This window comes from Myripristis murdjan, chromosome 12 (genome assembly GCF_902150065.1).
Source record: "Myripristis murdjan chromosome 12, fMyrMur1.1, whole genome shotgun sequence".
Lineage (NCBI taxonomy): Eukaryota > Metazoa > Chordata > Actinopteri > Holocentriformes > Holocentridae > Myripristis > Myripristis murdjan.
In genome coordinates this window covers 26,047,217-26,119,305 of record NC_043991.1, presented here as the reverse complement: position 1 = coordinate 26,119,305, position 72,089 = coordinate 26,047,217, and the positions used below count along the sequence as shown (strand labels likewise).

Here is a 72,089-nt window from a genome sequence, read left to right as displayed (position 1 = left end):
AACACTGGTTATGAAAACTTTGGTAGAATCAGTTATACCTAAATGCTTACCCTGAAAGCGAACTAGTTCTGTATTTGTATCTACATTTGTAGGAGACGCTAAATTGGTATTGCCTCTAGATGCTTTTGCTTAACTTTTGTGACTGAGTGCTGCAATTAGAAGCATGTTGATGGCTTGATAGATCTCATGCCAAAGCCTCATGGAAATCACCACAGATAGCTTGAAACATTTCTGCCATATTTTGTCTGTCACTTGACACTGTCGCATTGGTGCTGAAACTGTCATATCGCTTTACGGTACCCAGAAGCAACTCTATCTCAGCTCGTCCTGTGTCATTCATAGGGCACCTATGGACAGAGTAAATAAACACAAGTCTTTGGATCACTCTGAGAGGTCTTGTAGTTGGAGGAAATATCATGTAGCTATTGGAGAAAAACAAAGCAATGTCAAGTAATTTGACTTTTGAGCCTGTATATTCTATGCTGTCAAGTATACCGGTCTTTTGTGCAACTACTTGCTAAGTGTCCATAAAATGCTACTTTGTCTTTACATATCATTACCAGAAATAGGCCTCATCAGTGAAAAGCAATGGTGCCTATGGGACAATGCTACTACAGAGGGAGTGCTCTGTTATCTTTGTCTTAAATGCAGCCAGCGTATTTGGAAAGATTGTAATTGGTTACTTCTGTGAGCAGTGGGCGGAGGGTATAGGGTATAAATTTAACTTAAGGTTGTGAATTGAGTTTCTCAGAATCAGGTTGGCTACAGAAGAGCAGCCGTGTTAGATATCTGTCTGGGAGAAAGGTTACATTTCCAAGGTGTGCAAGGGCAGCACTGCGTGTCTAGATATCTATTTAGGGAAACTTTGGTGTTCCATCTCAGAGTTCACTGCTTCTAAGAAAACCCCCTCTCTCTTTGCGGATCCAATAATGTCTTCCAGATGACTAGTTGTCCTACATTGAGTTTTGCGTGTTCCGTGGTCAGAAGGACTTTAGTAATCCAGTTGCTTCTCACGCAACATGCCAGCCTGTGTGCTGCACAGGCCAAAGAGGATGTGGAGTTGGATAAAGCAGTTCATTATTTACCTGATTATGCTCTCTTTGCCGGAAGCGGGTATTTCCATGCTAATGACAAGCAGATATGCATGGATGGGTTCATGAGATGCCAGTTTAATGCCTGATTAAAGGTGTAATCATTTTTAGGGGAGAGAAAAAGGAAAATAACAGAACCAGAAAAGGGCCTCATTCATGGTCCTCAGCATTTTGAAACTGCAGACTCAGTCTTGAACAGTTAGGCCATTCAGAAAAGTGCTTTTTCAAAATACTCTTTTGCAAATCCAAATAAAATCCTTGCCAACCCCTTCATCCTTTCATGTCTACACCTGGACGCAAAGTTCTAAAGAAAAAAGAGGAAAAAAGCTCAGACCTGGCTTACCTCATATCACAGGGTATTTGCTTAGTTGCTTGGTCCACCAAATGCTAACCTAATGCATGCCAGTGCTCAGCACCCTCTGATCCTGAATCAGACTGTTGTACTTTTGGGTCTTTTAGGCGCTCCTTTCGTCTTGAACCCACTTCCTTTGAAGCTTTGAGTAAATCAACTCTTGCTTTAGATGAATCGCAGCCCCCTGGCAGCTTAATCACAGATGTACACTCATCACAACTATGCTGATTTGAGATGGAAAATATTTAAATTGTGTACACATATAAAGCCACCTGTTACTATCCAATGTGAAGCCATATATTGAGACAGAATTGCTATATACAAGATTTCAGGAAATATGTGCCCAGTGCCCCGCATGCATTAAATTAATTCTAAAAATGGGTTATTCGTGTTCATATAAACTAAAACTTTTTTTTCTTTTGGATGAAAATATTTTGTCCTTGAAATTTCCAAATCCAATATGAATCTTAATAAGCACATGTGATCAGTTTCATCTCAATAGGTTTGGTAGATCATTTGCAGCCATACAAATGCATTACAGGTTAGGTGTAAACGTAGCATGTGTCTGATTTCAGGATATGCCTTCAGATAATAAAAAAGCTCAGTTGCAAACAGTCTCTCAAGGATCAGTGTTTTCTATTAGACTAAGAAGCTATCTCATAGAAAACAGGAGGGAGGCAGTTTGACCCTTTCCAAAAATCGCCCTGGCTGAAACGCTGTTGTGTCTTTCTCCCAGGTTTCTGTCTGCTGGACCTGACCGAGCAGTTTTCCCTTCCAGAGACTGCTCCACCCATGTTGGCTAAACTGCTGGAAGCTATTGAGAGGAAAGGTGAGCTTGACAGAACGAACCTCATCAATCACTTGGAATTTATAAGATGCTGATTGTATGGCATTGTGTTGTTTTCATTCTGCCTATGTCTTTTTTTAACTTGTGTGCCTGTACTAATATGACCTATTACCCAGAACCAAATGAACTGACTTGGCCTTAGTCTTCAGCGAATTTAATGTCCCTCTTTTTGTTATTTGATCATGTTTAGGTCTAGATAACCCTACATTATATCGGACATTCACTGCCGGTGGCGGGCTCGAGGTCAGGCAGTTCTTTGAATGTGGTAAGTAGCCTTTTATACAATAATGTGGGCAGACTGAGGCCTCTGCGTCTTGACATGCCCATTATAAAGTGCTGTTTATGAAAGTGAATATTTCCAGAGGGTGCGCTCTTTCATTTTTATACTAATGATTTTAGTGTAGTAATATGTCTGACCTATTTCCAGGGCAAGTTCCTCATTCATTATACGTTCCACTGGATGATGAGCCACCCTGTAAAAAATTTGCACGCTGACAGAAAATTGAGGAATCAAGTTTTGACCTGTAATTCTAAAGCAAGCGGTACTGAACATGCTATAGCCCAAGACTTTTAGGTCTTGGGCTGTTAATAAGGGTAGGATTAGACTTCAGGACTCAACATTGGTGCTAATTACACCATGTAAGGGCTTATATTCTTGAACAAAGCCATATATCAGTGGACATAATATATTGGTTTGGGGTGTTTTTTTTGTTTTGTTTTGTTTTGTTTTGTTTTTACACCTGCAAGCGGAAAATGTGCCGCAGACTTTTTATTTGCTTCACCCATGAAGAGAAATAGAACAGTGGAAGATAAATATAGAGTTTGAGACATTTAAAACAAGTTGCGTGGAGGTGCACAGATATACATACATGTATGCGTCATGAGAGTGTATGTAAATATGTTTTTATATGCATACATGCACATATAAAAAAAAGCTGTGTGGACCACGTAGTTTGCATGGTGTGACCTTTGTGCTAAAATGTTTGTCCATCCATGTTTCTGGACTTGTAGCTGACATTAAATATATGGCCATTCAGACATGGGTTGTGGTGTTTTTTAAGTGTTTCTGTGTGTTTTTTGCCCTTCAGATACCCCCTCAGCAGACCTGGATCAAATGGACCTTCCCGTCCTGTGCGATGGTCTGCGCAGATACTTGCAAGACCTCCCCCAGCCTATTATCCCCACTGCCATTTATGCTCAGATGGTCCACACCGCCCAAGGTGAGGGCGAGCTTCTGCAGCACTGATTTACAATTCAGCTGTTTATTGCCATATCAACGAGGCTGTTAGGAATTTGTCTCACAAGACAGGACGTCAGACACTTACATACCTGTAGAATACAAAATCAATCTATAAGCCTTTAAAAGTTTCACAATCAACATATTGATATATTAGCAAAATCGATGAAAAAAAAAAATCATGTTGTTTGTAGAATGCAGAGCAACTGAGTTAAACACACACTCGCCGTAATGAAATCATCCACATTAGTTTCCCCAAAATTGAAAATCAAGGGATTTTGATTCTCTGTTGTGAAATCTTTAGTACCACCGCATGTTTTGGAAGATGGTTTATTGCAATATAAAATGTGGGTAAATTGTAATAAATTGGCAAACTCACTGGACCTTGACCTTGATGAAAGCATTGAATATTTTATGCTCCTACATTTATATTCTACACAGCAACCTCAGTTACTTCCTCTTTTTCGGGGTATGTTGAGACGTTGCCTATAGCAATGACATCCTGTCTTCGAAATCCTGTTGTTAATGACTGTGCTCTAAATGCTCCAGAACTGTGCTAGATCTTTGAATACTGCTGCACGTAGAGCTGTAACTCAGACCAAAGGTACACTGTGTCTGGTTAATAATTGGCCCATAACAGAAGTGTGAACCTAATCTACCTCTGGCCTGCTATTGAACACCCAGTACCTTTGAACACAAACCCCCGAGTCCTAGTGCTAGTGTCAATATCCACCCTATGGCCTTCAGAGAGGACACACTCCCTTTTTCCTTTTTTGTAATTTCTTATATGTCCTCCATTTCTTTCACTGTAGGCATATATCATCTGTATAATTTAGTTTCTCTTCTTTGCTAATTTTGTCCGTGTCTCTATCTTGCTTTCGCTCTCCTGCACACACAGATAAATTCACACACCACAGGCTGCTCTGCAGCGTTGAATTGTCTTGTTGTCACATGGCCAGAAACAGGATATCTGTGGTTAATAGGAACTAAAACAAGCCTGAAAGTTTATCTCTAGCATCTCTAAGCCAGCCAATCACCTGCCAGTGTACCTTACACTCATTGTCAACCACACAGTCTCACTGTGGTTTCAAAACCAACTGCACATGAAATATTTTTTCCATTTCTTCATTGTTTAAAGAAGCATCTCTTCAATTCACACACTTCTCTTTGATGCCTCTCATAATTTGTTTCAAGTGAGGAGGAAAAATGTAGGGTTTCGCACCTTTTCTGGACAAAATCTATCAGCATTTTTTGTGTTTTTTTTTTTTTTTCTGACCTTTCTACTGTTGCGATCTATCTCAACAGAGGTGGTGAATCCTGAGGAGTGTGCTCAGCTGCTGCGTCGCATTGCCAGCTCACCCAGCCTGCCTCCTCAATATTGGCTTACTCTCCACTGTCTGCTAAGGCATTTCGCTAGAGTGTGCCACAGCGGCCCCAAGAACCTGCTCACTGCCAGAGCCCTGGGCGAGATCTTCAGCCCCGTGTTTTTCAGACACCAGGCCGCCAGGTGGGTGTCACAGCAGCCTAGTCTGTCTAGGAACCATGCCTCGCTGAGACGTGGCCCGGCTTTTCACAGACACGCAGACAGAAGGCAGACTCAAGCCTACACGCTCAATCACACACAGCTGAGACACACAGCCTCTCACACACATTTTAGCTGGATTTAGGCTGGAACTGTTCCACTTAACCAGCTGTACCATGCTTTTAAAGCAGTTGAGCCTGAATTCCCACCAGTTTGAAACTGGCAAAGAATTTCCAGCGTAGCACGGACTGTCACCAGGGCTTGAAAATACAGACTATATTTGACTTTTTTTTCCCCTCTACAGTTGTGAACCCAGCCTGGATGCTCACGTCAAGGTCATCGAGATTCTGGTGACCAGTGAATGGAGTGAGAGTCAGGCAGCTCCAGGTAATGAACAGTTTCATTTTTTACTCGTCTTTGCTTTCAGTACCCAAGAACCTTATTGCTTCTGGTATATGTTCACTCATCAGCGCATTACGGTATCTGAGACTGCATCATTACTGAGCAGTTTGACTGATTTGCTGCATGAGGTAAATTGAACAGCAAGAGCTATTAATCTGAAGAACGGTGTTGAGACTTACTACTGTTGCAGCTGTGGGACAATAGAGGCTCTGGAGGTAAAGTGCTATCACTGGTGGGCTAAAGCTGGCCCTGCAGCATGCCTCATCGGCTTGATTTATTACAGCAGTGGGGTTTGCAAGTTAGGACCACTTTATCATTGACCAGTCAGCGGTAGCAATTGGTAGTCATTTTTACCTATGGTACATTTGTTATTGTCGTTTGTTAAAACAGTGAAACAGCTGCTGTTTGAACTCATAGGTGGTATGGTGGATAGTGTGCTGCAGCAGTTCAGTTAGTAAGTCAAGTTAGTAAGATGTAAGCTTCTGTTTTTATAGTAATGAAAATAGATTCAAACAAATGCTTTAAGGGCATTTCATATAAAATTATGGGTTATGTCTAATAGAAATGTTTGAAATAGTGATGTTTCTTTGTGTCTGCATCCTGTTTGAGTCATCTTAAAACACTGATGTTAATACAGAAAATCATGCATGGGATTACAGGTGAATTCCGTTTCAGATGTGTGTTTGCACCCAGACAGAATGTTGCTGCATGTTGAAATCTTGTTTTAAATATTGGTTTTCCTGTCAGGTTAGGTTCTTTCACAGGGTCTCAAACACATACATGCACACAGAGCCTATTTTCATGACTGGTGGAGTGGTAGTCTCCATAGATGTTGCTAGCCTGGCGGTGTGTGAGTGCAGAGCATTGCGTGGCACCGTTGTGTTTTTACAGTGCTAGTTAAAAGCGCTGTCTTTGGCTGGTCCAGAGGCCCGGGTTTGGCTGTGACTGTTTAAACATTTTATTACCTGTTAGGGCTATTTATAATGTTCCCATGCATGGGCCATTCTCAGCTGTCAGTAATTTGCACCTGCAGGAGCACTTGAGCAAAGGGTCCTGCTGGCTGGCTAGACGGTCACATGAATGGATAAATGGATGAATGGCAGGCAGGCAGGCCAGACCCAAATCCTAAATCTGTTTATTTTTTCCCTCTCTCTTCCTTCATACACACTTGAACACACTACCGTAACATATGACACAGATAAGATGTGCCAAAATTAAGTAATTCATTATTCTCATCTGTGTAATGACGGAGACACAGAAAGAAGGGCATAGACAGGGAGAGAGCAAAAGGTTTTATATAGAAAGTTTTTTTTATGTATATGGTATGTCCATGTGTTGAATGAGAACGAGATAGAGTGTGTGTGTCTGTGACTAAGTGCCTCCTCCCAGTTACTGGGTGCCTATTTTAAGTAAGCGACAAAAGGCCCACTTAGATTTGGTTGGCTGGAAAGTCGGCCTGCTCCACAGAGCACTTCTTGTTAACTGACTGCTGCTTCTAGTTTCTAGGGCTGCTCTCCTCCCCCCTCAGTCCTCCCTCCCCCCGGTTCTCTACATGTCCTCCCTGCCTCAAAGTGCCCAGCTCAGCAAATATTTGAAACTTTGCAAGTTAATCATAAGACTGAACACCCCCTATCTCCTCCATTACAAACAGAGAGAGAGAGAGAGAGTGAGAGAGAGAGCAAAGAGACGAAGAGAGACATGCACACACACATTTGGCACGAGTGGCAGCTTTCAGAACAGGCAGGACTCACACCGGGGCAACTACAGCTATTCATTAACTAGCTACCTCCATGCAAGCAGGCCTCAGCCTACCAGAGCTCAGAGATAGAGAGTGAGCGAGGGAGAGAGAGAGAGAGAGAGAGAGAGTGAGAGGCCCAGCCTTCTGTCACACTCACACCACTCTCTTCAGATCAGGAGCTGACCGGGCAGGCAGCGAGGCAGTCGCATGTTGCACCTGCCTCACAGCAAGCGGATTACCTGGATTTCATTAAGAACCACATAAAGCTGTCACCCTTGGGCACTTAGTAAAAAAAGAAAGAAAGAAAAAAAATCCTGCTTCTCAGTGGCTTAAGCTACAAAATGGAGCTTTATTGGAGGACTTGAAAGCAACTCTGCTGGATTTAATACATTTTTTGGAAATGAAAGACAAACTTCATGGTAGAGATCGGCGATTCACCAAAATATGCACAATTGGCAGCGTAAGTAGAATAACCTGCAACTTCCTTCATAAACAAAATTACGAAATCCTAAAATAGTGATATGAACTGTTTCCATTGCTTCTTGCGTCAGATTAAGACGAACGGAGGTGCATATGTAGAATTAAAGATTGCCATATCAAATACCAGGGTCTTATAAAAGACAAAAACATGACTTTCTGGTTTTTAGTTTTTAAGGCCTCTTAGCATCGCGGTCAGGAAACAGTTTCCTTAGGGCTGCTGCTTTTGCTGTGTAAGAGTTTTTCTTATAGCGTACATACAGTGTTCCACTATGCATTGCTGCGTGGTCAGAGGCGCATGCTCATTAATGTTAAGAGTAGAGTGCACATTTTCCATTTATACATTACTACTCAAAGTGTACTCAAACATTAACATTTAATTCATGGTTACTGTAGAAAAGGCAGACTAAAAATTGCATCAAATGAGTATTTTGTTCCGTGACAGTGATATGTACCGATGAATGTCCCTTAAAAAGTGTGAAGTGTGTTGACTCATTTAATCTTTGCATGTCTGTTTTACTAAGTAGCTGGCCTATTATCTTAAGTTGCAGGCTCAGTTATCTTTCCCCCTTCTTACACATTGTAATTTATGGGGTATATTTCATCACCTTGAAACTGGGTATGGAGAGAACTGAATTCCAGTAACTCTTCCACAGTCAAACCTTGGATGCTCCACTTGACTCATTTAAACCCTACCAAGAACTAGGTCTATTTTTGTGTCACTCGGCGTGGCAGAGATGGCTCCCTGGATTTCCTGAGTGTCACACTCTGGGATTACAGGAATATTTTGGTGCTCTAGGTGCCATTGACCAGGCCAAGCATTATAATGTAGCTGCCTACGTGCTGCTGCAGCAGAGCTGGCTTTGTCTGAGTGCCAACAGTGGGATGGACTAAACCTTTGCACGACACATGCAGGGAGGAGGGGCTGAGCAACCTGCAAGAGAGAGTGAGCAGTCAAGCTAGGGAGAGAGAGGATGACAGAGGAAGAGAATGGAGCAGGCTGCAGGTTCTTTTTTTCCCTCGGTACTCATGAGAAGATACTGCGCATTTGCTTTTAAGATGGATGCATTCTAGGACAAAATGCTGGATTCTAAAGAGAGAATATTCAGTTATTTTAGCTTTTCTGGTCTTTTGCCCATTGCCTAGCTGCAGTTTTGTAACGCATTGAAGCAGGGAGGTAAAAGGTAATGGGCTTTGAAAATGACCTCATCACTCTCAGGAAATGAAAAATCCGGGAGTGGTTGGTGACAGACCCCTCCATCCGATTGGCTGTGGTAAGTGATGTAATACGTTACTGAGCAGGCTGCCCTTAATGGCTTTGCAAATGGATTTTTAGGTAGTTACATTTTTACAGTCAGTCAAATGGACAGTTTGGTTCTTGGGAGAAATATGAGATTTGGAATGTAGTGCTTGGGCCAAGCTACTGTTTTATGAAAATATGGATGCTCCAGGTGACTGAACATCTCGTATGACTAGTCTTTTTTTAGGAATAGAGGATTTCAGGTCGTTTGAAGCCAGTTTATGCAGATGAGATGCCTTTGGGTTGATAGGCAAACCAGCTGCAAAGCACAGCAAAAAATGTGTCCTGTTGTTTGAATGCACATGTCATAGGTCTTTGCATGTTATATGGAAAATCACAGCTGTGGTTGTCCAGTGGATGGATAGCTTGCTGTCTCCATGTGCTAAATCCTGCAAGGTCCATTGCAGCAGAAAGGGTGCTAATGCAGAGGGGGTGAACAAAGGCAGTGCAGATTTGTGGGTTAAAAATAGCCTGCCATTTTAGCTTTGCTACTGCTGGTTGTGCTATGAAATCATCAACTTGTGGGCCAGCCACTGTGGATTTAAGACACTTTTGAGCATAAATCAGCAATTAGTGCTTTTTGATGTGTGGATACATATCTGCCATGTAAGTGACCACGAAGATGGTTAGTGTTTGATGATCTGTGATGATGGAATATGTGAAGAGTTGCTTCATAACTATAAGGGCAAAATCAGGTTTAATTAGTTATGTTTGCTAGTTGCAATAATATTTTTTTTTTCCCCAGGGCGGTGCTTGTATTAATATTTGATTTAAATGTAAAATGTGCTGCATATGCTATTGCTGTAGAAAGTCATAGATAATCCCTTAGTGTAACAGTGTCAATAGATTCTTCTTTTTTTTATTTTTTTGCATGATTTATAGAAATATTGCATCTCTGTCCAAGCAGCTGTAAATATTAATTGTTTGGGTTTTAAATTAAATTCTTGATGACTCACAGTTCACTTATCTTCCCACCACCTCACCTTTTCAGCCTCACTGCTCAGTTTTTAAATCATTAAGTTTAATCAAGAGTAAAACAATGAGAGTGATACTAGCATCTTTGAATAAAATGACATGTTATACATCCAGTGTAATTAAGATTTGATTTTTAATTTTCAACATAGTAAATTAAATGATAATGCAAATTGCAATATACCAGGTAATAATTGTGGTGGGTTAAAGTATGCCTAGGGGTGCTTCTCTCCCCATGCAAGTGTCACATTAAATGTGTTTTTACTAACCAGACAATATTTTTCTCACCTTTGGGTCAGTTACATGTGAAGGCTCAAATCAAATTTCATGATGACATTTTTTTTAAAATGACTCTGTTAACCACATCCTATGTGCTGTTGTCTTAGCGAAGCTCTTCCTCCTCACGAAAGAGGATCTGAATCTCAAGTGGGCTTTGTGGTTGACAGTTAAACAATAAAAAAAAAAAATAAATGTATAGATAATATTCTCCCCCCTTGTCCTTGCAGCCCTACCTCCAAAACCACCCAAGCCCACATCTGTGACTAACAACGGTATGAACAATAACATGGCTCTACAAGACGCTGAATGGTACTGGGGAGACATCTCAAGGGAGGAGGTCAACGAAAAGTTAAGAGACACTGCAGACGGTACATTTTTGGTCCGGGATGCTTCAACAAAAATGCACGGAGACTACACTCTCACCCTGAGGTAACTTATATCTTCCTTGAATCTGAAAGCATTTCCTTGTATTCATATCTGCAGTTACAGTCACACAGATGAAAATGAGCTTAACAGTCTGTCACTTTGTTTACAGGAAAGGAGGCAACAACAAGCTCATCAAGATATTCCACAGGGATGGAAAGTATGGCTTCTCAGACCCACTGACGTTCAACTCTGTTGTTGAGCTCATCAACCACTATCGCAATGAGTCACTGGCTCAGTACAACCCCAAGCTGGACGTCAAGCTGCAGTATCCGGTCTCCAAACACCAGCAGGTAAGCTGTCAGCATATCTGAAACTCACACTTTAGAAATGCTTATATAGAAGGACATCATCTGCAAATTTTGGATTGTTTTGAATGAATGAATGTGTCCCCAGGATCAGGTGGTTAAGGAGGACAGCATTGAAGCCGTGGGGAAGAAGCTGTGTGAATACCACCAGCAGTTCCAGGAGAAAAACAAGGAGTATGACCGTTTGTATGAGGAGTACACCAGAACGTCACAAGTAAGTGCCATCAATGGCAGTGCCACGGATCTTGACCTTATCATTCAGTTCATAATTAATAATTGTTGCTGATACAGTAACAATTTGGATGGTATACACTAATAGCATGTTTCTGCTTTCAGGAAATCCAAATGAAAAGGACAGCTATTGAGGCTTTCAATGAAACTATAAAGATATTTGAGGAGCAATGCCAAACTCAAGAGCGGTACAGCAAGGAGTACATTGAGAAATTCAGGAGAGAGGGCAATGACAAGGAGATCCAGAGGTGAGCATACACGTATTTAACCGCATCTCTTGAAAGGAAGAAATATTCAGAGACAATTAAAATATCTTATTATACACAAAACTCAGATATCCGTCATTGTCTTCTTCAGGATCATGGGCAACTATGAGAAGTTGAAGTCCCGGATCAGTGAGATTGTAGACAGCAAGCGTCGCCTGGAGGAAGATCTGAAGAAACAGGCTGCAGACTACAGAGAGATTGACAAGAGGATGAACAGCATCAAGCCTGACCTCATCCAGCTTCGGAAGACCAGAGACCAGTATCTCATGTAAGTACAATTCTTAAACAACGTCTCAACTGCTGTCACCACTAAAAAGTTTACTTAACTGTGGAGATAATCTAAGTGGGTCAGCTCGGGTTTCTAATGGACTGTCTTTGGTGTTTCCCCTGTAGGTGGTTGACCCAGAAGGGAGTCAGACAGAAGAAACTCAACGAGTGGCTGGGAATCAAGAATGAAACCACAGAGGAGTACGTATTCTTGGAACTTTTGAATTTCAACATTTTGACTGATGTGTCCAACACAACATGCAAATGCCTCGTAAAGTGGTCCTTCCACCCAACTTATATTTCATGTCTGGCACTTTACTTTTTCTAGTCAATATTCTATGGTGGAGGATGATGAGGACCTTCCTCATCATGATGAACGGTCCTGGAAGCTGGGAAATATCAATCGACTACAGGCCGAGGCTCTGCTCCAGGGCAAGAGAGACGGAACATTCCTGGTTCGGGACAGCAGCAAAGCGGGATGCTACGCCTGCAGCGTTGTGTACGCATCTGTCTATATACTTGTCTGATCAATTCTCTGGTTGTGTTTAACATACTGTATCACCTGCTGACTTGAAACCCAGCATAACTGTTGTCCTTTCTGTCTTTTTGCAGTGTGGACGGTGAGGTGAAGCACTGTGTCATCAACAAGACACCCTCAGGTTATGGCTTTGCCGAGCCTTACAACCTGTACAGCTCATTAAAAGAACTAGTACTTCACTACCAGCACACGTCTTTGGTCCAGCACAATGACTCTCTGAATGTGACGCTAGCATACCCTGTCTATGCCCAGCAGAGACGATGAGGGCTTGGATGTATCCAAATGGACATGAGAAAGGGCCTCCTTCTTTAGAGTGGAGATGTGCTTCGACTCGAGGATTAAAACAAGGCTGTCTCACCCAATGTAGACTTTGAAACACGAGAGGAAAGGATGCAACAAAACCTGAAACATTTCAGTGAAAGCCTGACCATGAGCAGTGACGAGTCTGAATGTAGATTTGTTTCTCTTTTTGTGGGAGCACAGAATCAAGCAGAACCTGCTGAACTCTCCCCCAGTGGAGGACATGGAGGCCTTTTCCTAATGGTGCTTGTTATTTTCAAAGCTTTACCAGCTGGAATGTCTAAACGCAGCAGATAATTCTCGATGGATCCGTACCCACTGGCCACAACTGTCTTGTTGCCCTCCGTTTTGTTTTTCCCCTCATGCCCCCCCTTTTTGTGTGTGTGTGTGTGTGTGTGTGTGTGTGTGTGTGTGTGGCTGTGAGTGAGTGTTTGATTGTCCATGTGACCAAAACCCATGGATTCAGGAAACTGTGCTGTGTTGGGGGTGTCAAACACATGCTTGTGCTGACTGTTCAGTAGCAGACCATGGATCAGCTGATAAATGTAGCAAAATGGCACTTTTTGACAAATTATTTTTTGAAAAGACTCATATGGACTTAAATCAGAGGAGCAGAGAGGACAAGATGGCAAGACCCATGCTTTCCCAACGTTGAGCATTATAGTGCAGGAATGAACTTGACATTTACTGTGGGCAGATAAAACTATGAATGGACTTGTATTGAAATGTTTCATTATGTACATAGAGGAAAATGTGCAAAGTAATGAATCTAAGTGCACCATACCAAAAAAAGTTCAGTTCCTGTTTGGTTATATTCTGATCTGCTATGCAATTCTATATCTCTTTTATTTCTTCAGATTTGTGTTGTATCCTGTTGCGACCCATGATATAAGCTTGTTTTATTGCTTGAAAAGTATCTTTTCCTGTGTAAATATCCAAGAGGATATTTTGTGTCAAAATGCCAAGATAAAAACTGCGTTTGATTTTTAAAGAAAATAATAGTAACATATACTTTATTACAAATTACTTTATCAACTGGTATACAAATGGAAAAGATGAGTATTTTATTAGTATTTTTTGCTTCAAACTAATGTTCTCAGGCAGAGCCTTTTGAGTATTTGAGCTGCTTCATTCACAGAAACTTTCTTACAGAGCTAGGTCTACATGTAGTTCTTTGTTGAGATGTGCAAAGAATCCAAGTGTGAGCACTCTGAGCATGGATTGATGGGAGCAGGTTCTGCTGCCTGCAGCAACCTGAACGATGCATGTTGTACACACCTTTTCAGCCATCTCCATGAAAACAACAGCATAGATTTATTTTGTTATAAAACATGTTCCCACACAAGGATATCAAAGCAAACTGGTGTTTGGAATTGATGGATATTGTTATTAAAGATCAATTGGGAGACATTTTATCTTCCCATATACATTGTCCACATAGTATTTTTTCTGTATCAGAAAATCAGTGTTTACATGGGTGTATCAGCTCATTTCAGATAGTCTGTAATTTCTTATTTCCAGAGGACGTTATATGCCAATGAATGGTGGTGCTGTTTGACGAGTACCAAAATTTAGCAGCCAACGCTGTAGAAGTTATCGTTGCCACCTATATTTTCTTACCCATCTTCAGAATGATGCAGGTCCATGGCTCAAGTGATTTAGTGGATGTGTAAGGCCAGTGGATTGTGGAAACATTTGCAGAACGTGGTTTAGATTACGTCCTTAGCTTTGGAGTTTGTTACTTTGGCCAGCAGAATTATACCAATTTTTGAACAGTAACATTTGGCATTATTAGCCTAGCTGATGTGAAAAGTTGTAAATTAGATCGGCCAGATCAGTCAACTAAATTAATTGGTCTTCATGCCCATTCTATTGGAAAAAAAAAAAATTAGACATTGCAGCCATAGTGCTATTCGCCTTAAAATAATTTAGATGTTTTTCTCTGTCTATCTCTCTCTCAAAATGTACTCTGATCAGCATAGCTGTCAAGTAAACTCTTAGTTTCATATATCCTTATAAATAACATTAAACAAATTAGTTGTATGAACATTAACCTATTATAATTTCGACTTTCCCTTCCATTTCCATTAAGATGTGACATTTTTTTTTTTGTTGTTTTTTTTTTCCCACAGTCTTTGGCATCATTGTGGGAATGGTCCACGTGTATCGGCTAATTTTTGTTGTTCAAAAGCAGTCACATATGTCATTGTGTATCAAAAGAAATGTCGCCAATATATGATGAATTTAATATCCCTTTGGAATAGAATATTCTGTGTCCATAAATGTGTTCTGGTATGGAAGTTCCCTTTTTTTTTTTTTTATTGTGTTTCATAATCTATTTCATGATACTTTGAGCCCCCTTGGCAGTTGAGCTGAACTGCTGCAGAGTTTAAGCCACGCAGACAATTGAGTGCAAACTGTATAATTTGTTCTACAGATGTTTGACCAAATGATTTGTCTAAGATGTTCATTTTCTCACACAGATAATTTGTCTGTTAGCACACCGATGTTAACTTGTCAGGTATCGTTGCTTTCATTGGTTCATCTGAGGCCACTCAGCAGAGCCGGACGGCTGGTACTGTGGATACTTGACCTCATATTGGATACGTTCATTTTGCTGTAAGAAATTTCATCTGATTTTATCTACATCACCAGGCTAAGTTGAGATAGTCTTATTTGTTTACTATCTTTATTTTCTGTTGCCTGTTGGAAAACACGCACCATTTTGAGTTTTCTTTCTTTCGTCACGGCTATATGACAGTTTTTTTTTTTATTATTCTTATTTCAAACTCATCTTTTTGTGGGTGTCAGACATGATGACAGGATTGAGATTCATGAGTGGTCCCCAGTTTTGCTTCACATCTGTATTGGGCTTTGTTAAAACAAAATAAAACACTTCTTTTTACGAATTAAGAGCTGTTTCTTGTGTGATTGTTGAAGTAAGCCGCGTACTGTGCCAGTGCAGAACCTGCAGCTTTGCATGCTTGTATTGATGAAATATTAAAGTGAATATTTTTTTCAGAATTTACACAGTAAATATATTGGTCATCAAAGAATAATTTTCACTTTCTCCCTGCTATATAAAACACATCACATACAATGGGGTCCAAAAGTCTGGAGTCCACTCCCAAAGACGCTATGTTTTCATCATTTGTTGTGAACAGCTTTGTCACTCAGTTGATGCTGAGTGGCAAATCAAATCTACTGATATAAATCAAATCTACAATGAAACATGGTGGTGGAGATATTCAGGTGTGGGGAGTAGATGACTTGCAAAGGATCATGTATTGTCACATGGATCAAAGGTACCGCTGTGTGAGAGTGCCATCCATACCCCTGCGGCCTCATATTGTGTGGAGGGGGATTCATTTTCCAGCAGCACGGTGACCCTAAACATGCATCACAGGGTAGTTTGAATTCCAAGCAGGTGCAGTGGGTGCATTTTTGCATGGCTTTCCCTCCACGGTCACCAGACCTCCACATCACAGCACACTCTGGGCCTCTCTAAACAAAAGCCGGAATAATGCAGATTCTCAAATTCTGCAAAAAACTTGCAGAATCGATGCCAGACGGATTGCAAGCTGTCATAACGTCAAACGGTGACTCGCCAGATATTGAGAAATCCTGACTTCAAGGAAATTCTGACAGACTTTTTTGAGTTGTGCGTACTAGTGAAAATGATGTAAGCTTGTTTGAGAAATATCATTTGACTAAAATTTTGACTTGCTGGTGGACTGAGACTTTTGGACCCCACTGTAGTTATGCAAACTCTCTGTACCTGCTATAGTCCTGATACTACCAGAAACTGTAATGGAAATGTGATTTTTTTTTTTTTTATTTAATTTAATTTTTTTTTTGGTTATAACCACTATGCTAAAATGAAATTGTAAGATGATCCCAACAGATTGAGATCATGTTCCAATTTTCTGTAACGTGGATGTTGCTTTTAAAAAAATCTGAAGTATTACAGACATTCATTGGCATGCCAAACAGTTCATCTGAGTGACAGCTAGAAGCCTTTCCACTGGCTTATGTAACGTCCCTCATGTCTGAGAGCTGCATGGACATTATTCTCATACCAGAGGGAGCGATTGATCATCTGCGTGGAGAACATGGCTGTAACACAATGTGAACTTGTAAATATAGACAGAGACTAGGTAACATCTGTGCACCCGAAATCTACACTAACCTGATTGATGAAACATAAACTCCTCAGCAGTCATTTTCTGAAGAGGCTCACTGTCGAATGTGAAAACAAAAAAAAAAAAACAAACAAACAAAAAAAAAAAATCACCTAAAAACTTGTCTCTGCTCTATTTGAACATCAAAAAATAATTGCTTCAAGGGAAATGAGGGATTAATGTAGACCAGGCAGCTGCAAACTCACCTCTTAACAACTTAAGTTGCTTAATTAGTAACCATGATGGACACGTGAGCCCAGGTCTATAGCATTTACACATACAAATACAAACTGATTTTTAGGAAATAAAGTCCTTTTCAGGATTAAATATATTTTGGCCAAAGTAACTTGATTTTCAGTTCAAATGAATTGTAAAAATAATAGGGGAAATACAATTTTTCAAGTTGGCCTATTATCTCTAATGTTGTTTGTGATGGCTTGGTCATTACAATGCAGTATGTACAGTGTGGTGGTGGGTTTTATCTTACTATGATGAAGCATTTTTTTCCCCAACTATAATTTCATCAGTCCCAGGTAGCAGAAGACACATATACCTCAACACCTCTGCATCATGTGTCACTGGGGCTGATGTTAAAGCAGGCCGAGTCTTGGTGAGGTAAAGAAACACCACAGCTGGATGTTGCCGCTGCAGCTTTGTTTCTGCTGTAAAGTGGAGAAGAGCTGTCTGACACCTGCCTAAACTAATGGCTGAAATGTGGCACAGCCATCTCTAGTCTCCACTACGTTTTATCAAATAGAGGTTAAAAAAGAAGCATTTCAAGAAACTAAAGTAGGCCTGTCTTTTTTGACAACAGCTTGAGTATAAATATGAAAATATGATATTTTATTGAGGGTGTATGAGCATCTGTTCAATGCAAAATCAGTAAAAAAGCAAAGAGGGAGGTTTAGATCGAGATAGATAGAGTTATTCACAGTGTTGCACCTCTCTCTCTCTCTCTCTCTCTCTCTCTCTCTCTCTCTCTCACACACACACACACACACACACACACACCTCCCCCAGTCTGGTTTGCTCAGTTTCCTCAGCTCCTATGACTTCCTCTTCTCTCATTGGACAGATGACAAACCATTGCATGTGTGTGATCAGCTGCTTATGTAACTGCAGCCGACTGCATACATGTGCCATGACAAGGATTTCCTGAACAAGTGTGCGATGAGGCAAATGAAGGTGTTACCATCTTCGCATTCACATCGACGTCTCCTGTGAATAGCAATTCAAGTACCACTGCACAACAGAAAATGATAATGGTGGAAAGTTAGATTTTTGCTCACATGGCACCTCTGGAAGATAATTTCTCTTTCCTTAGATCATGGCTGGTGACATGAATGCTCTCCTCAGTTCCCACAACATCAATTAATGGTGATATTTCAAGGCAGATATTTGCAAAAGGCTCGGCTTTTCAGCAAGGGCAAGATACCTCAAAGCATTCATTTCATTATGGGGGAAATTACACATGAAAGGATGTGGGCTCATGTGAAACCAAGCTGACACAGTTCAGCCTGCAGGGGCTCAGGTAGCCAGGCTATGCATGCCGTGTACGAAACACATTTCAAAAAGATGATCTAAAGGAGCAGTTCGCATTATAACTGTTCTGTATATGGTGTTATTATTTCAATATTATTGTAGTGTTTTTTTGTTTGTTTGTTTCAGAAATTCTAAAACTTTTAAACAAGAGTCATATTAATCATAATCATTTATAATTTTTGCACACCATACCTGTTAAGTTCAAGTATAGATTATCGGATGATGTTAAATCTGTCACCGGCTCCACCTGGTTCTTTGAAAAGAAGACTTGTGGGTCAGTGCATGTAGTAATGTAATGTTGCCACACCAGTGACAGAGCTGCACAAGCTGAGGGTAACAGATAAAGCTCCAGGTTCAGATTGCTTAAGCCCTGATAGAAGGCACAAAGGCTCTCGGCATTGCACAATATTCTGTTAATATTTGCCAGATACATCTAAAGCACTGAAGAGCAACTCTCAGAAACCGATCTCAGGGAAGTAATTAAGAGACAAAGATTATACAATGATTGCCCCGACAACGTTTAACTGCTGTCAGCAACATATATTTCATGTTTGATTCTGCCAAAGATTTAAGAATGTTGAGGCAGGACCGTTTAATCGAAGGCGATTCCTGCCTCTGTGTGACTGTCAGTCAAGCATTGTGGTGCAACATCAGACGAAGAGAAGTAAGTGGTTTTCAGTAAGTTGCATCTCCACAGGGAGGCAATTACCCTATTATGAGTGCCTTTCTTACTGGAGGCGAAATTGAATCATTCCACTTAGCACAGATGTTTTATCCCCTTGTGTATGTCTGAAGACAGAACAGTCTTCTTGGAGGAAATGCATTATCAGGCCATAATATGACTTGTCAAGTGTATCTCTCTCCCATTCTTTGTCACCTTCTCTGGATGTATCCTTGCCGGTTTAGCAGTCAGACACAATACCAAAGAGGTTCCTACAGATAGACAGATGATTACCAGTTTGAATTCACAGAAAAGACATGAGCACATGCATGCACACACATACACATAACCAATGCTGTGCAGACCAAGGCTCTTATCTCCCAGCTCCGTTGCAGAAGTTGCTCATTGGCCTGCAGCAGAAGATGTGTCACTGGTCGAACTGGGAAGCTGCCAGGTGAGAATGTGTGCAGCTGTATGAATACATGACGTGTGTCTGCTCAGCTACATTGTTAATCAATAATCAAGTCTGCTGTGCTGACAGTGCGTCTCTGGTCTGAGCGATACGTAATGTCTGGCAGATAAAATGAGCCGAGTTCCGTCTTGATGGCGATCATTTCAACTGAGCACAGAGTTCCTTGAACCGAGGCAGTTTAGTCAAAACTAGGCGTAGTAAGGTCACTCCAGTGTTCTTATTTGCATAATCAAATGATTTTAAAAAATTGTCCGTGTATGATAAAGCCTAGGCAATGCCAAACCTGCTGAATGTATGTGCATTGTTTTCCTGCATTTAATCAGTGTCTGAAAAGGGCGATAGCTTTACAGTTTAACATATCCAGATTTGGTTAGAGCTAGATAGAGATTAAATTCAAAGCAATATACATTATATACATATTCACACATGTGTGAGTGTGTGTGTGTGTGTGTGTGTGTGTGTGTGTGTGTGTGTATACCTGACATTTAATGTTGATAGAAATGATGAATAAGAGAGGCTGAGAAATGTAAATCCATAATGCTGCCCAAGGATTTAGCCCTAAAGATGATAATGGGTAATGGGCACATGACAGATGCACAGTATGGGTCTCATGATAATTAATGAGGCAGGGGTCAAATGGCTGAAATGACATCAGTTCTGATTAGTGAAAGTGTGTAAAGGGAAGCACTGGCACCAACATGAACTATATTTTCATCATGGAACAATTCATGTATTTCACAGCAAGACTCTTGGAATGAACATATTAATCACCACTGCAGCAGAATTTATGCCGTTGTTCTTTGATTTGAAAACAAGATCTTTCTGAGACTATAAGTTGAGGAGTGGATTATGGATATTTGGGACTGTATGGATGTATTTTTATGTATCATTTGTGCTATTTTACTAATCCTAGACTTGTGCATTTCACACAAATTGCTCATTGCCATTTGTTAGTCTAGAGCTGTGCTGATGCTGCTGAAGCAAAAGTCATTTGTGAGCGTTTATGCCGAGCTGACATGTGGGTTGCATGCCATTCTTCTCTTGTTCCTGAGAGTAAGCCTATTCTACAATATGGCACTGCAGACATATTTTTAAGTCAATTTCTGAGGTAAAGAAATGAGGGGTGGGGGTGGGGGGGTTGTTGCTGAGTTTACAGTTTTACTTTTGGTTCCAAATAATCCATGTTAGACAAAATGAAACTTCCTGTGATGTGGATGAGTTCCACTCTTGCATGTTATGAGTTTGTTTTGTTTTTTAATCTTGCACACTAATGTCTCAAAAACTATTTTAGCATCATTTGGCTACAAAATTCATATTGGCTACATGTCGATACTTTGGTGCTAGTAACCCGTTGGTGGAACAGTGACAGCTCAGATCGAGAGCCAGCTCCTGTGGAACAGTGTGGTCCCGCATCAATATTTGTAGACTATACAGTGGTCGGGAAGTGCTCCACAAACAAAGACACAGTACATACTTTTTTGTGCTGACATAGCAAAGTCCAGTGTAATCACCTCCAAGAATGTCCAAGGTATTAATTTCCCTGAGAAACATATGTAACCAATTACTAATAATGCAGAACTGTCAGCGTACAGAACCAAACTGCAAAACAGACTTCATACCATCAATGAAAAGCAGAAACAGCAAAGGACCCCAGACACTGCCTTCAGGAACCCCAATTGTCACAGGCTGAAATCTGACAATATGCAACCAATCTGCACTTTCGCAACCAACCAAGCTAGGTAGAGCAGTCTACTTCAAAAATGAAGCATATACGAATATAGGTTTGGGGTCGTGGCCTGTTACGTGCTATATGTTAAGGATGTGGAGTGGTGAACAAAGAGATCGTAGAAAAGATTTAAGACTTTTTTGCCCTAGTTCTGTCACTTCAGAGTTACACTGTGACTGACAGAACCTGAAACACAACTAAAATTTCTCTTTGCAGCGTACTGCACACAAGTGACACTGTACTGAATTGTGTCCTAAATATTGGATTATGCAATGAAACAGCATCATGTGTACCCCACTATGCCCAAAATACTTTTCTGCTTAACCTAATAGTTTCAGTTTTTGCAGTAGAGTGTGGATCAGGCCGCATATTTTTGCCTGAATCCTCCGATTCGAGCCCGACAGGCATTCTTTTTTTGTGTGTCCGAACGTGAACCTGAGATTTCGCTTGTCCTCCATCTCTAGGTTACATTTACAACCTGAAATAGTCTACGTGTTGCCTTCAGCATCGTAAACTCCTGCGCTGTACAAGAATTTGCCCAGAACAGACAGTAGGTTGCTAATTTTATTTTATTTTATTTTTTTCACATTAGAGTGTCACTAGAATAACGCCAACGTGACCGAACCCAACCTGATCCTGAACATAATTTCTAATTTTTTTTCTGAACCTGACCTGAGTCCATCGGGACCCGACAGGTCAGGAGACCTCTGCTGGTCATTTGTGGAAGTGAACAAATATATCTGGCTAAGAGCTGGTCTCATAGCTAAGGGACATGTATCACCATTGCACATCACACTATAATCACACTAATTTTATCCTTACCTGAGAAACAAAATATAGCAATATTTTATATAATTTAATATGAAAGATTTATCTTACATTTACATTTCTTTAGGTATTTCTTTATTTATTCTTCATTTATATTTTGCGTGTAATAAATTTAGGCATGAACCAAACAGTTTCCAGTTTCCAACCAATAATATCATGACATCCACACATCAATCAGTCTTCCACTTTTAATGGCACAGAGCTTCACACTCATGTTTCAACATTCAAATCAAATTCCTCCAGGGCAGTTTTGTCCTCCCCGTCTATCCTGTTTCACCCAGAAATGCGTCACCATGCACAAAGTTACACATTTGAACTAGAGCTAGTTCATAGATATCTAAAAGTTATCTTCTCACGCTTTTATTGTGACATCTACCCCGTACCTTCGGGTGACATATTTAGCTATTTCGATTCACTGATAGCCAAAAAGACAATCCGTTCAGTCGGATAGCAGAATCAAAAATCAAATTGCCAAAAAGTACCCAGATCCTATCACACCGCTGAAGATCAAATCCACCCACAGCTAGCAGTTTCCACATTTTGTTGATGAGATGTCAGGGAGACTGAGTTGAGCTCGTGCTCTGCAGGCAACTAGTTACACTATACTGACAGCAAGATGTCCTTACGTTCAGCTTGAATGCCCTTCACGTGTTTCTGGTTTGCAAAAGTTGTGCAACATGCGCTGTAGGCTGAACCAAAAGGAAACATTTGCTATTTATAAATGTCTGGCAGGTCTTCCCTCCTCATATTTCTAATTATGACCCACAGTAAAGGTCTATCTTCCAGCAGCAGCCTGACCTGATGAAACATTGTGAATGATTGCAACTGCATGCTTCCACAACATCAGGAGCCTTCAGTAGAGAGGGACTATGAACAGGCCCTGAGAGGAGCAGTAGGTGTCCTGATGCACGAAGAACAATTAAACACAAACCAGTCTTTCCAATTATCACTGAACTCTCCTGAATTTCAGCTTCCTACATGCTGTCTTTAATGGGAGTCCTCCTCGGCTGCTGTGCCACACCTGTGAGGTCCAGCACGACTGTTTCCACTAAAGCCACTAATGGCTATCATGGGTTTGGAGGAGAAGGATGATGTTGCGTAAAACATCACCACTTTCTCTGTCCCTTCCTCTGTTTTGGTCTTGAGGATTTCTGCTGCTCCTTGATCTTGCCTAGACCTTGTCAACAGTTTTTTGCTTTGATATGGCAGCATATCCACCAAGTGTTGGCACAAGTCATCTCTGGCTGGGCCAAGTGTTGTCCACATACAATGTTGTGTATGCACCCAGTGCTGCAGTTAATCTGAAATCCATCTGGTCACTGGAGGGCTCAGCTGAGCTGTGTACATACAGGATCTGGTCCACCAGATGAACCTAGGTGGACCGGCTCTATGGCTGTGATCAAGTTAGCATATTCTGATCTGACTCGTAGCAGTGATTGTGTGGAAAAGGGTACATTGAAAGCTCTAATAGGTGACAGTATTGTCTCCAAAGCGCTTTGACATCTTGAGTATGATGTAAATGGATGTGAAGGCTTCTATACTGTTGCACTCAGAATTAGGTCTTGATACAGAAGATAAGAAATACTGTAATGACCCAGCAACATGAGCAACATCCTGTCTGGAGAGGCTACGGGGATTGAATTGCTATTTCCCTTTGGGCTGCTCACTGTGATGACAGACAGCAACTAGCTGATTCTTCCTGGGGACTGGTGCACAGTCCCTCTTACTGTGGTTTGACCAGGTACTGCTAGGCCATTTAGGCTGGCAGCCATTGTGCTTAAGGTTTTAATCCAAACTTCTGCATTACATAATATAAATTGCAGGTGTTAAGACTGGATGTCTGTAATACCACAGGCCTGCAAATGCTCAAACAAATGACCTTGGTACTCCGTTGGTATTTTGTTGAGCAAATGGTCATGTCCATTGCATGTCTACTCCATGCTCTGTGAAGCTTTCAATGATTTAGACTGCTGCAGTTACAGTAGGAGGTCGATAATGAGAGCCACGTATGGAAAAACGGGATCTGTGGCCTTTCATGCAGTTTGTTGAGTATGACAGCAATCTTGCACTGTGCAAGGATGCACTATAGGGCTAAATGGCCGTTCACCCATGTTACGATAAAAGCAGCATAAGCAATGAGTTCAACAATTTCATTTGGCAGTTGGTGACATGAGAAAACTCCAGCGACAGGGACACCCTGCGGCAAAAACAACAACAGGTAAGGTGACCAGGGAATGTTGAAAAATATTCAACTTTTTGCAATTGAACCATGTGTCACGTGTGATGTGAATGTTCGGTATGCATGAAGGTGGTAGGCTTGCATGATAAGTTGTGCTGCCTTTAAGACCAGATATTCCAGTAACACATATTACATACAGTATTGCTCTGAGCTCTTTGTGCTGTCCAAGAAGATTACTGTGCACCATCTTAGATTCAGTGAACTCTCTTTTGTTCGCTGTGATGAGATCATGAAGTGTTTGTACTGGAATAAATGCAAGAGTTACTCAGAGGCCGATAGAAGGATTGCATATGCTCTGTGCATGGAAATTAAAACTCTGTCTGACCTGTAACTATTTATTGTGGTGGCAGGATTGGCTGGACAAGGACCCAAGGCTGTTCTTGATACAGAGGAAGAGTTGATGCCACCTGGAGCACAAAATGACATTTAAGAAGACCCTGTTGGTAACAGTGAGTACAATGGCTGGGCAAACATTTGTTGGTTTGTTGACTGATAATGCATCTGCACAAAAACGGCTGGTTCAATCAATCAATTAATCAGTCAATCAATGATTTACATGGTTTATTGCAAGCTAAATGAAACTACATTGTGCATACAGCCCTATGTAGTGCAAAACTGATTGTGTGTGTGTAATTATGTGTGCAAGACAGTGAGAGCAAATAGCAAATGGCCCCCTAATAGTGATGCCCAGAGTGCAGGTATATCCACTGGCACTGTGGATAATCCATGCATTTCTGCATGTGGCACAGCAGTGTAACTTTACTGATTATTTCAGAATCACCAACAGATAGAGTCAGAACCCAGTGCTAATAAATGTTCTGGGTTCTTCTAGACGTCCAAAAGGTCACACACATTGTCCAGATTCATCAGATTAATTGTTTGGAGTAAAGCAGCCATCATTCTGATAAATCCTCAGATCCGACTGTCCAAAAAAATATTTCAGAAGCTGAATGTTTTGTTCTGTTTCCCTTGGAGAGTTTCCTCAAGTTTATAACTGCAGTTTTTGGGTGTGCTTCTTAAATGTCTAATAATAATTGCAGCAATAACATTATTGAGCACATGGAAACTTTTACAATTACTGAAGACATCCAGTCCAACTCTAAAAGGAAATTGTTCAATCAGTACAACACAGAAAAAAAGAAATAACCTGGAAAACTCACACTGCTTGACATAATATAAAAAGCAACACAGCCTACAGGAACAGCCAGAGGTGGAATGAAATATCCATATGGCTGCAGGTGTCTAAATCAGACAAAATAATTAATTTATGGATAAAGCAGACATCAGACCCAATCCAATCCGCACATTACTACCACCTAATTTGAGAGTTTTTTGAAAATTTAATTATAAATCTGAACATTTTCATTAGTTAATGGATTGATAAAAAAAAAAAAAAAAAAAATCTCTGAGCCCGATCTACAGCAGCAGTTTTGGTCCCAAACCCTGCCTGAACTCTGCTGGTGGCTGAGTGGCAGACTGTCGAGGAGCATAACATGACAAGCTGTGTATTTGACTGCTATAATGGCTGGGCTGCAGTGGAGCTGAGACGTGGTACAGCCAGAGAGTGAGCCTGAGTGTGATTGACGACAGGATGTAATTAATTCGAGCGAATGAAAATGTCAGTGTGCACGTTGTGTTGACAGAAGACAGAAGAGAGCACAGGGGCCTGTGGTTGTTGTAACAGTAACTCTGTGTCTGGTGCGGCGGTGGAATAGGGCTTTTTAAAAAATAAATGTAGATAGAGAGACAGTGGCCTGTTGAGTGGTTGTCGTCAACTGGCTACTGGTTGTGGTTCTTGGTTCAGTTCTTGCGTTATCCAGGCAGTTAGATAACATGTCATGGTTTCTCCTGTTTTTTTGTTTTTTTTTAATCTAATGCATTTACTCTAGACTGTCAGACAGCATACGTGGTCTGGTAACCATTGTGATTATGTGTAAAAAGTTATGTCTCATGTAAAATTGCTGTAATAAGGGTTGCAGTTCAACAGCAGCTCTACCCAATGTGTGTTAACCAAATTGGCCAACAGTTCTTAGAACTGTCATGGCGATGCTGCACGTTGTGATGCTGTCAGTATTTGTACAGTGTTATATCATTATTTGTTTGACAAGCTGCCTCAAATTTACACAGTTTTTTTTTAAACAGCCGAGTTGCTTCTGTGGATTCAGTGACCTACAAGGGTAGCTTCTGGGAAAGTCCAATTTCCATGTTAATTAACTATTGTAGTGTTTATCAGTGAATGTTTTGGTATGTATCATTCGCTGCTTATGGAATGTTGTTTCTGTAGCCATTTTACTTTGACATTTTATCTGGATACAAACTGTTAAAACAAAATGAACACTACAAACATTTCTTCTTGTATCAGTTGCACGGACATTATTCTGTTGCCCAAGGAAACCTGTTTGCATTAGTCACCCCATGCAGACACACTGAAACCCATGGGATTGCCATTAATCATGGTTTCGAGGAAACATTTTCCCAAGAGCCCGTGCTATATTTGAATTGGCTCCATTCTCATAGTCCAGAGTCCCTGGCACTGTGTGAGCATGTATCTAAATCATGTGGCGCTGCTCTGTCAGTGTGTTCCATACTTTCCACATCTCTCTCAGATATTAGCGACTGGAAACGCAGGAAGTCTCCTGCTCTATTTGATTATTCTTTGTGCCAGCTGAATGCTTCAGGCGTGAGACTGGTGTAAATTAAAAATCTCTATGGCACAAAGAACATGCTTCCATTTTGCACTGAAGACTTTGCCTGCCGATGACATGGGAATACAGTTTTTGTACCCACAGATTGTGAAGGCAAAATACTTTTATTAGACCTGAGCAAAATATCTATCCACCAAAAACACAATTTTTGGAGAGCAGGCAGTACTCCATCTGGAAGAAGCTGAGAACATAAGAAACCATGCACACAGACTATATGCTTACATGGCGTCTTATATTTCCCAAAGGTTGCACTGTACATACTGCTTATAAAACAACAACAACAAAATGGACCATAGACTACACACATTCCAATACACTGAACATTTTTCACTAATGCATAAGTGAGGTCATATTTTATTACTGTTTCCAGGGCAAAAATCTCAAGTTCTTCAAATGCATGATACATCAACACTATTGCAGAGACACAAACAGGATTGCGGAAAATTATATCATTTTGATCATACATATTGTGATCCCATCCTGACATCAGTGGGCTCAAAGATATATGTGGCATCGCTGTTATTGATGTTATGGGTAGGAAAATGAGGAACAGCCAGCCTGGCTGAGTGGTGACAATCCACTGTAACAAGATCCATCATACATGGGTGTTATTACTTATGAAGATGATGAATTATCCCCTCTAATGGATAATTAGAGTTCAATACACAGCTCATTCACTTAATTACTGAGGACTGCATAACATTTCTTGATTTAACGCTCGTGTCCCCTCTACAAGACCTGAGAAAATGCAGTAAAACCTTGTGGTCAAATGTCTGACCCCAATTAGAAGTGAATTGACAGCAGTATTAAATTGGATATAAATTATTTTATAGCAGGTTTGTTGCTTTTCCTTGTTACTTTATATTGAGATAATTAAGGCAAAGAAATTCATTAGATCACTGTAGATGTCCATGAAGTTGGACCTGAGCCTAAAGAGGACTGCAGCTTTGTCAGTGCATGTATGCTGAACCACTGACTGCTTCAGTGATTCATTCATCCCTTCATACTATAGGGATTACAACCCCAGTTTTTTATTTTTATTTTATAGAGATATTTTTTTAACCTCAAGTTGCCATCTGGACTCGGAGCATTTTCCTTTGAAAGCTCCTTATAACAAATTGCATCAGGCAATTTTTTCCCTCATCTTATATATACATGAGTGAGTAGCTTAGCCTATATATTCATGAGGGTACTCTCTATAAACATATCCATATCAGTGCAAATCCATTGGTAATCCTGAATTCAAATTCTTATTAAGATGCATGTTGTACTTTAAGTTATTGCTTTTTGAAATAAATTGTTGGAAATGAGGTCCACTTTTTAAAATAATGATATGCACTGTTTATCTTCTGAATCTATTACAAATGTGCACAAGAGAGTCTTCTCTACTGTCGTTATGTGTGTGTATGTGTGTGTGTGTGTGTGCGTATGTATGTGTGTAAGCTGCTGTTGTGCTGTACTGTACTGAAAAAATTTCCATAGTGCCACTGATCTGCATTTGCACTCTCGGTATTTATTTTCTGTATGGCTGTGTTTTTTGTTTTTTTTTAGTGCACATAAATAGATTATTCAAATGTGTGTGTCTGTGTGTGTGTGTGTGTGTGTGTGTGTGTGTGTGTGTATTCTGGTATTCATGGGTGAGTATTGAGGCATGCCTACAGGTGTGCAGATCCTTTTATGATATTTATGAACCTATTCCTGTGCCTGCTCATTTCCCTTCTCTCTCATTTGAGCGTGGGTTTAGCGCTCCAGCTTCAAACATGACATAACAGGCCGAGGCAGAGCAGAAGCATGGGTTTGGGGACAGGGATTACAGCTCATTCAGAGCACCAGGTTTATTTTAGGGTCCAACTGGATAAAACAGGATTAGCATCACAATGAATCCCTGGGCACTCCAACCCAGAGGTCAGGTCCTCTTAGTCCTATGGTGTTTGAACTGTTTATAAATCTCCATCTGTGTTGTGATAGCTAAACTTAGACTTGATCAGCTGTCATACCAGCGATGTGTCCATTTTTGATAAGGGCTTCTTTTGTACAGGGTACATACAGTGGTTTTATCTGGTCACCAAATGTTTTTTTTTTTTTTTTTTATGTCATTTTCCATTACTAAGCTATGAAGTAGTTCCTTTCCATTGTGGGTAACTAAAACATACTTAGAATAGCAGATTATAGCTGTGCACAATTTAGGAAGTATCACACATAATCTATAATTGCACGTTTTATTTTGATTGTTCAGGGCAATACTAAACTTAATTTTGAAGTGAATACAGGTTTGTGTTGCTATTTGACAAATCAGTACTGTAAGGTGTTATGATCAAAGTAATTGAGCCTTGAGCCCTTGCTTTGTTTTTTGTGTCAAAACCATAAAATAAATGAGAGCAGTTCATAAGTCGTCTAAAAGATGGCCTGCATGCTGCAGAAGGCATGAGATGAAACGTTTGTGGATGTCCCTGCTGCGCTGGTCTTTCAAAAGACAAAAAAAAAAAAAAAAAACAGTATAATGTACTGCAAACTGAAAAGGTCTGGAAGCTCATGCTCACATTTGTTGGCAATACTGCTCATGCATTATTTATGCTGGTAAAGCATTGTATTGAAATTGAATCAATCATAATCTCATCAGCTAAGACCACTGGAACATGACTTTCTCATTCAAGTTTTTGCACTAGCAATGTTTTGAGTTATCAAAAGCCATCAAAGGCTCACTTGAATTATGACCTCAGGCCCACATTTATAGAAAGACATCAGAATGAAATTAGATCGTAGCAATATGCATAAGTAGAAATCCAGGCCAACATCGTTATTTATAAACCCTGAACATGATGTGGAAAAAGCTCCCAGCTCTGCACCAGCCAGCCTTTCTTGTATTGTCCCTCCTCTTTGTACTCCACATTGTCAGTCATAATTATCCGTACCTCAGACTTCCTGTAGCTGAGAGTATCAGCTGGGCCTTCACTGAATACTGTAGGAATGACACATGAAGGCTGAACAAGGGAGCAGTGCAAATACCCAAAAGCCATTGCAGTGACCATGGCTAGCCCAATGCTGTGCTGTTGCTTGGAACTGAAGACAGGCAGTCACGCTTGGCCTGACTTTCTGTTGAATGATCAGATGCAGGTGGCCAGAAAGGAAAAGATAGCCAAACATGGGGCTTAAAAATGCATCCAGGCGGGTGGTGTGCACAATGTGTGCCCATCAAGGTGAGCTGCAGACGGTGCACGGCTCTGTCTCTGCTGTCAATGGCTGTGAACTGAGGAAGTCATTGCTTGTGCCGGTGCTGTTAAGTCATCCTGATGAAACCAGTGTTCTCAAATCAAAAATCGACTTTTCACATGATAACCCTGCGCTCAACATATCTTTTACCCAATTAGCATCAATGATGTTCAATATGTGACGTCATTACCTAGAGCCAAGCAGCCAAAGTCATTCTATATGGGCGGTCTGTACGCTTGGTCTACAATGCATAATTCCTGAAACCACACCTCCTCCAGCTGGCCTCCATGACAAGGAAGCTGAACAGTTCACTGTTTCAGAGGGAGGTCAGTGGAGGAGATGCCTTAGAACCCTCAATAAACTGCATTTTAGTGGGCATCGTTCCTTAGATGTTAATGTTTATTGGAAGGATAAACCCCTTGAGATTAATCATCTCATGATCATGATCTATTCTGCTCATCTTCAACATGTTTGTCATTAAGCAATTCCTTTATAAGAGAGCTCTAATGCATTTGTAGCACAAAAATAACTTTGATGAGATGGGTAACAGTGATGAAGGATTAGTTGACGATGAATTAAATGAGGGTGCTGAATGATGATGACTGTTAAAAAAAACTTTGCTCTGATTGGCTTAAAATAATTCATCATTTTAAGCCATCATCATCTAGAATGAAAGGGAGCAGTGTATCTCTGTCAGCCACAGTGTTAGACAGCCTCCGAGCCTAGCTAGCTAGACTTTCTGTCCATGCCATGTCCTTCTATGTAATTCTATAGTATAGTACATGAGGGGAAAAAAGCCTATTCAATTCAATTCACATAAACTTTACATTTTAGACATTTGAATGTGTTTTTCCCATCTAATCTCTTCCATTCATTTTAATATGTTCCAAGTTGCAGATGCTTTAGATGGCAATCCATCACAGTGAACACCCTGCCAGGTTTCTTTAAACTAAACTTGCATGAGAATTTAATTACCGTGCAAGTGCGTGCATGCTGATTTGGAAAGTGTACATGCCCTCTGGTGAGTTAACATGTTGGTGGGAAGCCTCAACATCTGAGATGTCAAAGCTGGCTGCCAAACAGCACAAACTGTATTCAGGCATTATTGGGTTGTGATATGAAAACCCCCGGAGAAACATGTTTTTCCAATTTATCAACAGCATGTGAATGCACCAGTCCTCTCTGTTTCCCTCAGAAACCCACAAAAGAGAATGCATATCTATGCCAGACAATGTGCAAACTAAATTCAGACGTCCATGATTTATAAACCTGAGCTCAAATGCTACAAGACTATTTAAAGGTCAGTTTATCGACTGAACATCCACATAAAAATGAAATAAAATGAGAGAGAGACAGAGAGAGAGAGAGAGAGAGAGAGAGAGAGAGAGAGAGAGAGAGAGAGAGAGAGAGAGAGAGAGAGAGAGAGAGAGAGAAGTTGAACATATCCAGTGTGAAGAAGCTTCTTTTTTTTTTTTTCTTTTTTTTTTTTTTTTTTTGCTGAGGTCAAAAAGCTCGCTTCTTGTTTTTGAACAAGATGGGGATGTATTGATTGCTGACCTAGAAGTGGAATTCCAATCATCAAGATGAAAGGTAATAAATGCATGAATAATGTCATCACAGCAACACTGTTGCCATGCCTTAGTTCAGGAAAGCAGCACTGAATTTCTCAGGAGGTCTGAGATAACACTGTCAGGGTAATAAGCCTTCACAGTTTTGTTCTGTTTTTAAATTATATTAAATTTTCTTTTTGTTAGGGGACACTGCAAAATTAAACGAGTCAGTCAGTTAATCAATCAATCAATCAATCAATCAATCAATCAATCAATCAATCAATCAATCAATCAATCAATCAATCAATCGATTGATCGATCAATGACTAAGGACAAATCTCCTTCCTAAAATATGATCTTTTAGGATGGGAGAAGCTGAGCTCAACTGAACCTGCTGAAGTTTTGTGACAGACATTTTCAGTGTTAGTACTCTGAGATGTCTGACGCTCTGTGCTGCAGATATACTGAACAGAAAGTGAATGCTGCCCTCTGCTGTTGAAAATAAATATGGAATTTAAAATAGGACACATTTTTATCAAAGTAACTTTTATTGTACTGAAGGTTACAGAGAAACATTAGTTTTCATTCTATTAAAATAAGTAAATTAGAATTTAAACAGCTATTCAGTGGTATTAGTGGCCTCCAAATGCTAAATGATAGTTCTCTTCATTGTACAGTAAACGTATTAAAACATCTCAAGGACTTCAGTAGGTTAAAAAAAAAGAACATTTTACACATCCATCCTTCAACAATACCAAAATGAATTATAGCTAGATAGATTAGTCCTGTCCACAACTCACTTCAGGACAGAGCAAGAAGAGAAAAAGCCAACCGTACAATAGTGGAGAATTTAACTTCCCTCAAGCCTCGTGACTATGTGCCTTTGACATGGTTCAGTGGATCCATTTACAGCATTTTAAAGCAAACTGTCCTGCAGAGACAGCTGTTTGGTCCAAAATCATCTCATTATCCCACTTTTTTTTTTTTTTTTTTTTTGTCAATCGGAGATCTTGGCAAGATAAGTGAAATGACAAAGTATGAAAGAAAAAAAAAATCCCTATCATAAAATGGTGTATGTCTTTTCATATTTATTGGCTGAATTGCTACATTCCAATGAAACTCAATGTGAAAGCAGTTATATAAACATACATACAACTGTGCCAACTCAATGTTTTATGTAGCTACACGAGGGCTAATGCACCGATGACTACCTGCACGTCTCGTTCTGTTCCCACCGTGTTATCTTTGGTGTAATCTTATCAAGTACATTTCTTAGCCAGCTGAACCACATTCAGCGCGTGATCACCTTGGTTTGTTGATTGGAGAGATTTGAGGGTGAGGAGACACAGACGTCCATTGTTATTGAAAAGCCTGGAGGAAAAAAAGGGGCGGGATATAAACAAGGAAGAGCTGAGGGGTTCACGAGTCTATGATCTTTTCCGTCTGCTCTCAAAATTTCTGAAGTTGGCCGGCCTAATCTTCATCTCTGCGTATTCAATCGAATGCTCGTGGCCCTTCCAATGGAACCAGTTGATCCCCTGTGGATTGATGAATGCACATCATGAGAAGGGTTTCTATTTTAGTGATCGACTGACAAATTCACCGTCGCACCGGACGAATCATCCAGAGCAACAGAGAAGGCAAAATATCAAATGCCACATACATACCTTACTGTGACTATTATCACCGTATTTTCCCATGAGGTTGACACGATGACAGTTTTTATACCAAAAGGCGCCCTTATAGGACAAAGCGCAGTTGGTGACGGCGATGTCATTATCGTTGTCATAGGTGGAGAAGGGTCGGCCCTGGTGGTAAGTCATGGAGTCACCTGGGACAGATATTGAGTTGCAGTGAAATTACTACATGGTTGAATGCTGAATTCATCAAGTACCAACTGTATTTTTGAATTAAGAGAAATATCTTGATGTATGGTTTTATGTCAGTCAGTGGGTAGAAAATGGCACCAATAATGTCGGGATAAGGATATATGTACTCTAGATAAATGATTCCACTGTGTGTGTGTGTGTGTGTGTGGCACGGTGAGTTTTCTTACTCTTAAAGTGACGCCTACCTGCTGTTCCACTGTACCCCCCTATGTAGACCTTATAGCGTGTTCGCGGCTCTGCGACACTGAACTTGTCATATTGAGCGTACGCAGTTTCTCCATTGTCCCTCAGGTCGACCCGCAGCTCATACTGTCCAGAGGACGTGATCTTGTGGAGATTGGAGAGACCTGCAACACGGGTTTATGTGAGTAAATCAGTGCGTCACTTAGTGAAAGAAGGAGGCAGGGAACGTGTAAGGGCCTAGAGGATACGTGCGCTTACCCAGCCAGAACTCATCATTCATGTTACCGAAGCCAGCAGTGTAGTTCTTCCAGTTCCTGAAGAATTCCAGCTTTCCATTCTGGCGCCTCAGGAAGACCTGATGATTACAGCCTGGCTCTCATATGAGTGTCACAACATTCAGTTTCACCCAGTAAAAACAATCATATCATACATGACCTAGGTCAGTATAGGCGATCCCTATGATTAGAAAACAAGGTGTCGTCTTCAAAACTGATTGTATCCGCATAGACTTCTGTTATTAAAAAGCCCTCAGTTGCACGTCAGGGTGTTGAATTTCTAATAGTTATTCCTCACCATCCAGCCTCCACCATCTGTGGTCATGTCACAGTAGACCTGGATGGGTTGGCTCTCCTCCCCCTCCAGATAGATGGTATACAGGCCCGAGGTCGTCTCCCCGTTCAGTAAAGCCTGAGCGCAGTCCTTTGGGTGTCGGTACAACTTCCCAACTGTAAACACATAAATCAAAAGGTGTTCTTCTCCGGACCTCAGAGAACATAATTGGTTTTATCTTTGGTTTAAAACACAAGCAGTTGATTGTGTGAAAGCGCAGAGCTGGGATGCTAGACTTAAAAAAAAAAAAAAAAAAAAAAAAGTTAAAGGAAAACACAATGTTTTTTTCCACTGGAAGCCCTGGCACAGAATGAAAAATAAGCAGAGTAGAGGTGATCTAACTCAAAAAACAGATTAAGTGAAAGGAATCCAAGTTAGAGGAAATAACTGAATACAGACAGGGAGCAGACTGTGTGTGTGTGTGTGTGTGAGAGAGAGAGAGAGAGAGAGTGAGTGTGTGCATGTGCTTACTAGTCGAGAAGATGGTGCTAACAGGGCGACTCTTCTGGGGTCCGACAATGGCCTGCAGTCTGACAGTGTACTCTGTAGAGCCAGTTAGATCACTCATGCTGTAAGAGGTGGCTGTCGGGCTCAGCACCACCTCCTGAACACACACACACAAACACACACACACAGCACTTAAATACTTGAGAGTGATGCAGCATCACAAGCAGAGCGACTCAGCTGACATGCAGATGGACATACCCTGACTGTAGCATCAGCAGAGGAGAAGGTGAGGGTGTAGCCGGTGACGGCGGCCCGTGGAGGTTTCCACGTGACAGTGGCACTATCAGTCTGAATGTTGCTAGCAGCCAGATCACGAGGAGGATCCACATCTGAAACACAGGGTCCCACCATAATTCTGTCATGCAATACAGTTAAAATAGCTGGAAATTATCTAAGAATCAATGTAGATTTTTTTTTATAGTCACGTTTTCTACACAATATAACACCACTGATTGACATTTTATCAGGCTTTCCAGGCCTGCTAGACCTACCAGTGAAGAATTCAGTGGTGGCAGAGTCACTTCTCTGGGTGTCCCTCACAGCATGGACCCCGACGGTGTAGTGGGTGGCTGGGACCAGGGAGCCCATCTCAAACTCCACCGTGTTCCCAGAAACATGCTCTGTGACTGGGGACACTGCAGGGCACACACCCACTGATCAGCTCATCATGATCAAACTCACCAAGCATGATTTAGATCAGCTTAGCAATTAACAGGATAATAAACACAAGAAAAGAACTGGATCAACAGAAATTTCACTTGGCAAGACTAAAACATACCACCCTTCTATGTTGAACAATGACAGTATTTGTACTGTAAATGACAGACGACTAAAAACAGAAACACACCTGAACTGCCACTGTAGGTAATGACGTAGCCGTCCACAGTGGCCACGGAGGGTTGCCACAGCAACAGGGCTGAGGTGTCAGTGACATTGACTGCAGTCAGACCCTGAGGCTTGTCCAGAGCTGGAGACCACCAACATGATGAGCGCATGAGTCTCAACAGAAACTGTGTGAATTCAATATAATATGAACTGACAGCAGTGTCACTCCGAGTCAGTGGTGAAACAAAACGAACCTGTGGTTACTGTGCCGGTGCTGGGGTCACTTTCCTCCAGGCCCCTCACAGCAGTGACCGTCACCTGGTACGTCTTGCCAGGGAGCATATTGGGCAGCACAGCCTGGGACACAGTGCCATCTACAGTCACTGACATTGGGCTTCCTGTGGAGGGAAGAGAGGGAAACATGGGTCCTGAATCATGAACATGGATTGGTTTCAGTTTTATTCTGTTGTCCTTTGCCATGCTGTGAGAGAATTTGCATGGGATTCCTGAACTGTCTAACTGTAAATACGACATAAATTCAGTACATTATCAACATCATGATAATATTAAAGACCAGTCATAATGTATGCAAACTTCCCAACACACTCCACATAGGTATGAGCATTGAAATACTTCAACTTTAACTAAAATTGAATACAAACTGAATGAAAAAGGAAATGAAAGAATGGAACTCGCAGGAAACTGAAAATGCAATAACCTTAGTGTGACCCTTTACCTCCTTCAAGTGGCACATAGATGATACGGTAGGTATCCACTCGAGAGCGAGACATGGTCCAGTCAACCATGGATGAGGTGTCAGTCACGTCAGAGAAGTGAAGTCCCTTTGGAGAGGCCAGTCCTAGAAAAGTGCAAATAGATGTGCAGAGACAGGAAAGCATAGGGAAAAGGGAAATTAAAGAGAGGAAAATATGGACACCAACCTGGTCAAAACATTCCAGGGATGAAAATAAAACTCCACAAATGATTTATTTTCAAAGGAATATGTCCCATAAGAGAGGAAAATGGAGTTCAGCTTGAACTTGAAGAAGAACAATGATTAGTGATATGAAGGCAGATGTCACACCCACTTTCAGTTTACAGATGCAGTTGCTATGAATCTACAGACTTTCCAGTGTTTTTCATATACCTGTCTGAGCAACCCCAGTGACAGGCTGGGAGCGCCGCTCCAATGTGACACCATACAGCTCTATTTCGTACTCAGTGCCACCCATAAGTCCAGTTAAGACCTTGGTTCGCTCATCACCAAGGACGCCGTACTCCTGCGGATGGGCTAATTTTTTGGTGTCTCTTATTTTGATCACAAATCTGTCAAACAGATCTTCATCAGCAGTCCACGACAGGCGGAAACTGTCAGCTGTGATGTCCGAGACAAAAAGATGCTCCACCTCTGGCTCAGCCTCTGGTTGGAAAGGAAACATAACGTTGCAAAAGGCCTGATGGTGTTTCCAGCATCATGTAGCAACTTCTGAGAAATGCCTGAAGAGGTTCAGTTTGGAAGAAGTCGACAATCAGACAGGAAAGTTTCCAGGGAGTGAACATGGTTACATTCTGGCCTGAAGGCCTCTTGCCCACCACTGCCAGTCTGCCATGCTCACACATCCGTTAGTACAAGTCAAAAACAGTGCACGAGTCGCAGATGGGCATGATGCATTCCATCAGTTTGTGAGTTTCTGGGCTCATCGAGAGGAGGATGTGGATTTGCTTATTTTATGCCAGTTAACAGGTTCACATTCAATAACAGGCTCTCTAAGTGTTCTGTTGAAAGGATTCCAGCAAACACTGCTCAGGCCAGACACCCATGCATCTCTAAGGCTGGCCTTGATGCATTCAGTGCACTCAAAGATCAAGAAACAAATAAGATTAGAGGTTAAATCAACCGGCATTTCATGCTCAGAATGCCTTGTTGATTATTCAGTGTTTTCCTACTATTTCCATTCTTTGAAATTTGAAGTTTTAGTGGTATTCAGTGGTCTGTAACCATCCACTATAGTTTTTGATCACACAAGCAGATGGGCTGGTCAACAAACCAAGGCAACAGTGGGGTAAAAGTGATTATAATAGATAGTCATTAGACATGATGATATGTGATGATTATATTATGTCCACTGATGTCTGCATTCTTATTATCACAAATCAGATATCTGTGGGAAAACACAGTTTAAAATATGAAAACAAACATCTGGGCTTGCTCATATTTTGGAGATGATAGAAACAGAGGTTAACTTCACATCTCTTCCTCCCTGAGGTAAAGTCGCATACCAGGAAAACAGGCCGAATGCTTAAAATGAAGAAAAGTGAGTTAATTAATAGTGAGATTGTTCTAGAAAAGAACAAAGTTTTGTTAGGTGTCGTACTCCGCTGAAGCACAACCATCAAAACATGCCACTGGCATGTTGGGCTTGGCAGGTTTATAAATACTTGAACTAATACTGCTGCATAAATTGCTATTGTTTTGTGTATTATGCAAGAAAGTCTTGTGAGACATGGTCATATAGTAATTTCTCCATTATAAACCTGCCAGGTTGTGATGGTTACGCTTGAGGATTCAGTCATACACATACACATCAGCACAATGCCAAGACAATCGGCATTGTACTGCAAGTTGTACCTGTCACAGCCACTGTCGTCAGCGGCCGAGAGAGCAGCCCTGACTCTGACACCCCAGTCAGCCTGACCTCATAGCCTATGCCGGTGATCAGGCCCCAGATGTCCAGGTGGCTTTGGTTGCCTGGGACAGTGAACTCTTGAGGCTCCAGCAGCCAGCCAGAGTCAGTCACCACTATATCAAAGTGGCTGAAACCACCACTAGAGGGAGCAACTTCCTGCTGCTGCTGCTGTTGCGGCTGCTGCTGCTGCTGCTGCTTCGTCTCCCAGGACACGCGGAAGCCGTATGGGGTTATGTTGGAAATGGTCAAATTTTCCACTTTGGGTAAAGGAGCTAGAGTAGAGTGGGTGTGATTTATTTTCAAAAAGGAAATAGACGTGGGAGGAGGAATAATATGCCATTAAGATATTTTGGGAGGATGATGTGTGCAATGGTTGCAAAAGGACTATTTTTCTTCCTAAATCATAGAGCCTGTTCGTCATTTTCCTTCTGAGAATTAATGATCAGTATGTCTGCTGAATCTAATTCTTGCCAATCAAAGTCATAGTTACAGCTGCAATAAATCAGTTCTGGTTCAAATGTGTCTGATAGCAGGGGGACACATTTCCCTAGAGAGTACTTTTTAGCAAACTGCTTTCAAATTTTGATGCAAAACATTTGCAATATCGTAATATACACATGGATGCCATTTACTATGGAAATTATAGTTGTAGATATGAGTAAAATACATAGTACCTGTGACGGCATGGGCTAACACAGAGGGAGTGTGGCGCCCATGAGAGATACCATACAGTTCAATATCATAGCCTGTGGCATCCATCAGGTTAGCAACCGTAATGTTAAGGACTTCACCAGGCAGTCTGAACTCCAGTGTATCAGTCAGGTGCTCAGAGTCACTGACCCGGATAACAAAGCCATCAAAATGGCCTGACACAGTGCTCCAGGACAAGGTGAGGTTATCTGGGCTTACAGATGAAGCTGTTATGGGACCCAACTGTGGGACATCCTCTGAACAAAAAAGAATATGACTTTTCAGTTAGGTTGTGCTGGACAACGGTTGAGATAAATTCATGTTAAATTGATGGCCTGTTTGTGGTCAGAGTCTTACTTTTACATGCAGTATAAATGAATGCATGCAACGTGATACCTGTCGTAGCTACAGCGTACAGGGGCTGTGTGTTCTGGCCACCACTGCTGGCATATAGTTTGATGTTGTAGCTTGTGCTCGCTTTGAGCCCGGCCATGACTGTGGAGCGCACCCCTCCTGGTACAGTGCGCCCCATCGCCTGCGAGGGCAAAGCGGACTGTCTGACTTCTACTATAAAGTTATCAAAAGCCTTCTCTCCTGTCCTCCATGACAGAGAAAATCTGTCTGAGGTAATGTTAGAAACAACTAGCCTGGACAAATCAGGCTCTGCAGCTATAGGGAAGAGAAAAAAAAAATACAGAATGTATTCACTTCTTTGACATGGCATTCATGTGTTTTTCTCTTTCAAAAAATTCCAGTTCTAAACTCTTGGGCCAGTGTGCATAAAGTGAGTTACAAAAGTAATTTTGATCCTTTTAATTCAGGGTGAAATTTTCCTTTTAAAGTGACATGGTCAATACTCCTAAATGAGTACTTTATGCATACAGGCCCAAGTAAATATTTACAGTACAAATAATTAAAAAAAAAAAAAATTAAATGGTTATCTTTCTCTAAAAATCTAAAATTAAAAAAAATATATTTTCCGTGCAAGACTAAAAAAAAAAAATGCATATTGAATTAAAATACCTGTTGATGCAACAATACTGACAGCACTTGTTCGGGACCCCTTGAATATCCCATAGAGGTAGGCTACATAGTCAGTGCTGGGCCTAAGCCCTGTGATCTTGTAGGATGTTACATTGAGGGATACGTTATATTCCTTAGGCTCCCTCAGCCAATCAGAATCAATAATCTCCAGGATATAACCATCAAATTCTCCCTCAGTGCCGTTCCAGAAGATTGAAAAGCTCTCTGACGTTAAGTTAGACACATATAGATTGCCAACCACTGGCTCGTTCACTAAAGAAAGAAACCACTGTTAGATTGTCATCAGCCATCTTGCACAACACAGTATACCACAAATTGTACCTAAAATATGATAGGAGGTAGGTTTTAAGCTGTTGCTTTGATTAATCATATAAAAAAAAAAAAACAGTATGTGCAATGTTAGAGGGCACTCACCACCACCCACTTGCAATTCTTGATAGTCTGAGTAGCTCAATAAAAGATTAAATTCATGCACATATTTTGCATAAATAACAGAGGAAAATGGTCTACTGTGCTAAGGTGGTAAAAACATTTGCTCCACTACAAGTGATGACAAAACGTGACTAGTGGGTTCCTACAGCAAAGCTAGATTAAGGTCATTAACACAGTCAAAGATGTCCTGACATACAGTGTCAAGGGAAGAGAAAGAACAGCAAATAAAGTAACAAGTGGCTGTAGAGGACAGGCCTGCAAGTCGATGTGAATGAAGTGATTGAATTGTAAAAATGTGGCTGAGGACTAGTTTCTTCCAAGAATATGGACCGCAGATAATCATGCACTTGATGATGGAAAGCATACATTTTCCATAAATAAAAATGCCAAAGTAAAAGGAAAACCTCTGCAAAGTGTTTTCATGCGCTGAGAAGTTTCCGTTCATGTCAGTTCCATGCACAGAAGCAGGCAGGAGAAAGGCCTCATTCAGCTGTAAAACCAGGTGGTTTTTCTGTTAACCTCAGATTGAAATATTAGCTTTTTTACCTTGACAATGGTTAGGCGATTTAAAAATTGCCACCTAGTGGTTCAAAGGGAAATGAGGATATTTATTTTAGCATTCTCTTACTGGTGAAATGAGAAATAAATCTTATCAGAGCTGACAAATATGTATATACCCTTGAAATTTCATTGCTGAACAATATTGGTATGCTTCACTGATCAACTGATACTCTGAACTCAAATGTCACTTATATTCAAACATACTGTGAGTGCTCAGCTTAGCCAGACATCCATGGGCAAATGATTTCTCAAGGTTAATCAGTTACACACTGAATGAGCACTAATGGAATGAAATGATATGGACACGGACGCACTGTCATCTGTGTGACGGTGGAGGGTGAGAGTTGTTGGTTTACTTTTGCAATCATTGCAGCACATCAGCATCAAAATTCACCACGATGCAAGGGATGGTACGGGGAGGGGCTTCATGCACTTTGGTAATTGGGATGGAGGGAGCAGTACAGGGTAAGGGTTGTCATTTGAACGCCGCTTGCTCGGCTCAATGATGCGGCATGGGTGCGTGAGACCCATCACCCTACCCTCTCTCTGCTAGACAGAAACAGTGGCTGGAGGGTAAGAATGGTACATGGCACGCTGGTTAACATGAAGCATGACTCTACACCGTGGCAAGGACGTTGTACAACTGATGACAAAACACAAGTAGGGTTATTATGTCACTTTTCTCGTTCCATGCAATGTTGATGCTTAGTATGGAGCGGACACTCCACTGTGAGCAGGACAGCCGGGGTGCTAGTATGACCATAAATACTGAGTGTCTGTGTTTGTATGCTTGAGGTTCACCACAGACCCCAACTGGAATGGAAAGATGTGTGGTAAAAAAAAAAAAAAATCACTTGAAGGAAAATACAGAGAGGAAATGGAAGAAAAGTACAGAATTAGAGGACAGAACACTATAACGCTGCCAGTGGCAGGTACCTGTGGTGGCGTCAGTGTACACAGGGTCAAGGAAGGAGCCCTGATGCATCCCGTACAGAGCAACCATGTAGCTGGTGTTGGGATTCAGCCCGGAGATGCCCAAGCTGTAGGCGTCTCCGGACAGAGTGAGGTTCTGGCTCTCTGCAATATGCTCCAAGTTTGTTACCTCAATGACAAAGCTGTCAAACTCCCCATCCTTGGGGCTCCAGGACACATTGAAGCTGTCCCATGTAATGTCAGAGATGGTGAGGTTCACCACCATAGGCCTCAGCTCTTCTGGTAGATAGACAGATCAGAGTGGGGTCAATTGAATGACAAGATGGACTGTAAATATGTATGTCTCTAACAAAAACGGCACAAAAAAGAAAAAAAAATCTCAACATTGGAAAAATATGAATATATGGGATGAATGAGGATGACATGATGAGGAAAAGAAGTCGTGATTAAGGCATTGATAATAAAATAAATGGCACTTATATACATTGGCATGTGATGTAAGTGTATAATATAGTCATTTTCTTTTAAATACAGTGAAATATAGTTAATTTAGTCTGTGGAATAGAATATTGCTGTGTAAACATCCTGAAACATGAATAAATACACTTAATGAAGGCAGGACAGACAAAGCATGGAGATATGGCTGTGAATGGTGATGGATGGATATGAAAAGAAATTTCTGCTCCATGTACCTGTAGTGGCAAAAACCTTAAGAGGTAAAGATCGCTCCCCTTCCACCAGCCCATGCAGTGTAATATGATAGCGTGTCGAGGGGGACAAACCCTCTATTTCAGCCTTCCTGACACTTCCTGGTACTGTGGTCACATGAGCTTGTGTCTTCCCTGACACGGCATTGAGTTCCACCAAAAAGCTATCAAAGGCCTCGTCAGGAGCTGACCAGGCTAGCCTCATGCTAGCAGAGGTCACATTTGTGACTCTGAGCTCCCCAAACACGTCCAGGCTAGAGCCCTCAGGTTCAGCCCCAGAGATCATCCCACCAGAACTAGAGAGGGATGGACCCTGTGAGGCTAAAGGACGGAGGGGGCCTGGGGTTTGGACAGCTCCTGTATCCAAAGCAGACTGTGGTGTAGTTGGGGCGTCTTTGATACTCAGCGTAAGTACATCTGGAGAGGTAGGCTTGGGTGCTATATTAAATAAAAGTATATTAAAAAATAATAATAATAAAAAAACAAAACAAATAAAAAACAATACATGTATTACTGGCACTGCTGATGGGCAAAAAAGGCACAACAAATAACAACTAACCTGTGAACAAATATTTGGTCAATAGCAATACCTGGGAAAGTGTAACATAGTATATATATATAAAAAAATGAAATAGCATAAACTTACACAAATGAACACAATGGGATTTCATTCATTGTTAATCTTCATCTACTTAATCCTTCGTATTCATCACTGTCTCTTCTCAAAAATGTGTAGTTTTTTTCCAAGGACCTTGTGTTATGTTTGCATGCACCAGATATGTACTGACCATTTTATGCAGAAGAGCTAATGCATTAATGCCACTTGAGTCAGTGCCATTAATTTCTGAAGCTTCTGAGTAGTCCACCAGAGTGGAAGTACACAGTTGTCTTCAAATGGATGGTGAAGCCATGCAACAGCCATTTTATTCTTGTTGTCCTGAAGAGAGGCCGTGGAGTTTTCTGTTGTCCAGACAACTCTGCTTCAGCGGGTCATTTGGTCCGACATGCAGATGCCTCGTGTTGCAATTTTGTTGAAATCAGAGAAACGCTGGATGAAAATGTGAAATGTGTGCAGGCAATGGATGAGGTGGATGGAAATTCCTGGCCCAGGTCTTCAGAGAGCAAAACTGTTGCATTTACGAGCTCAAATGCAGGAAGAAATCAGTGTAGCCAATGTAGTCTAATTTGTATCATGTATCATGCCACAGGGGATAAGTGACCACATCGTAGCAAAGCCCATCATTATTACCACTTTGGGGAAAAAAAAGAAGATTTCTCCTTGTATTTGGAAAGCAACAATCTGCCACTGCACTGAAGCCTTAGCTGCTGGAAGGTATGAGGTCAAATGGCCTTGTTGTGAAAATACAATCATCTCTGTTAGATCTTCATCATGCCATGCCAAGGGCTCCGATGACGACTGGAACCAAAATTATTCTTTTCACGGGTCGATCTCAACGATTAAAGTACTGGCATGCAAACTGTATTGCTACTTTAATCTCAGCAACTGATAAACAACATTTCCACTAGAAGGAAAAGTTGTCAAACAACACCAAGACATGGTTCCTCTATTCAACATGTAGTCCAAAAGAGAAGCTTATACCTGTGACTGCAACAGCTTCAAGTAGCGCAGATCTCTGGCTATTGGTTATTCCGTAAAGTTTTATTTGATATTCTGTGGATGCCTTCAGGCCTTGGATTCTAGAGCCAGTGGCATCTCCGTGAAGTTGGACCTCGTTCATTTCCTGTAATCGCTGAGTGTCCCTATATTCTACTGTGAAACTATCATAGACACCATGAGCCTTTAGTTCCCATGAGAGGTCAAATCCATCAGCTGTTAGGCCTGAGATAGTCAGGGCTCCAAGTGCATCCTCAGGCCCCGTCCCAGAGAACTGGGTTTCAGGAGGCTCTAAATACACAAAGCTAATGACATTGTCCTCCGAGCCTGAGGGAGTCGTTAGCTCAGGGACGTCAGAGTCAGCTAAGTAAAATGTGAAAGAGGCTACAAGAAAAACACAAAGGCACAAATCAAGATTGAGTCACTTTGGTGTACGTGCATCTCCTTGCTTTGTTATAGTTAGCTGCAGATTTATTTCCAAAATCATCAAATCCTTGTAATACTATACTTCTAAATGCCAAGGTTGAATGCTGGAAGTGGATTAAATATATGAACTTTTCGAAGCCTAAAGTAAACAAAATAGAACAGTTTTGTCTCTTGTTGTCAGTTTGAAGACTTTGAAAGCCCCGTGACAATTCTGAGGGAGATAATACCAGCATATTTTGCATGACAAACATTACTCCCGTCCCTTTATTATCTTGCTTTGAAAGCATGTGAAACATTTTTTCTATAGTCAAATCATGGCAAAACAGGTCTAGAAGGGATTCCTTACTGCCAACTCACCTGTAGATGCATACAGAGTGGCAGGCGCGCTCCTCCTCTGACCCCGTTCTGCAGTCAAGGTGACGGTGTAGACCATCCCAGGAGTCAGGTTGGTCAGGACGTGGGTGGTGGCGGTGGCTGGGATTACGACCTCCTCTGAGCGACCATCCCTCGAGACATACACCAGCTTGTAGGCGGTGATCTTGGCCCGGGGTGTCTGCCACTCCAAGGTGAGCGTGGTCTCTGTTGACTCGCTCTGTCTCAGATCTCTGGGGGGATCAAGGTCTGAAGGAGGTTTGGAAAAGTCATGCGTCAGATACATTAATGGACGCAAAGGGGCACAGCGAAAAGAGGAAAAATAACTGATGGCAAAACTTTGCACCTCCTGGTAATTTTCATCTTTCTCCACCTCTTGGATAGACTCTACACAAATCATAATTCATTTTTATTTCGTGTTGTCACCTAGTTTATATCAGCAGCCATCTATGTATTTATGTAAGGGTGTGAGGGATGGCTGTTTGGACAGCTGCTCAGTGGTGTGGTGTCTCTCACCAGTTGCTGCATTTATAGTAGCAGGGAGACTCTCTCTCTCATTCTTCACAGCGGTGACTCCAACTCCATATTCTGTCCCTGGATTCAGCCCTGCAATACAGAATTATTACCAGGAAATTACCTCCAAATATTCAAATTAATAGCTTTATTGTCCAGTCAGCTCTAGAAACTTGTCTTTTGTCTCACCATAAATAATACATATAAGCAATACTGAGACATTTTGTGCCATGTTTGTGTCTTTGACCCTCACCGGGGATAGTAGCCTGTGTGGTGTCTCCAGGGCCGCGTGGGAAAACCTCCTCACCATGAGGGCCCCCAGAGATGGAGCTGTACTTCACCCTGTAGCTGTCCACATCAGCCAGACTGTTACTCCACTGCAGCGTGATACTGTCGTCTGTCTGGGACAGGGTCTGCAGGTTCCTCGGGGCATCCAGGTCTTCAGGAAAGTGAAACATAAACATATCAGCATGGTCATTTGTCCTTCTTGAACATGTGATTTATAAACATAAATGTTCAACAATATGTGTTAATTTGTTTATTACTATGCAATTAGAATAAATTAGATTAGACAGAACCTCGAAAAATAGGCTTGGTATTTTTTTTAATCCAGGTTGTATTAAAATGTTGATACTCATCATTTATGAGCACACAGAGCACAACACAGAACACACACCAGCTTTAGTGATGAGAAATTCATCAGTCTGTTGCAGCTTCTTGCTAGTCTGCAATATCACACAGAACACACACCCACACTTTGCTGCTGCTCCATCAGCTAATGCTTCCTCCACTTGAATTCAGACCTCCATCTTGCACATTTTTGATCTGATCCACTGTTTCAACTTAAAAAAAAAAAAAAAAAAAAAAAAAAAAAGGATGTTGTCTTGTCCCCATGGAGGAAAATTCAGTTTCTTCTTCTTGTGATTTAATTTTTTTTTTTTTTTTTTTTTTTTTCTAATCTCAAACTGACACTGTGAACACCATGTTATCACAGATTGGAAGTGTAAAAGACAGACTAGAGCAGAGGTCCAAGTGCAAGTGAATGCAACATTAGCCAACTATGCAGGGGAACAGCGTGTATATATACAAGGAAGTTTATTATCATAAATGTTAAATAAAACACACGCACACACAATTTGCAAACACTGTTTGTGTAGAAGATTTCAGGATGAATTTGACTGTGCTGAGTTAATTTGAAATGTGTTTCGGGGTGGTGAGTATCTGATCACTAAAGCTAGCAGTCTAGCAGGTTGTGTTATGCATGCAGGTTGTGTTATGCATGGTTACAAACAATGCATATGACAATTTTAATTGGTTGGGACTGAAAAATACCACACCTATCCTTTAATTATCTCTATAGGGACACCTGGCTGTTGCAGCAGCAAATGTCAAGATACTACAAAGAAAACTACAACTAAAAATGGCAAATAGGAAGTAATAACCCTAACACACCTGACAAATTCAAACATACTAAGTAAAAACATATAAATTGAAAAACAGACGTAGATAGCATATAGATAGAGCCTGAAAAAAGAATCCAAAGACACAGAAAATTTTTGGAAAATCTGAAATGGTCATAGAATATGAGTTTATATAAAAATATGAGAATACATTGCAAAGTATGAAATCAATGATAGAGTTATACACAGGTGATGTTTAGCAGTCACTATGGCATGAGCAGTGTCTTCTACCTGTGGTGAAGGTGTCAGTGACAGGCTCGCTGGTGCTGCCTCCCCTCCTGGAGGTCAGGCTGACCTGGTACTCTGTGTCCGGGGTCAGATTGCCGATGCTGTGCTGCTTGTCTGCGGAGGAAAGGTCCACGCTGGTTCTGTCCGAGGGGTCGGAGGTGGGCCAGTAGAACACAGTGACTCCGTCCACCTCGGCGATCGGCTGCGACCAGGTGACCAGAGCTGAGGATTCGGTCACGTCCTTCACCTCCACCTGCCGAGGGGCTCCGATCTCTGGACAGGACACTCAGCAGGTCAGTGTGAGCACAGAGAGAGTGATACTGCCATTCCTTCACGTCACATAAAACTGTGAAGTGTGTGTTATAGAGGTGCACCACATATTTCCATTTTACTCTACAAAATCAAAAAAACATCAGTCATGTCCAAATCAGCTCTAACACAAGTCCAAAGGAGTCACCACAAATTTGACAGAACGACCAAAACAGGCATAAAAGTTTTGGAAAATGTGAGCATGTTAACTGACAAGCAATCATTAGTCTATGTGTGTGTGTGTCTGTATGCAAACACATCACACAATACACTCATGAAATAGACGAGCTGACTTGTTCCACAAAATAAAAATCAGCCGTACAATGGCTGTATTTGCAACATCTGTCGTTACACATATTTTCAGTGGTTCCAGTGGATAACAACACTTGCTGGTCTGCTCTACTCATTATACTGCACCTAATTCAAGTGAATGAGAGCAAAAAATCACAATAAAGCTTCATCTCACACACGTCACTAGAAAACTGGATGGAAACTTGTCAGAGATTTTTGTCTATCTGCACATCTACACCCTCTGCATCCAAGTTTGAGGCTCATTTCACACAGGTTTCCACCAGTCAAATCCCTCAAATCCTTTACAGAGCTCAGGGGGAAATAGCCTTTTTTGAGACGTTAAGAAAAGTTAAGCTGAGATGCGGCTCTGGCTGAAACCAAGGTAAGTCTGACTCAAAACAGGCAGTCCAAGGCATTAAAAATAGTCAGGACTGATGTTGGACTCGAGTGCGACAGCCCTTTTCTCACACTTTATCCCTCAAACTGCTGTTAAAGGAATCACCTTGTTATTCATATAAAACAAAGCAACACCTTGGACTGACATAGGGAAAACTTCTATGAAATGCAATGCGTTTCCCCTCCACTCGAACACTGTGCTTACCACCTGATGGAGTTCCCATGTTTACTTGTAGAGGAAAAATACTTTAGCTGTGGCTTGGAGCGGCGCTAAAAGGACTTTTGGGGAAAGCAGGGTACAAAAGGATCATTACATAACCTTATTCCTATCATTCATTTCTGTAGGCTGTGTTGAATTTGAGCCTATATAAATAAATTACATCAGATATGGAATGGTAAGATGCTCAGGGAGTCCTTCAACAAGGGCTTGTAAACTAAATGGCTTTTCCATACGCTGAAAAGGTTGTTTAGCCTGTCATGCCACATCTATGGCATAAACAATGTTGTAACCATGTACTCTGCAAACATGCTGCAGGGACGGGGACAATAAGCCGAAAAAAAGAGCTAATTACAAGACTTGATGACAAATAAATTATATCTTGGGCTGCTTGTTGTTTGCAGTAACTGTTGTAGAATAAACAGCCAGAGCTATCAGCGGCCATGTTCAGCAGGATAAATAAAATAGTTTCCTTCTTTCAGGCAGACAACTTCATCGAAACAGTCACAAGACATCTTGACACTGACTGGTTGTGAATTTCTTTGACGCCTGGGGTCCTCTGGTGTTGTTCTTGACTATATTGATGGAGACTTCATACTCCTGTCCTGGTCCGAGGCCCGACTGGTTAAATTTGTTTTGATAGGGCGGGAGGGTGTTGACAATCTTTCCATTTTCTTCTTTCTGTGAAAGACAAATAATATACAAACTGTGACAAATAATCATATCACTATATTAGATATTTGCCGGTGTTAAAAAAGAACATTAAATATTGGTTATATAAAATTGTGTTTCTGTTACTTTCAGCCTGATGAAGACAGTATATAGTTTGCATGCAATAAACTGAGCACTGATAATGGATTAGAAACCCATGTACAGATGATACAGTGGCTTTAAATGAACAGTATAGGAGAACAGGAGAAAGACAAAATAATCAATAAACACCACTGAGCGTAACAGACAAAACTCTTGTGCACTAAAACACATTACACAACATATTATGAAAACTGAAATGTGGAAAGAATGTTTTAAAATAGGTATGAGCTCTGACGTTGCTGCTAAATTCAAAGCCATTTGACTTCCGAGCAGTGGTTATTTCTGAAAAAAAAAAAAAAAAAGGAAAAAAAATTGGCTCATACTGTAGTGATGGATTTATCTCCGATACTAGGACATCCAGACTTGTCCTCCCTGAAGATTTCCATATGACAAAACAATCTTAGCAGTTAGCAGGGCTTCTGTGCAGATGATGAACATTTCAGCTCGTTGCTGTTTCCACAGTAAAACTAAAGTAAATCTATCTTTGGCCAAGAATTCTAATACGCTGGATTAGTCCATCACCTCTCACTCGTCCCCTGCTGGGTTATAAAATCCTGGCTAAGACCTTCAAAAGAGCTGTCTTGTGGAGAGGTGGGCACACTGACCGTGTTGCGGAAATAGATCTCCCAGCTATCAAAGGAAATGTCCAGCTGGTCCCACTCCACCTCCACCGAGGTCTCCCTCACTGATTTGAACCTCAAACCCTCTGGCTGTGGGAGATCTGGGGGAATAGAAACACAAAATCACCAAGCCTCGTATCACAGCACAAAAGAATAGAATAGAGTATTAAATGTCGCACAATATGGCTGTATAGTGATTTATAGACTGAGAAAAAATGTTATACCTTCTTACAAAAATATGTTTTTCATTGCAATTTTTGACCCAACTAGCTGATTTTATTATTCCAGTATAAGAGCTCTCACCAGGTCTATTATTACCTTTCAACAGGCAAGTTATTACACAACATGTTAACCTATTTCTACAGTTTTCTCTGAGGTAAAACAGCTTAGAGATGATTGTGACGTACGGGTGGCCACCCGGGCAGAGACGGGGACGCTCCTCTTGTTGCTCAGAATGGCATACACGTGGATCATGTACTCGATTCCAGGCTCCAGCTCTTTGATAGTGGCCACCATTTTGTCTCCTGGCACAGTGATCTCCTGGTGAAGGCCTCCAGGACTGGTGGGCGCGTACGTCACAAGGTAGTCTGTGACCAACATCTCGTTACTCCAGGACAGGTCCACCGTCTCAGTGGTGACGTCGGTGACTTTCAGGTCCGTAGGAGGGGAGACTAGAGGGACGAAAGACAAAAAATGACATATTTTCTGAGCATGTTGTCCGGATGGTTTTTCATGCCCTCAGCCGGCTGTCCACAAATTAGAGCTAATGCAAATTCCAGACCCACATTTGGGTGTGGTGTAAAAATCTGCCAAAATGGTGATGCCAAACTACAGACTGCACTGCCTAATTTTGGGTATTATACGTCAAATCCAAATGGTAAGGTGGCCACAGAGAGCTCATTGCATTAGAAGCTGAAGAAATGCAAGCAAAAATGCAAAAAGCTGACAATGCGGAAACATGCTGCAAACTTAGGAAACTTGCAAATACAGAAGTGCTGCAAGACACACACAACATAGATATAAAGGTATCTGCAGCTTGCAGTATTAGTACAAAACACACTCCCACCAATCACTTTCCTTAGCCTTAATCTCAATGGTGTGGGTGTGTTGAAGCGTTTTGCACTAATGCATGCTGCAGGTATATTGATAGATAGATAGATTTTCTAAACTTTCTGAAAAAAGAAATCTGAATAGAGACTGTTACCTTCTGAGCAGTCTTCTCCAATGTATCCTTCATCACAGACACACTGGCCATTCACACAGCGGCCTTTGTCCTGGCAGTTGTTGAGGCAGCTCAGGTCGCCGCAGTTGTCTCCCTCATACCCCTCTTCACAGGCACACCTGCCATTGACACAGCGCCCCCTGTTGTTGCAGTTATCTGGGCAGGCGAGCACTGAGCAGTCGTCGCCTGAGTATCCCTCTTGGCAGACGCACTTGCCGTCGACGCAGTACCCCCGGCCTAGGCAGTCGTTGGGACAGGCCTTCTGACTGCAGTCTTCCCCGGTGAAGCCCTCGTCGCACACACACTGCCCATCGATGCACTGGCCGCGGTTCAGGCAATTGCTCGGGCAGCTCAGTTCACCGCAGTCCTCGCCGCTGAAACCAACGTAGCACACACAGCGGCCATCGATGCATTCTCCGCGGCCGTAGCAGTTCGAGGGGCAGGTCTTGACGCTGCAGTCCTCGCCCGCAAAGCCCTCCTCACACACACACTGGCCGTTGACACAGCGGCCCCTGCTCTGGCAGTCGTTGGGGCAGGACAGCTCGGAGCAGTCCTCACCCTGGAAGCCCACATCACAGGCGCACTGGCCGTTGATGCACTGCCCTCTGTTGTTGCAGTTGTTCAGGCACGCCAACTGGCTGCAGTCCTCACCTTGGTAGCCGCTGTCACAGATACACATGCCATTGAAGCATGTGCCTCTGCCGTTACAGTCATTCAGGCAGGTGAGCTTGGAGCAGTCTTCCCCACTGTAGCCAGCGGTGCAAACACACTGGCCGTCAATACAGAAGCCATTGCCCTGGCAGTCGTTGGGGCAGGTGCGCTGTCCACAGTCCTCCCCGGTGTAGCCCGTGTCACAGTAGCAGGTCCCGTTGTCGCAGCGTCCACGGTCATAGCAGTCTTTGGGGCAGATGAGCTCGGAGCAGTCGAAGCCGGTCCAGGGCTCGTCACACACGCAGTCGCCGTCTTCGCAGCGGCCTCGGCCCAGGCAGTTGTTCAGGCAGTTGGTCTGGGAGCAGTCTTCGCCAAAGTAACCATCCGAGCAGACGCAAAAGCCGCCGACGCACCGGCCATTCTCTCCACAGTCGACGGGGCAGACTTCCAGTGTGCAGTCCTCTCCAGCAAAGCCCTTGAAGCACTCACACTTTCCATCCACGCAGCGACCCTGGTTCTGGCAGTCGCCGGGACACCCGGGCTCAGTGCAGTTGGGCCCCTTCCACCCAGGCTCACATACGCAGCTACAGGTTTCAGTGCTGTAGTTTCCATGACCGTTGCAGTAAGGCTTAGTTCCCACTTCACCTAAGACAAAAACAATGTCAAAGAGATGGGTCTTTGTATTTAACTAGTTCCATTCCAGTAGTGTGTGTAATGAATTCCTATGGCATTGTATTATGTATTATGGGTTTTGTTTTGCTTAGAATGATGTCATCCTCATTGTTTTCTTGGGTATTAGAGCAACTGCATGTTATTCTATTCCAAGCTATTATAAAGCCTCATTCAGTCTGAACTGACGAGCTGTTGTCTTTATATTGTACAGCACAGAGGATTCCACCCACAAATTTAACTCCAATGAGGGTTTAAACAGATGAACTGAACAGATGTGCCTTAAACTGCAAGAGAAACAAAGGAGTTATGTAGCATATCTGACCCCCTCAGATCGATGAAGTATTATTTTGCTGTATTGCACTAACCCTATATAACCTTCCACGACAGACACGTCATCATACAGACATTATGACATTATACAAAAAAAGCATATTTACCTGTGACCTGTGCACTGCAGCAGTTAGCATCCCCGTTGCACTGCTCTCTCAGCGTTGAAAGTTCTCCCTCCAGCATCTCCAGCCTGCTCAGGAGGGCTTTCAGCTCTGGTAGGTCATCAGCACAGCCACAAGCCTGCCGGGGAATGTTGATACGATGGGTGAAGACAATCTGGTTCTCCTTATCGGCGGTGTGCTCAGTGGTGTGAAAGCCTGGCAGGGCGGGTGCATCTTTGGGCTCGAGCTGTACGTCTGGAGCGTCCAGGTTCACAGAGCACATGGCGCTGGCAGGGACGTTGATGTTGTAGACGTGGTTGAAAACCACGGGCTGGCCTGGACTTGGGAGGGTGATGTTGTCCTCTCCTGAGGATACCAGGGTCTGTCGTCGATGCCGAAGGATCTTCTTCACCAGCCCAGCACTGGACAGGCTGAGCACAGCTGTCAGAAGAAGGCAGCCTAAAAGGCTTTTGGTACCCATGGTAGGTGTGGGACTTGGATTTGGTGAATATCAATTTCAGCCTTTTACTGACAGCCAATCCAGGGATTTTGTGAAGGTCCTTGAAAACAAACATGAAATATGGATGTTTAATACTCAATGTTTTCAACATAGTAGGATAGTAGAATTCAAACTAATAAACAGAGAATGGCATTTTAATTACACCTGAACACCTGCAAACACTAAAGAGCCCCATGACAATGACCAGCAGACACACACACTCCTGGAGGGACGTGGAGAAATGAAAAGTCATTTCCAGTGTCTCCATTATTAAAAGGGATTACGTATATATAATAGGACTTGAATGATATGAGTTTTTGAAGACAAATACATGCATATAAGCCAATCATTTTGTGCTCATTTTCAGTGAGGACAGATGGATGTGGAATCTCCACTGACATGACATCACTCAAAAATATTCCTATCCAAAGCATTTTAGATAACAAATGAGGAAACATTATAGTGAGTAACGGTTCACACCCAATATCTAAAACACAATATGACCACAGCTGCCAGCTTAACAACCTTACCAACGTTTACATTCCCATGGCAACTTTATCTCTGAAAACTGACCAGCGACAAATCCAACTACTGCGTTTATGTGACTCCCAAAACTGGCTGCTGATAAATCTGTACAGCTGACTATTTACTACGTAGTGTGACGATTACGGCACTTGCCAACGACTACAGCGTTTACCGTCAAATATTTTGCGATTCAGATTTGTGATGTCTCCCTTTGGCAACTTTTTGAGCAGACAATAGCTGCTTATTTAGAGGAGAGCTGGGAAAACTGCATGTGAGTCACATCTGAGGTCATCGCAGCAGAAGCAGTAGAGGCAAGGGAGATCACAATGGAAAAGTGAGGGAGGTATTAACTTGTTAGTGTTGGCAGTGCATGGTACTGTGGTCTGAAATCAGAATTGCTGTCATATGTTTGGTAGTGAAGTTAGTTTTTCTCTGTTCCAGCACTGCAAACACATTTATGGTTAGCAAACGGCATTAACAATTCACACTAAGCGAACAAACTACAGCTAGTAAGCTAATAATAGTAAAATATGAATAGCACTTCTATTAAACCAAACATTATACTGTAAAATGATAAAAAAAAATTTGAGTAAATGTTATGGTTTCTTTCTTTTGTATTGCTGGTATTCTCTGGTCACTTATTGTTTGAAATTTATTGTGTGAAATGGATCAGTGTAAACATGTCTAATGGTTTGTCCGTTGCATATTTACACAAATTGTTACTTTTTTCTTTATAATGTATGACTGGAATAAATGATTCATTAACCCTTTGGCACATAGCGGTGACTACAGTGGACAGCTGTTTAAAAGACATTTTCTCTTAAATGCAATGGTTTCTATTGTGGAATTGCATATCAGCTGTTAGAATGCTCTCTGCTGCTCCCCCCCATTAAGGTTTATGCAGAGACTGTCAGTTCTTGTTGCTGAAAACATATTAATACTAGTATCATGACATGGTAATACCAGTCCTGCATCCTTAAAGAAGTGTTCATGCCCTAAGAAGAGTAAAAACACATAAGAAAAAAATCTGGAAAATCAGGCTTTCATAATTCATGCATCAAAGGGTTAATATATTATGTGTCAGTGTGAAATACCATGACCTGAAAAGTTTTGTACTTCATTGGTCCTCATTGTGGCTGCAATAGAACTGCCATGGTTTCAATCTGCTTCTTCGAGCCCTAATTGCTGAAGAAGTGTGGTGTGCGAGCTGTTAGTCCTGCACAGGGTTGTAACTTTGCCACTGTCAAGTGAGGCTAAATGCATTTATGCTGATAAAAATTGACAGTGACATTATTTATTTCACTAATAATGCATTTGTTTGCAGAACAGGACGACCTCGCCTTACCCTTGAACATACATTCAAGGGGTTCCAGTGGTTGGCATCCTGATATATTGAAGCTCAATGTGGATGTGCAATGTGCCTACTGTAAACACAATTTTGCACCCACTGTGATGTCATTTTCATTTACTGTCATTTTCAAACTCCTACTATCATGAATACTTTGATTCTCAGTGATTTAAGGGATGGAGTGATACATGAGATTCAGGTCATTATTCTCAGTGTATTGTAAATCCACCGGCATAATGTCTTTGACAACAAAATGAACACAGAGATCTACCTTTATAGCGGTATTTAATGTCACTGAATGACACTTTTGCAGCCTCTTGTGCAACCATTTGTAGACAATCTGGCATTTATAGGATGATAACAATAAAGGCTGAGTTAAGACAGTATTCAGGGGAAGCAGAAAAGGAGATAGTGAATGAAGCAGATGTAAAAAAAAAAAGAAAGAAAGAAAGAAAGAAAAAAGGCATAATATTCGATGTAGCACTCTTCAGCTGTATTGCATATTGCTGAATGTATAGCCATAAACCTACACTGTATGCATCATGGGGTCAAATGATACATGAAAACCTGAGGAGAAGAAAAAAGTTATACCATACAAATTACTCCCAGTAAACCATGAATCTCTCAGATGAGTTCATAAGCTGGACACCGAAACACTATAATTTGTGGTAGATGGAATAGAACAAATGACAAACTTCTTCCTCGGCGTGGGAAAGCAGTTTTGGATTACTGTACTCCTGGGTTTCCAAAGGATTGTGGTGAATATGGGTGTGTAGGACACTGGATATCAGTAGCAGGGCCCACAGCCATCGCACCGGCTACGCATCACTTAACAATCTGACACATTAGTGCGCGAGCTTTTTTCCTCGCCTGTGGCAACGTTTCAGCTCAAAGACGCTTTCAGTGATATGTGAACATGATACCATCGCTAATACCTAATTCATAAGGCTGCATGATGGTATTTTAATCCCTGAATTTCTCATCATATTTCTACTACTTTGCGCCTCAGACGACCTCTGGAATTCATTCACACGACCTCAGTTCTCTCGTTTCTCTGTTAACAGTTCAGCTCCCGGTGAGGACGGCTGTCAGCCTCGGTTATGTTAACCCGCTACTCCTAACTCTTTATGTCAGTTTTTCTTGCACGGCCGGTCCTCACAGCCCACATTCCTGGTGCTGCACTCGGGATGTGGCAAATAAAGGTGTCACTTGTATATGTGCTGCCAAAGATGGAGGTTTTTGTCCAGAATTTGTGATTGATGGTCGCTGGCAGCCCTTGCACACGCTAGCCACTGAAAAACAGATGGCTCACCTCAGGTAGGGCATTGTGCATGGAGCAATAGCCATGAAAAGGAGATTTCAAGGTTTGCCTTCTCTCATTCTGTATCTGTCCAAAATATGCACATATTTTGTGTATAGGTCACACTGTATGTTTTTTTTTTTTTTATGTCATGAGAGCTCAAGTTTGCTATTTGGGAAAACCCATAAATTCAGATCTAGGCTAGGAGTCAACCGATCATACTGCGCCACTTAATGGGCCATGTGCTTTTGAGTGCAGTGTCATGTAAGCCGACAGGAAATCTCAATGTTTTGTGTGTGTCTGGGGAATCACAGGTGTGCCGCGCACACGCCAAGATGACTGAATGTTGTCCCCTTCATTTCTCATTTCTGTTCTTTTGATTGCCTGCTGTTATAATAATAATGATTTTTTCCAAAACTTTATGGACATTCAGGGTTGTTGTTGTGTTTGTGTGTGTGTGTGTGTGTGTGTGTGTGTGTGTGTGTGTGTGTGTGTGTGTGTGTGTGTGCGTGCGTGTTTTATTATTCATTTTATTTTTTATTTTTTTATTCTTCTTGATGCTCAAGACATTGATACAAAATCATAGTAAATCCCTCTCATCTGAGGTTGACTGCTATTAGTTTGGGTGATGACCAAAACCACATAATTCCACTGAGAGATACTGGTCTTTAATCTAGCATTTTTGATTTATGGATTGGCATTGTTAGAAGGTAATGAATTCCCCATGTGTGTATTTAGTATTTCAGAGTTTGTGCCTTTTTAAAGCCACGTCTCTTTTTCACTGACGAGTTGAATCCATTAAAGATCCACATTTCCTGACTTTAATCACATTTTGAATTAGTTTTTCTTTTATTTTAAAAGGTAGTGTATTCTCCCTAATGCATAATCTCATGTTAATGCTTTTAATAAGTGTACAGTAACTACAGTCATCTTCCGCGCTACATGTCAGTACTGAGGTATAGGTGTAAAGGTTTGAACGGATAATGTCATTTACTCTCTAGTAGAGCCTCTCTCAACCGCCTCTCCTTCCTTTGTTGTTCTGATCTTTGACCTCAAAATCTCATGTCAGCAACATCTACCCCTCCTCGCTTTCTCCATGCGCCTCTTACTGCATTTTTGTACACCTTCTCCTAATCTGTTAAAGCGCAGATATAAAACTGAGCTTGAGTTTCACAACCTTTCTCACATCTGGTGAGTGGCAGGATAAAGGTAGGTCATCAGTGGGCTTGTAACTCCAGGCCTCAAACTAGGCCTCGCAGTTTGTTTCTGATGTCCCTCTAGAAGATTTTATGAGACACAAGAGTGGCATTTAGGAGCCTTGGAGATAAATAATGAATCCTTTAAAATACCAGGGCTGGTTTTGTGGGTAAAGAATACTGTTATTCAGGTGAAAATGCTCTTGACAGAATTTGGCCTAACATCTTCGTCTAGCCAGCCTATGTGAGTCACATGGCCCAAATAAAAATTTGTTAGCACTGACTAGATTTCAATTGGTAGCATAATATCTGAAGGCTATCCATGTGTGATATTCTTATTACAGTTCACTCAAACCTTTTTTTACTCTCTAGAAACATTAAGGTCACCCTAATTTACAGCGTAGATAGATACAGTAAATACAGTAAAAATCAGCATATGCAAAGTGATTAAAAATGACCTAAACATATGCTTTTTTGCAATTGATAGACATAAATACAAACATGTACACATATAGACATATACATATATATATAATCAACTGAAGCAGATACATGATTCATGTGATGGCTGCAACACATTCTCATACCCAGGTCGTCAAATACCGCACTTTGGCCACACCCTTTTCGCGTCAAAGGCACCCTTCTGTGTCAGTATGGCACACATTGGGCTTTTACTACGTGTTAGTGTCACGCGTTTAGGTGTAAACGACAAAACTACTTGGTTAAGGTTAGGAAAATGTTACATTTAGGCTTAAAAACACTTGGTTAAGGTTAGGGAAAGGGTTAGGTTTGGGCAACAAAATGGAAAGTGGACACTGGTCTTGGTTACACATTAACAGTCTCCCTGGAAAATCAAACTTGAAGGTCTTGTGAGCTTCACGCCCACCATCCAGCCCAACCACTTCCCTTCGCAGACTGTCTTGCTCTTCATTCTACGGCACCAACAACATCTCAGATACCAAACACCAAGCGGTGCCTTTGGCGTCGGTATCAGACACAGAAGGCCTTGATAAACCTGTGGTATTTGATGCCCTGAAAATGAGAGCGGGCTGCAACGCGCTTGGCTCGACTGAGGGAAACCATGTTGTTTATTGTCAGAGACTACTGCGAGGAATTCCAAATGTCTGGAGCACAGCGGGTAAAAGCAACTTTTCCAAGCTCTGTTATCGATACTCAAACAGCCTTTATGTATGAAATGATTAATGCATGGACATCCACTATGCCTACAATGCTGAGCATACATCATCGAAAATAAGGGTTGAACAAGGGCATCCCGTTTCACTGTTGGGCACGTGGAGACAATTTGGAGAGAAAACTGAAGTAAATATAATGTGTTCACTGAGCTATAATCCAGAGTTGCTGTAGCTTTATTACTCTTCCCCCATGCTGGCAGTGAGAAGGGAACTTTCCCGCGTGGAAAAGAGAAACTGGGAATGTTGGCCCTGCACTCAGGACATCTGTTTTGCCGAGTCAAAAAGAGAGGCACTAAGGTACGTGTGTCAAGTGTCCAGACAAGGGCAGCCTTGAGCTCAGAAAGCAACATCATGGCTCAGTTTCCCATACTTTTGATTACCGGAGTTTAATCTCATTTTAATACATCTTATTAAAAATACTGCACTCTCAACTGAAAGTGCTGCTGCAGCATCTGTTATGTCATTGTCAAGTGAGGTCACGCAGTCCCTAAAAACTTGTATAAATGTGTTAAAATAACACACTGAATAACAGGAACCAGGCTCGGAAAGTTGGTTGATATAAACTAACCTCTCTCTTTTAAGATGTAGTAATAAATTTCAGTCTGTTTTGTTGATTGCTCGTGTGGCCGTTCTTCTAGTATGGAAAAATTTATCATCAAGGCTATATCAAAAGATGCCTTATCTAGGATCAAACCATGCAGTTTGATCCTAGATAAGTCATTCAACTTAAAGAAATATGCCAACATTTTGGGAAAAATACTTTTTTTCAACTTAAAAAGACTGAGACAAGATGTTGTTTGATACCATTTTCACCTCTGTAAATGAGACAGCTTTGGATTTGCTGTAAGGTTTACTTTTTCACTTTGACACAGCTAGACTAATGACTCCCATAGACTTCAAGTCTTTATGCTATGCTAACAAGAAATGCTCCACATAGGAACTGAAGTGCTGCACGTGCAAAATTGAAAATGGTATTGAACATCTAGAGTATTTTGCCCAAAAAGTTGGAGTCTTCCTTTTAGTGGTCAATTCCACTGTTGCACTGCAAAGTATAGAGGATGTGTCATCCTGCTGCCACTCCCTGCTACAGTCACACCTGTGCCATCAGCAGCCCAGTGTGAAGGACTAGTAATGACGCAAAGTCCGTCAGTCTGGTGTCTTCACTGTGGTTTAAATCCTTCATATCCATGAGAATAATTTAAGTGCAGCACGGCTGGACATACCTCTGATGGAAAACATTTGCGTCTTGGAGCAAAGGCAGCGTGTCTGGCCTCTCTTGTCATGGTTGGATGAGAACATCAATCAAATCCATGTGCTTGTTTGTTCGTCTTTGATATTTTGGTATTTTTATTTTCCATCAGTGGCAGAGCGTGGGGCTGATTCTCATAGCATCTGGAGCAGCTGGAAAGCATCCTCAGGAAGTTAAACTGAGCAGCAACAAGTGACGCTGATACAATATGATAAAAAAAAAAAAACATACAGGACAACATGATGCCTCATGAATAGAGTTTTAATTGTGCTGCAAGATAATCTGTTGTGTAGTCTTTTGAGTAACGGTAAACCACATGTTTACTGTGTGCCAAGGTGAGCTTGAGAGATGCCATGCAGATGCAGTCCAGGTTTCATTTTCAGTCCATGAGGTGCCCTTATGTTCTGCATTTCTCCCCAGTTAAAGAGTAAAATTTCTCCCCAGCAGTACTGGTCAAAGTGAAGCCAAAGTCTAAAAAGTATCTCCTAAACAACAAATATTTAAAAACAAACCAAAACACACAAAAATGGGGGAAAATCAATATTAACATTTGTTCCATTTAACATACCAACAGCGTCTTGAAATAAATAAATAAATGAATGAATATCTGGACGCATTTTAATTTCATTGCTGTGCAGGCCATCAGAGATTGATGAGTCATTAATTGGTTGATGACCAGGAAAATGAGAGGAGATTTCGAAAGGCTAGAAATGCAGCTGATTAGAAACATCATCTGTGTTTAGTCACACACACACACACACACACACACACACACACATACACACACATGCATACAACTCACACAAGCTGACACACCTCAGTCTAGACATCCTGGCAGATTTATAGTGTAAAGCCCTAAAATCAAAGGTTGTGTGCTGACACACTGACACACATTGTGCACATTACACAATCACATATATAACTGAGTTATGGGAGGTCAAGCTCTGACTAATTGAATTCCTACTTCTGGAGAGACAAACTAAACAACGCATTTAATGAACAAATAACACCAGTGCAGCCCTGACTAACTCTCACTGACATCAATCTAAAGGCTGAGGCTCAGCTTTCATTGATAATTAGGCCACCATTATGTAAAGATGACATCCTAAATTGAGTGACTCCCTTTCAACCCCGGGTCCTCTCTGTGTGGAGGTCAAGTAGAGCAAAATACTTTCCCAAAGTGTAGGAGGAGCCCTGACTGCAAACCAGCTGTCCCTCTGACAGAAGTTTGTCCATCAAAACACCTTTTTTTACTCGGCGCAGCAGATCAGCGCATAGCAGAGACGCTGTAAAACATCCCCACCTCAGCACCAAGACAAAACCCACTGACACAGCTGAGGACACTGGTGGTGAATGAAACATGATGTGCAAGAGATATCAAGTCAAATTCGCCTCGGGGCGAACTTCTTCAAGTTTGAGTTGAAAGAACTTGATCTTAATTTATGCTGAATATCTACTGGAATTTGCGACTTGAAACCACGACACACGGGATAAAAAGAGAGGTTAATACCACCGTAAACTAGACTGAGATTTCAATTAAGCAGAGCTAATGGATTTAGGAAAGAAAGAAGGAGGGGGATATTTGATGTCTCTGCCAACACGGGCAAAGGCTGCATCATCACCCCCTTTTCTCCTCATTTAATGTCCATAATGCGAAAACATAATGTAAAATCAAAAGCCTAATTGCATTGCCAAAGGCAGTAAAATATTTTTCCAGGCTATAAAACCTCACTGGACAAGGGCATGCATTGCAATTACATTAATTACACACACACACATATTCTCACCCTTTAAACGAACACACACAGACACAATCACACCTTCTATTTTTATTGTTTAAGTATTGATCTACAACCTGACAAAACTGTAAAATCTTTTTGGCATGGCGAGTGCTGGCTGCTGTCCCTCCTACTCAGGCGATCAAAGCTGTGAATAACTCCTCCACATGTTCAGCCCATCAGCACTCAGTCATCACATGAAATCCCTGCCCTCGCTGCTCTATTTGATTCATGTCTATCCGGCAAAGTCTTGGGAGGAAGAAGTTGCAGTATGCACCAAGTATGTCCTCTCCATAAACCATAATCAGTTCCCCGTGGTGTTCAGTAAGCTGTGTAAGAGAAGCCTGTTGCTAAATAAAGAACTAATGACGACTCCTCCAGATGCCAGCCAATTCAACATTTCAACTCATGATCCATCCATTTTCCGAGTCAGATATCAATTTATTGGGCTAATTCCTTCAGAGAATTGAACTTGCAACATCAAATGAATGGGAAGTTCAAGAATTTGGACTTATCCTGTATTTGATCATAAATTCCTGCATTTGTTGATCAACCCATGGGAAATGCATCTCAGATAAATATGGAAATATCTTTCTCTTCTTACCTGTAACAGAGTGACTGACTTGGTCTCACCAGCCCCGGCAGGTAAAATGATGTGCCTTCCTTCAGTCCTGTCACATTCAGTGGAGCCGAGGAAATGATGTGTTGCACTGTCACTCCTCTGTCTTGAAGCGGTCCAGCAAGGTGGCAGCTCTATCCCTCTCCCCTCAGTCAGATCTGTCTTCAGCTGCTGGGGCTCAGGCTGGGGCTCCGCTCCCCTACAGTCCACAGAGGCTCTAAGTGAGTGAGAGAGCGAGAAAGAGAGTGTGTGTGTGTGAGAGAGAGAGAGAGAAAGAGAGAAAGAAAGAGAGAGGGCGAAGCAGAGAAATAGGGTACAAGAAATGTCCTGTAAAGTGTGAGGAGCCTTTTGGTCAGACCCCCACTGCTTAACTCCAACCCTTAAATAGCCGTCATTTCACCCTCCCTCTCCACCCCTTCTTCTTCCCTCCCTCTAAAGTGATGGATGCAGAGTTGGGCTACCGCCTTTAAATGAGATGCCAGTCTTGCTGCATGTGGCTGTGCAGGAAAATTAGAGGGAAAAAAAACAAAAAAAAAACGGGAATGGACAAAGAGCAGGAAAGATGCAGAGAGCAGACATTATTACCCTGTAACCTTATTACCTTTTAACGTGATGGCTTTGTCCAGTCATCAAGGCTGTCCTAGAAACTGCAAAATGAAAGTAGTTCCTGTGTTCAATTTTCCCCAAATCAGATTTTATGTCATATTTTCCTATGTAGCTCCGTTGAGGCAGTCCGGTCTCCATCGTGCTCCTCTTTATTTCCACGCTCGGGCTAACCCACAAACAGGCACACATTAGGAGGAGATCCCTCAGCTGGGAATACACACATTATGAGTCTTCCTCCAGCTCGGTTATTGTGCTCAACGTCAGCAGCTGAAATCATAATTTGCTGAATGACTGAGAGCTGATCGGACTAAATATGGTCTACGTTTCTGTTTTCGATTATACAACTTAATGCAAAGACAGCTACAGTGCCAAATCCATTGGGCGCATGAATACTTATGAACAGTGAAAAGTAAAATGGCTGGATAATAATTACAATATGTGGCCCAGCTCTTATTCCTGAAGGAAATGTTTCCTCGTCAGACACAGAGTCCTTGCCCAGACACAGTTACAGTTTCATACATTTAGCAGATGGGATGAGCAGGAAACAGACATATTTAACTGCGAGCTTAGATTGAAATAAAAGGAAAGTTGCATGGGAATGTGTGGTGTGAAATTTTAGTCCATGTCTGTCCCAAAGGCAAGGTCAAGTTGCACGTGGACGGAGGTTAAGGTGTATCAAATGCCAGCGTCTAAAACACAGTTTAACCTTAATATGATTTAGTTGAGGATTGAGGCGTTTGTCAGCCTAAACCTTTGAAGAAGGTCTGCAAGAGCACTTCAGATATTCATTTAATGTGTTTAGTATTACTGTTTGTTGTGAATGCTTTGTGTAAAATAGACTTTAACTGACACATTTGATGGTTTAGTGCTTGCTTCATTTAACTGTGTCAGCTGTTCCCAACTATGTCATTTAAAGTCCGTTGTTAACTGCCAAAACGCATGCATTTTGTGAGATACCCATTATTGTGGCATCCTCTGAGGGGCTTCAAGTTTCCTGGTCTCCAGTGCCACGCCTTATATCAAATGTACCAAGCATATTGTACATTTACTCCCGACAGGACAGGTGGAGTGAGCACTTGTCACAACTACAACTACACAAAGCACTGCACTCATTGTAAACCATACAGCAGAGAACGCCTTGTATGCGTTATGTGGCTTAAAGCTAAAAAAGAAAAGAAAGAAGAAAGATAAAGAAAGAAGAGAAAGGTGGTTAACTAGTCTCCGGATTAGAAGCTGACAACAGCATAAGTTAGAAACAAACCTATATCTACATTTTTTTGGTAGATGGGTAGGCTTTACAGGTTTATAAAGGGTTGCTGGAATAGCCATAGTATTTGGCCACACAATCTAACATGGCAAGAGCTACATGTAATACAGTGTATTTTTCATTATTACATTTATAACTGAACCTGTGAGATAACTATGTTCAAACTGATGCATCACTTTTTAATACAATTATCTCTTCTCTAAAGCGGTATCATGGTTTTTGATTGGGCCATGTTTATTTTAAAAGTGAAGGTTTATGCCTGTAGATTCCGCCACCACAAACTACTTCTGTCTCAAATCTCTTCAAATTGATAAACTCTGCTCTGAGTACCACAGCTTTACAAATCGTCTGGGAGGACAGACATGAAAAGGCAAATCTGTGGGCTGAAGAGCAACAAAGCTGGACTAATGTAATGGCAAAACAGAGCCAACGGGGATTTGTCAGTTTTCATTGCAGAAGAGTTGAGTCAGGTAGACCAAACCACAAAATGCTTTCCACTTGTATCTGTCCCTATTCACAGAGAGTAACAGTGCATAAACAAGCAAGCTTCAGCATTTTGACATATTTTAATGTGATGCAGAAAATGTCCAGGTCTGAGATGGACTTCAAATACTTGGCAAAGAGGGTCCAGCAGGAGACCGGAGGGAAGGTTCATCAAATCTGTCACCAGGCAAACGGTAACTTTGTTCAGCAGGAAGCAGCCATGCAGTCTCTTTGTCCATGACCTCATTCACAGTCCTGTAATGTGTGCTATAAATGCTGAGTCATGACATAAACACAGCCTGAAATGAAATGCTCTGTCTGACTTGAACTGACATTGTCATTGCAGTAACTTTGGTGCTTTTATTGTTTTTTATTTCATGTTTTTATATGTTCTTGCATATCTGATACATTTTTTTTTTATTGTTTTTATATGTATATTTATATTTATTTTTTTTGTTGTGTTTTTACATGGCTTATGTTTTTATTGTTCTACGATTTTATATATATTTTTTTGTTTTCATGAACTTTTATTGTTTTATATACATTGCTTAATATGTAAAGAGAGTTTGCTCTCAAGGCCCTCCCTGTTTGAATAAAGGTTATGATGATGATGATGATGATGATGATGATGATGACGATGATGATGAATTGCCCACATGTCTGAGAGTGAAACTATAAATCCAACTGTGATGTCAACTAAAGCTAGAGCCACATCCAGAGCTGAAAAGGTTTCAGTCTGGCACACAGGCGGTAGAGCGCTAGTCTGGTAATCAAAGGGTTCCTGGTTCAATCCCCGGCTCCTCCAGAGTGTGTCAAAGTGTCCTTGAGCAAAACACTGAGCCCCTCACCGCTCCTGATGGGCACCTTGCGTGGTAGCCTCTGTCATCAGTGTGTGAATGAGTGAATGTGAGGCAAAACATTGTAAAGCGCTTTGAGTGTCCGGTAGACTAGAAAAGCTCTATAAAAATGCAGTCCATTACAGTGGGACAGACTTTGGACAGTAGGTGAACATGGCTTCCTTGGTGTTCACTTCAGGTTTGCCTACAGTAGTGAACTTTGAAGATGAATATTTGACATAGAAAAATGAAGATTTAAAGTCATAAATCTTGGTCCTGGTCTACAGGATGATCCAAGATGAGGAGAAAATCCATGTGGATTCAAGTTAACGGGTTGCAGAGCGGCCCACATGTGTATCTGGTTCATACACAGGCTACTGAACGTTTGCAAGCCATTGCTATTGCAAACATTAAGGAACGGCTGTTATGATCATAACACAGGACGATTTGAAGAATGCCTGACAATAGTGGAACAAATCAATTCCACTAATGATACTGCACAGAAGTTATTACTTTGGCCGATATCAGCACCTCAGGATGAATTCTCTCTCAGTGATGTCTGATGCAAACAGATGGTTGAGAAAAACTGTATGTAGTGGTAAAAAAAAAAAAAAAAAGAGTAAGCCTAACACCCAGACAGAGACACATGCAAAGAGTAAATCTGTCAAGCAGATGGCAACAGTGTGAGAGGAGAGTTAGACTAGCCCAAGACCACCATAAAAACCATAGTCTGTTAAAAACAACACAGGTGCTCTGGTGTTGGAGACTCAAGCAGGCGTTGCACATCCTCCTGAACTTAAGCGTACAGTTCATTATTCTGTGCTAAGATTCAACATGGTGCTCTAACAGCATGTGGAAGAAGAGCACAGGTGAAATTAGACAACGGGAGGTGCTCATTGAAGGTTTTTGGTGTCCATACACAGAAGAACACTTAAACCTGCACGGAGTGATTTCAGAACCTATTAACAATCCTTAAACTAGTCTGTGTTTTAGGGGAGACTTTTGTGTATTAAACAGTACCAAGCCACTAGGCACCATCACTTTGCTGTTTTTCACCTCTTCCCTCTCTTTGTGGTCAAATTCTGTCCCGGAAAGTAGCTCCGCCCACTTCACCCCCTCATCACCTCAACTTTATTCAAAGCATCTTTGAAACAGCACTTTCTGCAAATCAAAATATCCAAAGAAGAAAGTGAATTGTGGTCTGGGCAGGACTCTCCCAGACTCCATTTTTCAACTTTTAGCCAGAAAAATATAGGGAGGAAAATGATCGAGAGAAGATTATGTTCGATTCTTTGAGGTATGAAGCATTAATGGAAATAGGTGACTTGTACATTATATAAGGATGGATGAATTTGAGTTTGAGCTTCAGTTTGATTATATTCGCCTCACTTCTTTTTTTTTTTTTTTTTTTTTTTGTGCATCAAAATGAATATGAATCTGTGTGTTTGGCAGCTTGCTTTGAGAACGTGCTTGAGCATAAACATTTGTTGGTAGTTTAGACAGTAGAATTCTTTCTAAGAAATTATGAGAGAGTTTACTGAGAGAGTTTACTAAGAGAGCGAAGCCAGTCCATAATGTTAGGCCAACATACATGGTCCAGTGCTCTAATCACAGGCTGACTCAGGCATGAAGTAAGCAAGGTGTCCCCAGGCTGACCTTGTGATAGGGCTGTAATTATTGAGCCATATAGTTGTATAGGCTATAATGTAATGGTAATTGTTGTAATTACAGACTATACACCCCCAAACTGTCTAAGCTGTACACTTAACTGTTGCTCAAATTTTCCTATATGGTAGGTAAGCATTTTATTTTCAAACGTTTCTGCAACTGGAGGAATGAATCCACTCTGTTGTTCTGTACTCGGCAACTCTACCTTCAGCTCACTTGAGCTCTTATAATGTGACTGTATAGTTAAAAATTTAAAGTATATTATTTTTCCCTTTGAGCAACTTGGAAAATGATAATATTTAATTGACCTGAATAGGAATAGTGCAGGGCATTGTGCGTTATCCAGTGTTGTACTTGATCCAGTGTGAGTGGAGGATGCTAGATGACGCATGGATGGCTTTAATGCATGAATCATGATCACTTATTAGGTTAGTTTTTTGTAAACAATCTATGAGACTGAAGGGAAGAAATGTGGAGAGGGTTGACTGCGTAATGCAAAGCTCAAAGGTTACTGTGTAACAATATTAATTGCATGAGTTCCTTTGCAACATTGCACATCAAGTTAGCTGTAGATTGCTAACAACATTGGGGGAGGGGACCTAAGATATATCACATTTGGTTTTGTTTTGATTCCACTCTGGTGATGTGCATAAATCTTCTACCATATTTGGCCCCTGTTATTTGATGAGTGAAAAACTCACTCACAGTTGAAAGTGCACTGGAAGCGTGTTTGTTTTGGGCTTTGTCTGGAATAAATGAATAGAATTGCACTTCATTATGCAGACCACCTCAGTTTGTTGCCTCACCAGTCACAACCTGAACACTGATAGTGGCTGGCTAGGAGAACAATGCCACTGACCAGATGATATATTTATTTAGGAAAATTAAACTTTAAACTTGTGCTCTGAATAGCTTCGCAATGTTCAGTACTCAGTGTTGGTGTCATTCAGTTGAAGAGGCACAAGATTTGATTACTGCATTACCAAACATGATGTATACTAATCATGTCAGAGGACACGGTCTTGCAAGATGTTGCATCTGCTTCAGCTGGTGAGCCAGAAAAAGTATGCAGACGCTGTATCTTGCCAGACTTCTTGATTCTGAGTTTTGTTCCAGAAGGGAACACAGACTTATGCCAACAAATAGTCAGTAATCCATAAACAAAGCAACAGAGACACTTAAGGAAGCTACTCATTAGATTCTCTGATTGGGAAGGCCCAATCTAATCCTTCTTACAAATATATGGCACATGCTTTTAAAAACTATAACGCCAACAACCTGCGAATGAAACTTGGGAGCTGTCTGGATTCCACAGGCCATATAAGAAAACTCTTCAGCTGGACTGGAAAGTAAAGGAAAGGAAAATAATTAATTTTGATATGATAGCAGCTCACAGCTGTGCAACAAGCTACAAAGTTTAACATTAAAGTGAAAAAAAAAATGACGTAAAGCAAATGAAATGCTCTCAAGTAGCAGAGTATTATAATAATTGTCAGGGGGAGGTGTGATGTACTCGAATTGTTTGTTTAAATGTAATAAAAATGTGTTTAGAGACAGGGAGACGCCGAGGCTGACTAACTGACAGAGGTAGAGACGCAGAGAAAGAGAAAAGCGAGACGGAGCGTCTTCCTCGCATATGGTGTGACATCCTCATCAGTCCAACTGTCTGACTCAGCGAGAGGCATTGTGCAGACACTGAGCAGACCACAGTTGTCATGGCTCGCATAAACATGAGCTAATATGGCTCTGAAGGCATCACAAATCCCTCTCAGGTCACTCCTGAGGCTCGACAGCACACAGTCCACATCCGCAGACAGCTTCTGATCACGAGCGAGAGCAGCATGCGCAGTATCAAAAGTGGACTGTGAACTCTGTGGAAATCCCTTGCCTTTTGTTGCCTCAGTGTGGCAGCTCTAATGAGCTTGTGATCTGTACAGATTATGAGGATTTGCACATCCAGGCATTAGTTTGAGGATTACAGTTATTCCGCTGAATGATGTGCACTCAGTGTGACCCTTTGTTAACAGCTGGGTTGAGTCAGAGCTTAATCACCTACATAGTCATATATCCAATTAAAAATCATTCATCACCTTAGTTAATGTTTAGGTGATGAGAAAAGATAGAGGGCAGGTTTTGATGTTGTGAAGCTTTAGCATATCATCTCTAGTAAACTGGAAGGATCCTCACTCAGTCCCAAAACTTCACAGCCGACTCTTTTGTAATCATTTTGAGTATCAGCTGTCATCAGAGCATGATGAAACGGAAAAGAGTGCATTTTTTAAATTTGCTGTAAGAAATATGTGAACAATGGAGACCTGGGGTATTAATCATTTCTGTGTAGAGTACAATGTGATTCCACTTGGTCACAAGTCAGTATATTTTTCCTCAAGCAGACAATTCTTGCAGCAAATAGGTGTATATAAAGTCTTACCAACAACGTAAATATAAAAAATACATATACAAGGAAAAAAAACATGCATCAGTGACAATAATGCATCTGTCCACCATCAGAGGTCCTAACATCAGTGAGGTCCTATCATCTAAGTGATCATCAATTACATTTGAAACCAAAACACATGTGAATAAGCCTGACCAATGGTCATGCTTGTGGTCTTTTAGATATGACTTCACTTAAGATCTAGAAAAGAAAGAAAAGAAAAGAACAATTTCTGCTCATTATTGCCCTCATTTCACTGGAATTTACAAAGTGCCTTGACAGACACAGCAAAAGCAGAATACCCAGAAAGCAATATATCACTAGAAAGCTACAGGGAGAGGCCAAACAAAAAGAAAAGACCCAAAATGGCAGAAATCTACCAGAAGGAAACTATAACTGTTTCAACTCAGTTATCATATTATAGACTAATGCTAAGGTCCCCCATGATCCTCTCTTGGGTGATGATGACTTTTTCATGGCAACTTCAGTCCTGCTCTCTTTGTGTAATGTTGGTTGTATTTCTGTGCCCCAACAGAGCTTCATACATTTAAAAAAAAATACAGTCTGTTTGGGTACCATTGATTATGTCCATCATAAGGATTTGTATACATTATAATCGAATACATATCTGGTATTGATGGTAAACTGACTTGTGGTACATCAGGAAATATCATAACTGACTAAATGTTAATTGGATTACAAAGAAAGACAATTAATAGATGGCTGCAAACAGTAAAATGATGTACGGTGTATTCTGTACCTTTCAAACATACAGCAGCTCAAATTACAGTGATGAACATGTCTCTGGTGGTCCACAGAGATGTTCAGCTTTATAACAACTTAAGCTGGGGCATACGGTTCACATAAGTTATAGTGCCGGGGCTCTCTGTTGAGTTGTGTTTCCAGCAGGGCCTCCTCCGTTCCAGGTTGTCCCTGGCCTGCCTCATACCATCCAGCTGACATTTCCCACTGTGGGAGATGGCTGCTCTTCACAGAGGCTACTCAGTCTGGCCCTGGTTAGCAGCTACTCAGTGCTTTTATGCACACAGCTGCAGGAACTCTGTGGTCTCCACTTGGGCCGGGACATATGGAAAAAGTGTGGGAGCAAGAAGTGATCGTTCTCACTCTTGTGACGTTGTGTCGTTTATATGAAAAGTAGTCTAATAAAATCTCAAAACTGGTCTGTTCAGACAGTGATAGATATGTAAGAAGTATGAATGGTGAAACTCGGAGATAAGGTACAACCTTGCCCTCAGTTCATTTCAACACCAGCAAGGAAGTAAATATTAATGTTAATGACACAATAAACTCATTATGGCGTAAGTATAGTGCAGGCATCTGTTTTTACTGAAAATATTTTAGTAAATGATTAAATGTGGCTTGGAGGACTGAAATACAGCAGCAGAATGGTTGCTGGGAACAGGCACAACTAAATAATTGCCTCAAAAGTGGTTCAGTGGTGAGTGATTTGCAGATAGTCTGCTGGCCACCAGGAACTGTCAGCATGCCCAGCTTGCTGCATGTTGCAAGGGCATCAAGTACATACATGTGCAGGTGTGATCAAGCCAAAATAAATTGAGCATCTAGACATTTCTAACTAGCAGTCAAGCCTCACTGAGGCTGCACAAAACACGCTTTTTCTACTCATGACAGGAGGAACATAGATGTCTGCAGCTCATTATCATCATCATTTTATGCTTGACAGAAGGGGGTTAAGGATTCATGACAGATATTTTGTCAGTCAAGAAAAGAGTTGGTGGTGTCATTATAAATGAAGTCTAAAACTGTGTACACTGTGGCAAATATTATATGGTAGAATATGATATGGCAAATTAGCACTGATATGGGGAGACAATGTGTGAGCCCACACAGGGTCCAAAGGGTGGGGACAGATATAATAGTTCTGCATAAGCCCAGTGACAGTAACAGGCCTCAGCTACCCAAATGTGGATACAAATTCAAGGTTCAAAAAGGGTGATAGACATGCATTAAGTTCACAATTTAAAAAAAAAAAAAAAAAAAAAAAAAAAAAAAAAAAAATATATATATATATATATATATATATATATATATATATATATATATATTATAAAATAAAGATGTAGCTAAAGATGGACC

General features: G+C 41.3%; 2 protein-coding genes across 4 annotated transcripts in view; one reads left to right on the top strand and one right to left on the bottom strand.

Moving 5' to 3' along the window:
- Positions 1–15,463, top strand: part of pik3r1 (phosphoinositide-3-kinase, regulatory subunit 1 (alpha)) — a 29,616-nt gene extending 14,153 nt beyond the window's left edge. The window contains exons 3-15 of one of the 3 annotated variants that reach the window (XM_030064699.1): positions 2,180–2,272; positions 2,481–2,555; positions 3,379–3,510; positions 4,833–5,034; positions 5,354–5,436; positions 10,445–10,646; positions 10,753–10,933; positions 11,037–11,162; positions 11,285–11,427; positions 11,537–11,713; positions 11,839–11,913; positions 12,041–12,211; positions 12,325–15,463. In XM_030064699.1, the coding sequence (XP_029920559.1) occupies positions 2,180–2,272; positions 2,481–2,555; positions 3,379–3,510; positions 4,833–5,034; positions 5,354–5,436; positions 10,445–10,646; positions 10,753–10,933; positions 11,037–11,162; positions 11,285–11,427; positions 11,537–11,713; positions 11,839–11,913; positions 12,041–12,211; positions 12,325–12,514 (1,850 nt within the window). In that variant the 3' untranslated portion in view covers positions 12,515–15,463. Of the gene's footprint in view, positions 1–2,179; positions 2,273–2,480; positions 2,556–3,378; positions 3,511–4,832; positions 5,035–5,353; positions 5,437–7,144; positions 7,650–8,623; positions 8,941–10,444; positions 10,647–10,752; positions 10,934–11,036; positions 11,163–11,284; positions 11,428–11,536; positions 11,714–11,838; positions 11,914–12,040; positions 12,212–12,324 lie in introns of those variants that run through there. The other 2 variants (XM_030064701.1, XM_030064700.1) reach the window with 2 other exon arrangements.
- Positions 15,464–32,237: 16,774 nt separating this feature from the next.
- LOC115369463 (tenascin) lies at positions 32,238–62,691 on the bottom strand. Its single transcript, XM_030066079.1, has 29 exons — positions 62,660–62,691; positions 52,974–53,527; positions 51,196–52,509; positions 50,399–50,662; positions 49,977–50,092; positions 49,086–49,239; positions 47,349–47,618; positions 45,911–46,096; positions 45,661–45,750; positions 45,130–45,393; positions 44,332–44,730; positions 42,717–43,169; positions 42,028–42,303; positions 40,078–40,350; positions 39,451–39,723; positions 39,039–39,311; positions 38,307–38,636; positions 36,825–37,097; positions 36,414–36,536; positions 35,932–36,075; positions 35,700–35,819; positions 35,344–35,487; positions 35,051–35,181; positions 34,817–34,949; positions 34,310–34,461; positions 33,995–34,091; positions 33,739–33,900; positions 33,332–33,495; positions 32,238–33,202 (listed from the first exon to the last, which is right to left on the bottom strand). The coding sequence occupies exons 2-29, from the start codon at positions 53,446–53,448 to the stop codon at positions 33,092–33,094; spliced, it is 7,164 nt and encodes a 2,387-aa protein (XP_029921939.1). The 5' UTR covers positions 53,449–53,527; positions 62,660–62,691; the 3' UTR covers positions 32,238–33,091.
- Between the last annotated feature and the right edge of the window lie 9,398 nt (positions 62,692–72,089).

What these genes read in the sequence shown, in the direction of transcription:
- LOC115369463 (XM_030066079.1), bottom strand. Translation starts at nt 53,448, where the DNA reads ATGGGTACCAAAAGCCTTTTAGGCTGCCTTCTTCTGACAGCTGTGCTC. An exon ending in TAAGGTTTTTGCCACTACAG is followed by an intron (nt 42,304 to 42,716) that starts GTACATGGAGCA and finishes TCTATCTACCAG; the next exon opens with AAGAGCTGAGGCCTATGGTG. An exon ending in CTATGTGCCACTTGAAGGAG is followed by an intron (nt 36,076 to 36,413) that starts GTAAAGGGTCAC and finishes TTCCCTCCACAG; the next exon opens with GAAGCCCAATGTCAGTGACT.